Here is a 58,243-nt window from a genome sequence, read left to right on the forward strand (position 1 = left end):
AGCTAAATTATGAGGCAAAATAGATTGTTCATTGCAATTTGCAAATATCATCTAGATCAAGGAAATGATCTGATCTTCAAGGGACTGGAAGTCTGGAACCATACCATTTATCAGAATATAGTATGCTTACCATTACCAATTTCTATCTTCCTGCAATGATATATCTATATATAACTTTAACTAGTTGGGTGCCTGGTTGGAGAGAGCTGGTTCAACACTTTGCCTGTCCTAATATTGTGGACCGGCAAGCACACCAAAGTGATCGAAAGTAATATAGCTAGTGAATAGAAGAGCAGGTGACTAACCTAGCGAAGAAATCTGGGTTGTCAAAATCCACGGTGGAACAACACATGGTAAAATCAGGTTGATGTCTCGTTGGGGACAATGACAATGCCCAGTTACCTCACCCTTCTCCATGTCCACAATGACTAAGTGATTGCCGACGACAAGGTGGACTACATTTCCTTGAAACGGGTGAATAGCGCCAATCTGTGGTGTCCACTTCCCCTGCAAAGGTAGCCACGGGTGTCCTCCATCCCCCCAGAGCCGGCTGAGCGCCACCCTGTGCTCCAGCGTCCAGCCGCTGCCGTCAGCGTCAATCGCGAAGGAGCTGAGCACGAACGGCTCTTCCTCAGACACCTCGACGTACCGCAGCGTTCCCCCGCTGGCCCCCACACGCGGTACGTGAGCGGAATTGGCATCCACAGCGCAGTGCCGCCCTAACCGTCCGGCAGCATGCCTCCCCGGCGGACCGCTTTCTCGAACGCGTCCTCAGGCAGCACGCTGCCGCTCGGCAGCTCCACAAACCAGGGATTCAGACGGTCGCTGAACGGGTCGGCGGAGATGGCGCCCCAGGTCAAGTCCACCCACCACAGCCTGCCGCCCCAGGCCAGCACCTCCTGGCCCTGGGTGGGCGACATCCGCCGCGCGGCTGGGAGCTGGCACGTGGAGCCCTGCACAGTGTGCCACTCCCCTGTTTCCGAGAGAAACCGGAGCATCCTCATGTGTTCCTCGAGCTCCATCCCGGCCACGGCATACCTGTCCGGGGGCCCGCTCCGGCTCCGCCGTCCATCGGCCTGGGTGAGGATGCCCAGGTTGTTCTTGCTCAAGCTCTCCCTCCTCCTTGGGCCTTTGATCTCCAGGAGATTGGGCGATATCTCGCCGGTCAAAGGGTTGAGGACGAGGTACGTCCTGTCGGGGCGGCCGGCGGGCTTGCCGTCGTCCGGCCGCAGCCGGAAGCGGATGTCGTCGCAGCGGAGGAGGAGGAGGCCGTCCTGGCTCGCGGCGCAGGCGTGGAAGCGGGGGAATCGGAGGACGTCGGCTTCGTGGTCGGGGACGGGGAGGTCCTCGGGCACGTGGAGATGGGAGAGCCGCGGAGGTTCGGCGAAGGTCACGGACGGCCCCCGCGTCGGCCCCATGCCCGTCGTCGTCTTCTCGAGCATGTACCACGACCAGCCTTCACCGGGCAAGTCCGTGGCGGCCGTGGAGAGTGGCGGCGGAGGCGGCTGGCGGAGACGCCCTGCAGGAGGCGGCGGAGCAGCATCTCAGCATCTAGGCCTAGGGGAGAGGGTTTTGCTTGCTGCTCTTCGTCTTCAAGGTGAGCTCCGGCCGGTTCACCTGGACTGGGTGCACTCCACGGCGTGCTTTGCTTGTAGAGCTCCAAGGGGGACCCAGACGTCGTCAGTGAGGCTGGTCCAGTGGAGATAGCCGCTAATTTTTTTTAAATAATACGATTTTTTTTAATCATTTCCGAAAATAATACGCGTTCTTCAAAAATCTTAAAAATAATACGGCCTCGGGATGGGCGAGGCCGATTGGGCCCAGTCGGCCTGGCCCAAGCCGAGTAGGCCCAGTCGGCCTCGGCCAGGCCGACTGCAAGCCGCCGGCCTCGCCCGAGGGGCCCCTTCGCGCCAGTCGGCCTGGCCCAGGCCGACTGAAGCCCGGTTGGCTTCGCCCGGGCCGACTGGATTCAGTCGGTTTGGTCCAGCCCGATCGAAGTAATTCCATTTTTTCCTGCGCCGATTCGAAGTAATTCCATTTTTTTCTTCGGATCCTTCCGGTCTTTTGAACTAAAATACTCGACAACATGGATAAAAGTAACACGCCGAATCCGATTGGAATTAATTAGTCTTCGCCGCTAGTTCGTTGCATGAGCAACGCATACACGGCCGAGGCCCATTTTTTGTCTCGAATCCTTGCTGTTTTTTGAACTAAAAGACTTGACAACTTGAATAAAGAGTAACATATATCGATAATTTGCTGGACAATTTCCGTGTCGATTCTTTGCGGTTTGTTTGAACTGAAAGACTTGACATTTGGATAAATTAACATACATCCATAATGTGCTGGTTACGGAACCAAGGCACGACTAAATTAACATACATTGGTAATACCGCAATTGGACATAATTAAAGATAGCAAATACATTAGAAACACAAGCACTACTAAGTTCACTTAGGTCATTTTCCGCTCGTATCGCCACGTTCTTCTGCAGCCTTTGCCACGGCAGCTCTTTCTCTTTGCCTCTCCCTTTCTGCCTCACGAGCATCTTTGCGCCTTCGTTCCTCCTCTTGCATCTCAAGCGCTTTCTCCCTGTTTTTCCTTAGTGCTTCGTCAATCTAACGACGTTGTTCCTCCCTATGCTCTTTCATCTCTCTCTCTTGCTCCTCCTTCTCCTGGGCTGCAGCTTTTTCCGCACGCTCCTCCGCGTGGAAACGCTGCCATGCATTTCGGGACCTTGTTTTGATCTCTTCCACCGTCCAATCCGGCATCTCCGTGTCAATCCAACGATACCACATGCACAGGGGCGGAGGGACTACAAAAAAGCTTACTGTTATAAATTTGCTATGACACAGAAAACATATTTTGAAACACCTAAATGTGCTTACCGGAGACTTGTCGTACGGCGAAACCGGGATAGGTGGTTCATACTCATAGTTCGCGCACATGAAAAACCTCATGCCCAGCTTATCTGAAAAATATGTCACCTCCTTCACCTTGCATAGATTGCCGCACCAACACCTGAGATGTTCCACCCCCCGAGGCAACATCGCATCTTTCATCCTCCTCGGCCTCTCGCCCTGGTCCGAGCAAGGCAAACTCATTTGGGGACACTGGAATATTGAAAAAAACAGTAGTGGGAAGGATGCTTGGATGACTACCGGAGATGAGGTATTTATAGGCTCTCAAACTCATTCTCCCGTCACCGTTTCCCTCCTCCTTTTCCCGCCTGATTTTCCCGCCTCCTTTTCGCGCCACCGTTTCCCGCCTCGTTTTCCCGCCAGCGTTTCCCGCCTCGTTTTTGCGCCACCGTTTCCCGCCTCCTTTTACCGCCACCGTTTCCCGTCTATTTTAAGTTGTCGGTTTTAATTTCAGTCTTTCTATTGCATATGTATTTCAGTCCTGGCGTTATTTATATGCAAATGTAACTTGAATAAGAATGCGAAAATTAGTAACATGTCTCTCTCATACATAGGACCTACATCCAAATATCAGGCACGGCGTCTGGGACGGCGTTCCGAGGGTGCCTATGGCGTGGTCCGGCCATACCTATGAGGTGGCACTACGTTACGCGGAGGAATCACGGACCCATCCTCACGATACTGTGTATCCTCCTGTGTGGGGTTTGGTGGCGGAGTACTGAACATCTAGCTGTGTTGGACAGAATAGTCCTCTCCTTGAGCGTGATCTTGCTCACTACCCCACGAGGGTTCGGACAACGACGACTGATGCCCGTAGGCTCCTGCATGTGGGAAAGTAATTGCGTAGCAGTCACGGTAATGAACACAATAGATAGAAATATACATACCCTGTGGTTGGGTCTGTGGACGAAACTCGAAGTTCATCCTGGGACTCTGCTGGTGCTGCCACGACGAACCTCCAGCCTCAAAAGAGGGCTGATGCTGGTGCCACGCCGAACCTCCAGCCTCGAAAGAGGGCTGCTGCTGGTGCCAATAGTTGAAAGAAGACTGCGGCTGGTGCCACGACGAACCTCCGGCCTGCTCAGAAGGTGGTGGCCTGGGCGTCGACTGCTCTGGTAGACGTGGACGCGGGTGGTGTCGGGGGTGCGGTGCTTCCTGCTGACGTGGCCGTTGCTGGTGCGTGGAGTGACGAGGGGGCCGTACGGACGCCTGGTGGTGAACAACGTCCGAAGTGTGGGTGCACGTGATAGCCGCGTAAACAGAGCGTAGCTTCTCCTCCATTCGTCTAAGCCAGGACCGGTGCGGCTCCCGTGGTAGTAGAAGGGGACCGGTCGAAAGCGAACATCCATACGCAGCGAACTCAGCTTGTAAATCCTGTGTCAACTGAGCCTACAATTGGCACGAAGAGTATTACATATATATGGCAAAGTACGTAACAAACACATGCATAATGTTAAGAGAAGATACTTACCGCGTGCTGTCTAGAGCCTGAAGTATGCTGGCTAGGGTACATATCTTGGAAACTCGGCTCGGCTATCTCTTGGGGGTGAGAGTGCTGAATGATGGTCAATCGGGTAGCTGTCATGTACCTCTGCAAATATCCGTTGAATAGATCGAGATCAAAGACCGCCAATGGCCAAACCCGTGTCGTCGCAGTCTCCCACTCTGTGACGTACGACTGAACCCTCTGCAGCCACTGAGTCTGGGTCCTGGTACTTCCCTTCCTGGTAAATCTGAGATTGCAATAGAAAGTTGAACAATTAAATTATGGACAATTCTGGACGACAATCATAAATTGGAGAACTACACATACCTGTGGACGACCTGTGGAAGTGGATCCTCCGTCGGTGGAGGAACGACCAATTGGCGTGCCCCAAACTGCCTCATGACCCTCTGCTGGGCCATCTCCTCCACGCAGACGTCGAAGATGATCTTTGATTTTGTCATCCATATCATTTCGGATGCGCCTGGACGGGCGTCTGCCTGTGCCTGTCCGCAGTAGCCCGGGGTCAGGGATGTACGGCCTTTCACCAGGGGTTACCTTGTTGAAATTGCCCATTGCACGAAACCCTAGCATTTCACCCGTCCATGTGCTAAGCACATACTCTTTCAGGTAATAGGGAGACACAAATGAGATTGCGTCCATCCCTAGCTGCCCGCAAGCAGCAAGTACATGTGAGCAAGAAAGGTGAAGCAACTTTGGTTTGTTGCAGGTGCACTCACACGTTGGCCACGCTTCATTTCCAATCTTCACCTCCTGTGTCCTCAATTCATTTCCAATGCCGAACTTGTCAGTTGGCAAGCGCACCTCAAACCTGTGTTCTTGATTACCGATGGCGACGACAGTATGAGACCTAGCTTTTTCCATCTTCTCATCCATGTACTTCATAATTTTTTCACAGTACGGTGTATTTGGGTTGTTCATGATATGCATTTCAGCTCTTTGTCGTCTTTCTCTGAAATACTTCACCGTGCCATGGAAAATACCCTCGACGATGGCTGTAAGTGGTAAAGCCCTATTTCCCCTCAGGACAAAGTTATATGTCTCTGCCAGGTTAGTAGTCATGACACCGTACCTAGCGCCATGTGTGTCGTGCAGCAAAGACCACCGCTCCAGAGGCTCGTGCTCTATCCACTGCTGAAAGTTTTTAATCTGCCTCCCAACCCTTCTCCTAGTGACGGGTGGGTCAAACCTTGGCAAGTCACAAAGCCCAACAGGTTCTTCCTCAGATGGTCCTGTTCCAACTGTTGTCTGTGCAGCCACTGCTGCTACATGTGCTGCTACCGCCGCATTTCGTGCCGCTGTCCTCTCCCTAACATGTTTCTTCGTGAACTCATCAAGATAATCACGTATCCTAGTGTACTTCCATTGTTGGTTCTGTTTGCAGAGTTTCTTGAATAGATAAGTGACTTGTTCCTGAACTGCGAGAAGAAGTTGGCCCCCAAATGCCGCATGCACCAACGACTCTGCATGTCCTGCCATGGAGTCTGTTCATCAGGCCTAGGGTTTGTCAGTGTCCTTATCGCACCGAGTATGCCTGCATGTCTGTCATGAAGGATGCACACATTCGGCTTATCATGCACAGCTGCTCTCTTGAGCTGCCTGAAAAACCATAACCAACTTTCAGTGTTCTCACCCTCCATGAAAGCAAATGCGAGCGGAACGATTTGATTGTTGCCGTCTTGACCAATGGCGGTCAAGATCTGCCCCCTGTATTTGCCAGTGAGAAAAGTGCCATCTACGCATAACACCGGTCGACAATGATGGAAAGCTTGGACGCATACACCGAAAGTGAAGAACAGTCGTTGCAGCACCCTCACAATTGGATACTCTGGGTGCAGGAAGTGTTGGATGTCGACATAGGTGCCTGGATTACGGGCTTGCAGTGTATGGAGGAGGCGGACAACAGAGTCGTACGAGTCGAAAAACGAACCAAATCTTTCCTCAAGAGCCCTCTGCTTAGCCCTCCAAGCCTTGCCATACGAAATGTTGTACTTAAACCTTACCCTAACCTTATGCATGATGGCCTTCACTTCCATTGCTTTGCTCTCCACTATCTCCGTGTAAAGCAACCGAGCAAGAAGCGTCGACGAGAGGTTACGATGGTCTTGAGGGATACTGGGAATGACACATGTGTGCAACACCAAGTCACCCACAACCCAATCTGTGTCATACAGGAACATAGCCATGCACTCTCCCAGGACAATCTATTTGTTCGCACTCCATTGTCAGATATTTTTGTGAAGAGACTGTTGTTTTCAAAACCCTTTGCGTGGACATTGCCCAAGCAACTATGGCATCCTGCAGATGTTTCTTGTCATGAAATCTGGCACCTTTCGCAATGTTGTTCTGATGATATTGCCATGCAGAGTCATGCCCATCGTTCACGGTCATAGCTGAAGAGAAGTGCTGATTCCATGATGCAGGAATCGATACCTCCTCTTCGTCCGACTCATGAGACTCATCGTCATAAGAACTACGACCATCTGTATCTTCATCCTCCATCTCGTTCTGCAAGTGACCATCTTCTTCGTCCGCATCTGCCTCACCAGTGTACTCATCCTCTCCTACTGCCCCGGAGCTCTGGCCTGATTCATAACCACCACCTCCAGCATTCGACACAGAGTTTGCATTGGACAAGTCATAACTTGATTCACCCTCGCCTTCAACTGGATTGGTCTCATGAGCGACAACCTGGATTAAGGCGACAGGTGTAGTTCCCCTTTTCTCACAACTTACTAACCAGCGCACCCAGTTTGATGTCCGGTCTATCGGCCTCAAAACCCAGAAAATATTCGAACTTGACTTGGTCCACAATGCTTGCACAAGGACGGTGTATGTTTCAGGATTGACCGCTAAACATCCTGCCAACCATTCCTGCAGCTGACTAAACGTCCATGTTTGAGGGGCCATTAGATCCAACTCCACATATTTAAACTGACTCAGATCAGCTCCGTGCTCGGTTGTTAAGACAGTACCGGAACCATAGTAAAAAACAAATTTCACTACACCGGACATCTCTGATGCCTAAAAAAATGTTTAGATGCGTCAAATACTAAGCAGTACAGCATATAAAAAATATTAAGACCGTCAAATACTAAGCAGTACAGCGTATTAAAAATATTAATACGCGACAAATACTAAACAATACGACATATAAAAAATGTTTAGACGCGTCAAATACTAAGCAGTACGGCATATAAAAAATATTAAGACCGTCAAATACTAAGCAGTACGGCATATTCAAAATATTAATACGCGTCAAATACTAAGCAGTACGGCATATAAAAAATGTTTAGACGCATCAAATACTAAGCACTACGGTCTATAAAAAATGTTTATACGCGTCAAATATTAAGCAGTACGGCATATAAAAAATGTTTAGACGCGTCAAATACTAAGCAGTACGGCATATAAAAAATATTAGGACGCGTCAAATACTAATCAGTACGGCATATTAAAAATATTAATACGCGTCAAATACTAAGCAGTACGGCATCAGAAAAAATCTATTCTATCAAAATATATTACTACCGGCCATAATATTTAGACGTATCAAATACTAAACAGTACGACATTAACAGTTGTCCAAAATAATGAGCACTACCAAACGCTAAAACATACTTCTATATATACATACACACGTATCCTCATAAACATATACATTATAGGATAAATACGTGAGAGATTAGGATTTACCCTTGAAGCGTGTCAACCCCAACCTCGAGCAGCCTCACAGTCACCGGATGAGCACCACCACCACCTCCAAACTCCTCCAAACCACCACCATTGCCCCAACTTAGCAACACGAAATTAGCTCAAAATGTTCAATGAAAAGATTAGATCAAGGTGTCATTGGGTGCTAAATAGCAAGGGGATGCAGCTTTCTGGGTTAAACGGGATCAAAACTCACTCATTTTGGGAAGAATTTGGGGGCATTTTTGAGGAATAAGAAGAGGAGAAGAAGAACAGAAGGTGCAGGCGGCAGGAAGAAGAAGAGGGCTCGGTGGACTGGGCTCGCGCGATGGGAAGTGAGGAAAGGAAAGGAAAAAGAGAAAAAGAAAAAAGAGAAAAGGAGATTCCCTGGCCCAGGTGAGGCCTGTCGGCCACGGCGAGGCCGAGTGGCCAGTCAGCCTGGGCGAAGCCGACTGGGCTCAGTCGGCCTGGGCCAGGACGACTGGCGGGTGGGGGCCCCGCGCGCTCGGCAGCCGGCCTGCAGTCGGCCTGGCCGAGGCCGACTGGGCCTACTCGGCTTGGGCCAGGCCGACTAGGCCCAATCGGCCTCGTCCAGCCCGAGGCCGTATTATTTTTGAGATTTTTGAAAAACACGTATTATTTTTGGATATGATTAAAAAATTCGTATTATTTTAAAAAAATTAACGAGATAGCCCATCAACAAATTTCAATAAAACGAGAGGCGTGGTTGCCTATTGGTAGAGATTCCTTCCGCCTCCCCGCACCCTCCTAGAGATTTTTGAACTTTCAAATTTTATTCCATTCAAATAAAATCAAATGTGGGGAATTCACCGCTAATTGTGTCTTGGAAACTTAATTGGAGGGCGTTTTGGTTTCTCCGGAAGCCATGGCGTGTTTTCCTTGATTAATCTTAAGCAAGAAAAGTGTCTGGCTTGGGCATTTTCGATCCCGGTCGAATTTCACTAGGCTCGAACATGGCCAAAAGGGACGAGGGAGGATACCGTAGCCCCTCTTAAATCTCGACGTTTCCCGGCTCCAATTTAAGACCATCAACAAATGCACCAGATGCCTTTACATACTCCTGAAGACAAAAAGCTGTTACGTGTACATCAAAAAGGATTTGCCTCAAAATGCACAACTTGCATCATTGAAAATGTTTTCCTACAGAAATTGCAGAAGGTACCTAGACATCTTAACAGCACCCAGGTCGCATCATCCTGCAAGCTTGAGCATCCTTGAAGGCCTCCACCCCATTACCTAAGCAAAGAAAGTGTAGGCAAAGTTGCATTTTATGAGGTTCAAGTTCCACTGCCTACAAGCAACATGCAGAAGAATCATTATCCCAATTCTGCACATCGTTCTTAGATTTGCCAACAAGAATTTGTTGCACTCAGGGAACCAATAGAACTAATTGAAATTTAATTAAATGTAAGCAGTAAACACAAGTCATCAATGATAATATAACTTGCGTAAGCATGTAAAAAGAAAAGTTCTCAGCCAAGTCATAATCTGCTACTGGATGCAGACAAAAAATATAGCTCAAACACATAAAAGCTAACAATACAGCGGTACAAAAAAATTTGAAAAGATCAGTGGAGATTCGAAAAGAAAAATTACAGAAGTGGATACTGTGTGCTCATTAACGAGTATCTCGAATAGTAAACACCCTCGTGATTCTTCTATTGGTTCTCCAACAAATCTTAAAAACATTCCAGGTATACACAACCACACTACATCATACCCATTTACAGTTGGACAAATTAATAACCCATTTGCCACTCCAGTTTCCAATCTATGGAGGAGTACGAGTTTCCCTTTGGCTTGGAAGGTCACCACATGAGACATTCAAGTATTCAACATTGAAGCTTCAAAAAAAAAAAAGTATTCAACAGTGACAGGAGGTACCTTAATTCACATGCCTTTGCATGATGAGTGCAAGATAATCTTATCAATTGGATCCACCATTGGACATTACAAGATTGTTGAGAACACAGGTACCGACTAAAGGTAAGCTGTTTACAAACTTTTTTATAACAATATAACATAACAAGGTACAAGAAAGACTCATCTCCAGGTAGTAAAACAAATGATGTGAAAATAAGTGTGCATCAAGGTAACTGACAACAGAAGATCATCCATTTATAAGGATGATACACATAGATATAGACAGGGACGAGAGAACTTTAAATGCGAAATAGACTAATTTATCGCCTTCCATCTTTCAAACGACACACACAATCATCCATTTATAAGGACTGCATATATTATTCCTGACTCGAACCTACCTCTAGATTGTCAGGACTCGCCTAACTACTCACACACATGGAATCTACTTCCTATACTTCCTAATTCCACAGACTATATCTCTAAACTAACCAATTACGAAACTATTCTTCTACTGTTCATCACGGTGCCAACTTCTTCCTGGATGCCTAGCAACCTGGCCACTAGTATTGGCCCCATCCTGCACTAGACATATGTGCTGCTGTGTGGCTACCATCCATAACAATGGGTTGTGTGGCACGAATTGCTCTGACACTGATCCAACTACACCATCGATCAAAGCATGCACTACAACAGATTACATAAATAACAGGGTAACAGCAAGGCGTCAGAGACATTACTATCTGATATGCAACATTAGCAGATCTGCAAAGTGCGCAGAAAACATAGTTACCAAAGAAAATGACATTCCACAAATGAAACAGATAAGAGGTAAGTCCACATTACCATCCTAAAGTTGTATCAAAGTTCATGTTACAACCCTTAACTCCACTTTGGTTCAAAGTAGCCCCTTAAAGTATGAGAACCGTCTGGAATACCCCCCCCCCCCCACCCCCTAAATCAGATTGACCGGTTTTGACCCTGGTTTTCGCTGATGTGGTGCCACATCACCTAATCGACGCCATATATTGCTTCCCATGTGAGCCCAACCCAAAGACCCTACCTGTTTCCCCCTTCTCTCTCGTGACCTCCATTTCTATCTCTCTCTGCATCTATGTGTCACACACAGCCCCGTGCGCCATGCTGTAAGGAGCCACTGTCTCTCCACCACCGGTTGCTTCTCTATACTCTGCCCTGCCAGATTGCAAACCCAGTCCGAGAGCTTGCGTTACAACACAGGAGGGCCCATCGACTCCAGGAAATGAGCAAGAGAGGAAGAGGGGCGATACAGTACCGGGAAACAAGCCGCAGGGGCGGGAAGCAGCACCGTGTGGCAGTTCTTTCCGGAGACGCTAGGTGGTGGGGCCATGAGCTGCTGCATGCTCTCTAGTCGGGAGAGAAAGAGGGGATTGGGATCGGGAACAGAAGGGCCAGGTGTAGAGAGGAGCTGACATGTAAAATAATATGACGTGGACTAGGTGACATGACAAGAGATCAAAGTAAACCAGTGTTAAAACCGGTCAATCTAACTAAGGGGGTATTCCGAAAGGTTTTCATAGTTTAAGGGTGTACAATGAACCGAAGTGGAGTTAAGGGTTGTAATATGAACTTCGATACTCCATCCGTTCCTAAATGTTTGAAGTCCTAGCTTTGTCCTAAGTCAAAGTTTGACCAAATTTATACAAAAATATATCAACATCTAGAATATATCAAGTATACTATGAAAATATATAGCATGCTTGATATAATAAAATTAATTTAGAGTCTTAGATGTTGGTAGATTTTCATATAAACTTGGTCGAAGTTTAAAGTGTTTGACTTAGGACAAAGTTAGGATTTCAAACACTTAGGAACTGAGGGAGTACAAGTTTCGGGGGGTAATGTGGACTTATTGGACCTTCAACTTTTTCTGAGCGGTCAATGTCCATAAACTTCAATAAGCAAGATGCAATAATATACCTCTTTGTAAATGATTGCTGCAACAAGATAGTTTCCCATTCTTGAACTTCTCATGTGCTTTAAATTTTGCAGTAGCAAGCATTGCTTTCTGAAACATTGAGAACAATCAAATCTTCTATATTTAAATAGGAAAAACTCACTACTTGATTTCTCTCAACATGCAAGCATGCCACATCATCACATCATTAATTTGTTCACACCTATTTAGTAAAAACTCATATTTTTTGCGCATGTATGCAAGTTATTTCACATCAAGTTTCTACAATACAATTTCATCATATGTTCTCAATTTTGGATAATCTTTCATTGCTAAACAATTTGACTCAGGTATGTTAACTAAACATTTCCACAACAACGTGCGGGGCATCATCTAGTAATAAAAAGATTCAGCACACATTAAATCCCTTATGCACATGCTCAGTAGGAAGGATTATAGTTTATAACTGGTTTCTCCCGGAATCAAGGCAATAAGTCAACACAATGGTTCCTTTGTACCATTTATGAAATGGTTATTTACATGAGTCCTTAAATTCTTTTCTCTATCCAAATTGGTTCAAAATCAACACTGGGTGGCTAGTTTAGCACTTAGGCTGCCTTTGTTTAGGCTGGAGCTGAACTCAAGCTAGCTGGAGCTGGGCTGGAGCTGAACCTGACTTGCTGTTCGTTTAGCATGACAGAGAAACTGTGGCTGCTCCTGTATGGAAGTGGAATGTCTGCAATACCCCTGTAAGCTGCAATTTTTTATTAAACGCTGAGTTTGATGATGTAAGCGCAAATGAGTTTGATCCATTGTCATAATTAATTGTAGTCCAAAAGTGAACCATACAATGTCATAACAGAGAATACTAATATTAAGTACATTTTTCCATATCCTAATTATTCCCTATCGGCCATCAGTCCATCCGCAATAGCTTCACGAGTGGCATTCATGTTCACATTGCCTTGTCCCTCATGGTTCCACCCATTTGTGACAACCACATGCTCTGGTGGCATGTAGTCCTCATCACGGTCACACTTATCAAAATCCTCATCGAATTTCTCACTCTCTCTAATGAAGTTATGAAGTGCCATGCAAGCGATGATAATCTTGGTTTGCTTCTTTACTGGGTAACTCAGGATATCCAGTAAGATGCGCCACTTTTGCTTCAACACACCAAATGAGCGCTCAATTACATTATGGAGTGAGGAATGAGCAAAGTTGAACAACTCTTGTTTACCACTTGGTGGTCGGCCCATGCGGAACTCAGGTAAATGATATTTTTGTCCTCTGTATGGTGCAAGATAGCCGGTGTCATTGGGATAGCCAGAATCGACAAGATAATATTTGCCTGCACCATGATGTATGTGTTAGTACGAAAATAACGCATACATACAAGAATGGTATATGTCTGATGCATCAAAGTAATTGTACCTGCTGGAGGCTGTGGAAATCTCTTCTTGTACTTGTCAAGTGTGTCTCTGAATATCCTTGTGTCATGTGCAGAACCTGGCCACCCGGCTACTATAGAGGTGAATCGCATGTCGAAGTCACATACTGCCATGACATTCTGAGTGGCATACCCATGGCGACCAACATGGTTAATCATCTCATCAGCTGGCACAACAACTGGTATATGCGTACCATCGATTGCACCAATGCAATTGTTGAAGTGTGGATAAAACCTAGAGTCACGAAGCCTGTCATGCATGGTTCTGAATTTGCGATCGAAGGGCCTTATGATGTCTCCTGCCATTCTATTCAAGCATGCCAACACATGGTTGAACTTCTTGTGGATGGTGTCAGTTGATCTATGAAAGCGATTGTGCACTTGGCTCACAGATTGGGGGCCACCAACAGTCCATAGAAACATTGCAAGAGCCTCTTCAAAACACATAAACTTTGTCCCCTTCAAACCATAATGTTCTGCCAACCTGTCATGCAAAGCATCAAAACAAGGCCTGGTCATCCTATACATTTCATAACAGTCTTTTGTAGAGCCCAAAGTATCATAGGTCCACTGCTGACCGGTGCACCTATGCTCCCTCCTCTTCCTTTTGTTAAGATATTTTCTAGCATGTAGGTAGAAACCAAAAAGAACAGCCACATTCCGGTTGCGTCTCTTTTTCCTTAACTTCCTCTTCTCGGCAGCAACATTAATATCTCCATCACTTGAGTCATTTGAGTCACTCTCATCCTCTGTTGATGAACTCATCTAAAAACAGCAAGTAAAATATGTGAGCAGCATCAACAATACAGCAGCAGCAACAATACAGCAACAGCATTATTTATTTGACAGCAGCAGCAAAAATACAGCAACAACAACAATACAGCACCAGCAACAAAATAGCAGCAGGAACAAAATTTGATAGCAGCAACAAATCTGAAATAAATTGAAGGATACAAATACATTGTTCAGGTCACACACAATAGTACGAAACACTAGCAGCACACACAAGTCTGAACTAAATTGAAGGATACAACACACAAGTGAATGAATTTCTAATGCCTCTTCCTATCCGCGTACTGCCTCTTCAACCACTGGAGCCTCCCCTCACTAGTCTTCATAGCATAGAAGAAACACCTATTTTCAAGTTTACCAAACAACTTTGTTGCAATATAGTACTCATCACTTGTTTCAGGTGCCCCACACTTGACAACTTCCTCCATGATGGCATCAATATCATTTGCAACCAACACATTGCTAGATGCCTCTGATTTCTCCTCACTAATGACATGATCAACAAATCTTTTGAAATCCTTTCCATAAGGATCTTTCTTGGGCCTCTTTGGACTGCAAGGTATGGCACTTGCCCCCCCACGCTTCATTTTTGGCATAGGCAGAGGACTAGGTTGAGGGGTTCCTTCATCATCAGCCTCCAAGTCAACAATACCATCGACGTCTTGGTGTTCTGCAATGTCATCTTCTTCAGCTCCGGGCATCACCGAAGAATTGCCGGTCACACTAGCCTTTTGGAACATTTTCTCTAGCCATTCCAAGTTGTCTGGGGGGCCTTTTCGAAAACGTCTAATATCCTTATGGACCTGCATATACAATTCAGTTTTGTTAGTACATAAAAAACAACATACGATTAAAATGAAAAACTATTTGAAACACACATACCTTAATCAGGTCAGCCCACTGCTCTTCACTAGCTGTTATAGTGTTCTTAACAGGATCTCATCCAAGTCCAGTAGCCTTTGTCATGTAATACACCCATGCTGTCCAGATGCTTTTCAATTCATCCCAATGGTTTTTGAATTGCTTACGGGTATATAGCCTTCCAGTTTGCTTATGGAACTCTTCACTTAAATTTTTATAACCCGTAACGCTCAAAGTCTTGGTAGGCCTATTGCCCTCGTTGGCCTCTTTGCAAGCAATCTCACAAAAAATCCTTGCCGCATTGGTATCCCACACAGCCTTTTGGACTTGCTTATCATCCATTATTTCACTTACGACAGAAACATAAAAATCAGTCATGGGACTATACAACCTACAAGCATGTGTACTGGACATTGATGGATCTTAAAATAAATTCACAAACAACATCTTTTGCAGAGAATAGGCATGTGTATTGGACATGGATGGATCATGAATTTGACACATGGACATAATCAAAGCACCGCAGACAACAACACCATTCATCAGATACAAATAACCCCAGTTCATAGATACAACAATCACAAAATTTATGCAGAGACAGTAAGCAATATGAAGGGGGAAATCAAAGGGAATGGTGCTCACCTTGCAGGTTGCTTGCTGGTTGAAGAAGCAGGAGCATCGGCGCGAGATCTGCTAGTCGAAGGATGAGAAGAGGCTTCGGTCGGCCAAGGAGCAGGAGGAGGGAACGGCGGAGGAGGTAGATCCGGTGGGGGAGGAGCAGGGGCTGGCGGGGGAGGAGCAGGGGCTGGCGGGGGAGGTAGATCCGGTGGGGGAGGAGCAGGGGCCGACAGGGGAGGAGCAGGAGGCGGGCCGCGGGGGCGGAACCGGCAGAGGCGGGCTGGCGGAGGACCATGGGTCGATGGAGCAGGAGGAGGGCCGGCGGGGGAGGAGCAGGAGGCGGGCCGGCGGGGGTGGAAACGACGGAGGCGGGCAGGCGGCGCGAGATTGGTTCGCTCGGGAAGTCGGGAGTTGTGTCGACGGGGTGGGGAGGAGAACGAGAGAAAAAAAACGTTTCGTCTGCGAGTGACAGTTTTGGGTAAATACTGATTAAGTGGTAAGGGCAAAGGGGAGTGGGATTTTATCTCCAGCTCCAGCCGGAACGAGAAGCACCCCAGGAGGTGCTTCTGCTCGGTAGTAAAAAAAAGGCTGGAGCTTGTTGTTTGCAATTAGCTTACTTTTTGTTGTTTGTTTTGGATTGTTGGCTTGTTGGTCTTAGAAGCCATATAAGCACAAGCCTCAGCCTAACCCTTACAATTATCAAAAGAGTTCACAGCACACGATCATCGCCTTGCTAATACACAGGGGGATAACAACAAAACTACTATCACGTTGCAGACAATGTGCCATTAAAAAGTCACGTCAAAATTAACATGGAATTGACAAACTTAAGACCATCCTCAGTGGGGCGACCCATTTTGTCCGTTAGGGCAAAACGGACACCTAAATCCGCTTTTTGGTCCGGACGTGACCCATTTCACTGGCTCCAAGCTAAAAAAAAGTGCAGCAGTACAATTGGCATACAACATTCAAAGTCAATCTAGTCCCTAGCCAGCAATTGTAATTCAATACAGGAAAAAGGCACAGTGAAGTCCATGGGTTTAAACACTTTTCTCAAGTTACAACTTACAACAATGAATTTCAGAAACATTGTATTAGGGAAATCTCCATCACAAAGCTAGCAGCAAACATGCACACTCAAAACGTTTATATAAATGTAATAATGGTGTTCTAAATTATACCTTCTGAGGGCGCATTGATTTTACAAGACTAAATTCCATCAGCACTCCAGTCACGTATACTAGGAATATGAGAAGTGACCGGAAATAGGATCTCCACATCTTTACGCCTACCAGAACATGAACCAATTTCTATAGGAGCACGTCCTAACTGACAACATAACAAGCAGAATTAACATTACTTAGTATTTGAAAACAGAAAACGACAAAGCTGGAGCATGCAACCTATCTAGACAAGCATCGAGCACATAGATATGGTACAAAATTAAATATATTATAAATATTAGCATAGCATTAGCTGTTAAAGAACCAAGTAGTGTCTCTTGTACTGTACGTGATATGAAATTTGTCGTACAGGACAGCAACTGCAACATAAGAACAAATTGTTACTTTAGGAGATCATTAGGTGGTATTGTTAAAGCTATCCTAAGAACTTCCAGGATAAATCATATAAGCAATAAGTCTCATATTTGCAATTTCAGTATCATTTTTCCTCCAAACTGTCAACATATTTGCATGCAACAATCCAGAGTATTTCTTGGTAAGTTAATTGTACAAAAAATTTGTTCGAAGTGAAACTCGAAAGCAAGTTCTTCGTATCTAGTAGACAGCCTATAGCCATCACATGTTTCTCCAACTAATCAAATAGAACCACGTACTGAATTTCAAATGTAGCTTTGTTTTTTCATGTAAGAAACAACACCCAGTGTAAATCACAAAACTACAAATTTTAGGGACGAAAGCACGCATGTAGCAGCAAGGCGCAACAGCTTACACTGTCAAGAACATTAGCATCTGCACCAACCAGGACTAAGCACTTCAGGATGTCAGTAAAGCCACCATTACTGGCAGCAAACATTAAGGGCGTCTCTTTACAATTGCCATCCACATCAGCACCGGCCTAAAATTACAAAACCTGGGTCATATGTTTTCATATGAACACACATATAAGTTGCAATTTGTGACTCTGGTAATCATTGTTAGGAGAATTATAAAAATTCAGTACGGTATCATCCTCTTTGTATATTTTTACAGTAACCTGTAAGTTGACGTATGAAGATGGCATACCTCAAGCAGGAGCTTCACACATTTCAGTGAGCCCACCATAGCAGCAATAACAAGAGCTGTATAACCAGTACCACACTACCACTAGTTATCTTATGCTGTTGAGAAATTAAGAAATTAGTAATCCTTGTTACTACAGCCAGCATACAACTTAAAGGAGGAGAGGGGTAAAGAACTATAAATAGAATATATAGTAGATATAACCATGACAACATGAGCAAAAGCTTTGTCAAAAAGCTGAAATAACAAAAATAGCACACACAAACATGGCAAAAGTAATGAATTAGTTTATCATATTATCTACATAAGATTCCTCAAAAAAAAAATTTATCTACATAAGTTGATCTAATCCTCATCATCTGTCTGGGAAGTCCATGATAACTGCTAAAAATGCATAGGATAGGAAATCCATGACCTCAACAGTCATTGTGCATTAATAGTCAAGCACTAATAAAATTATAGGAACGCTGCAAAGCCAAGATCTACACATGAATGCACTATAGCAATATATAACATTGCTAAGCACGTCCAGTTCTACTTGTCAGGCTACATCATGCAAGGATGGAAGAAACTAGAAGCATAGTGTAAAGTTTATACAGTCATAGTATGCATATGCTAGAAAACAAAGCATGTATTTATACAGTCAGATCTCACGACTCCACGGAACTTGGAGTGAAACAGCAAAAATCAGCGCTCGAAAGGAGACTACAGGTTGATCTGTGGATTAGAGAAAATGGGATTAGTTTGGAGAAAAGATCAACAAAATTGCTCATGTTACCAAGGCAAAATATTGATAACTACGGTTCGAAGCAGGTGGTATAAGACAACATGATTACAGCTTAAAGCTAGAAGGAATAAAAGAAGAAGTGCAATGCGACAAACCAACCAGATGAAAAAACTCAAATATGATAAAGTTAGGATAAATCACAAGCAAGTTCAGAAAAAGAAAAGATGGGAATCACAATTACATCTGCATGGTTGTCCAACAAAATCTTCAAAATATCATCTCACCCATCATGGACAGCAGCATGTAATGCTGTCCCACCAAAACTGAATGCATTGACGCAAGCTCCATTGGAGAGTAAGAGCTCTACGATTTCACGGTTTCCTGGATAAAATATACATGATATACCACGACTTGGCTATAGATTCTTTCTTGTAGCTCCTTGTCTTCACAGTGATTTGTTAGTGTCATCCTATGTAATACTGAAATAATGTCTAAATAATTCGAACTAAAACCACGACAAGAATTTAGGATCAGAGGAGTATATTTTAATACATTATTAGAGAAATAACATCTAAATAATTATAAGATATACTGAAATAGAATCCAATAGTTGTGTGGCATGGGAGTTGATCAAATACACCGAATTTGCAGAAAAGAGCTTCTTCTTTTCTTTACCTTTTGGACTTGGTTATAGAAAAAATAAAAGGCTTGCTAGTTCTTTTTTCTGCATTACACAATGTCTATGGGGGAAAAAAGGAAGAACATTCACATAAGGCCAGCACCTTACTCCCTTTCTTCAGAAATTCAGCGCCTTGCTCAAAAAAGTAAAAGCACCATCATGGCCACGTTCTGAAGGCCGATCGCGAAGGTCAGAGGTGTTTGGCCTGTCAGGGGACACCAAATCAAGCAGAGCTGCTTACTGAGCACGCACAAATGAATTCAGCCGCTTCGTAGGAAACAAACATAGCTACCCACTCAGGTTACAACTTACAACCAAGGTAATCGTGCGTGCCTGTGAGTGAGAGCAGAAAAGGAGAGGGTTTTGGAGGCGTACGGACAACGCACCGCGGCGTCTGTCGAGCCGGAGGTCCTCAACAAGGAGGCGGCAGACGGGGAGAAGCTCGAGCGCGGCGGAGTGGAGCAGACCGATGCCGAACCCGTCCCTGACGGCGCCCAGCCTCTCGGCGAGGCGGCGCCCTTCCAAGCCCCAGCCCACCACGGCACCACCTTCGCCCCCTCTGAAAACAAAATCGCGGATTAGTTAACAGAAGAGTGAAGAAAAGAACCCGCGCGCCGGCGCAGGGTGTAGGGGTTGCAACGTACTCCTGACGTCGAGGAGGTCGCCGTCGTAGGCGGCCTTGAGGAAGCCCTGGTGGAAGGAAGGGTTAGAGGAGGTGAGGGCGGGGTCCCAGGGAGGGAGGCCGTAGTGGCGGTCGAAGGCGGCCGGTGGGTGGAGCGGCGCCATGGCCGCGGCATGGGAGGGTAGGGTTTGGGGTGGGGTTTGCAGGAGGAGGGCGGGAAGCGAATGGAGCAGAGGAGGAAGAAGAAGACAAAGGAAGTCTTTGTTCGTTTTTCGCTGTTTCTCTTCTTCTTGGAATGGAAGCCGAACTTCGTGCGGTCTTTTGTTTGTTTTTCACCCTTTTTTTCTTCTCGGGATGATCATCACGTGCTTCGCCTTTTTTCGTATACTCTTTCCAAAAATAAATGAGATGAATTTATATAAAAATGGATGCAAATCTAAGTTCTTTATTTCCGGACGGACGGTTTGTCTTTTTTTATTTGGACCGTGCACACACTGCTTTATGTTTGTTCACAGGGCGGCAAGCATATCAAAATCTTTAGCTTGTGTCACAAATTGTAAATTTTCATATCTAAAAAACTAAGCGATAAAATTTTATAGCAGTATCACGGCGTGTATATTGTTTTTTTTTACAAGACTACCTAAAAACTTACCTACTGAAGAACGCCGTGTATATTTCTGCAATCGACGGTCGGAATAAAACTTCGGAAGAGGCCCCGCTAAGAGATGATTGAGGGAGTATCTCGCGAGAATGGATGAGCAAAAAATGAATTCAATCAGATGTTAGGCAAATTATACTACATTTGGTTTATTTGTAATTTATTTGCCTTTGATTAAGATACACACTATGCCCGTTTCAAAACTAAATGGGTTCGGTCACTTAAAATGATCTTTCATTCCTCAATGAACAAGCGCAATCTTCCCAATTCCTTGTTGGAATGATCTTTCACTTAGAGCAGCCTATGGCCATCATATTTACTGTTGGAATTGAAATGTGCAGGGAGGCCATGAAGGCCTTGAAGATACCTTGAATCTGTGCAGGATAAGCTTACCTGGATAACATCAGCAAGTAGATATGATAAGCTTGTAGGTACTTGATTTGCACTTCTCACTGAAGAAACGGGAGATGCCCCGTTTTGCTATCTTGCAGGGCGTGACTGAAGACTTTCAAAGAGACAAGTGGATTATGTTAATTGCTAGGTGTCCTTTTCTAATCATCGTTAGCCGGTTCTTGAGAAGCTTTGTAGTCCCTCGCCTCAGTGCGTGCTCGAGACCATTTTGCGACTTTGATTTCGAGAGCAAATGCCGTTTCGTATGTACATATTTTTTATGGTTCTGTTCCTGCAGAAACGTTTCTACACCATAATTTTGAAAACAATCCTACATTAATGTTGGAAATTCATCCTAAAGTTTTGGAACAGCCTTAAAAAATCAAAGGATTTTCTGGATTTTTGGAAAAACAATGTAAGGTTGTCCTAAAATATGAAAGTCTGTTTAGGTAATAAATAAATTAAAGATTGTTCCAAACTTTTAAAAGTCTAGAGAAACGGAAGCTTTCTGCATTTTATTGAAAGGTCAAAAAGAAAAGTCCCAAATTTGAAATTCTTTAAAATAAAAAAATGAAAGTTTGTCCTCATTTTTTAAAATTAGTTTGAAAAATGAAAGTTACTTCAGAAAAGTATAAAGTTTCGCCATGAATTTTAACATTTAAAAAAAATGTTTTCCCTGAATTTTAAAAGTTAGATGAGTTTTCACACAGGTACATGGGTTCATTCACACGAGATGCTTGGACCAGGCAGACATCGCTTTCACATGGTTTCATTCACACGAGATGCTTAGACTAGGCGGTGTTTTTTTTTTGAGCGAATTGGACCAGGCAGAGGTTCGTTTCAGACCAAAAGTAAATGGTGCTTTCAATCAAAACATTGTTGCAATAGAAATACAAAAGGAAAGAAATAAGCTTGGTCCGAATTGTCGGAGGGGTCACTTGCCAACTAGTTGTGAGCATCACCAAATTCAGCTCAACTTTGACTAGAAAAAAAGAAAGAAATAAGATTGGTTTTAATCAACTAGACGGTCATCTGCCAACTAGTTGTGCGCACCGTTGACTTCATCCCAAAATCGTCTCAAAAAAGGAAAGGAAGAAGTATGGTCGGAATCAACCACAGCGTCATCCACCAACTAGTTGTGCTCACCGCTGCATCCACTCACCACTGACAATAGAAAAGACTAAAATGCCCTCCAACTGAATCTCCAAGACACACACTCTTGGGCCTACACGGTCTAGTCAAGCTAGTCGAGATTTCCCCTCTTTTCACTCCACTCAACCCACAAGGCCAACCCTAGCTCTGATGATCCGCCGCCGCGGCTCATTCCCCCCTCCGGCGGCCCTACAGCACCCACTGGACGACGAGAGATCCTTGTCCGCCTCCCACCACAGCCGCCCTCCCTCCCGCTCGCTTCCGCCGTATGCAAGCGTTGGTGCCGCATAGTCCGTGATGCTCGCTTCGTCCACCTCTTCCGCGACCATCACCGGAAAATTCCACTTCTTGGCTTCTTTATGAAGCAACAAGGTAAGCCTTGTGTCTTCTCTTCCACGCTGGATCCACCTGACTGCATCCCTGCTGCCCGTTTCTGCCCGCCGAAGAGTCTCGCCTGCTTGGGCTGGGTTTTTCGAGGCTGCCTGCAACGGGCTTGCTTTTTTCCTCAATTGGGTGCAACGTGAGGTCTTCTTGTGGGACCCCATTAGTGACCAGCAGCGCCGCATTTCTTTCCCACTTCCACTAAGGTTCACCGATGGTGCACCAAAGATTGTGATGAATGCTGCGGTGGTGTGCGCTGAGCCCATTCAAATTGGTGGTGGTGTGCAATGACCCACACCACGGCAATGCATATGATTTCCTCTTTGAATCGAGATCTAGTACATGGGGAAATATGATAAATGTGGAGTCTACATTAATCGATCCAACGATCGATCCCACTAGCCCGAGCATCTTGATTGGGAACATGCTTTGCTGGTTGCTTTGTGAAGGTGATATCCTTCAATTCGATTTGGAAAAAGAAAGTCTTTCTTTGATTGCGAAGCCAATTGAAGCATGTTTTATGGACCCTTTAAGCTTTCATCACTTCCAAATCATGCGGACAGAGCATAGTGGCATCATTCTAGTAATTCTTTTAGGACCGAATATTCAAATCTGGGAGTGGAAGCCAGAAGCGAAGATGTCATGGGTGATGGAGAAAACAATTCAACTAGCCGACCTCTTTAAACCGAAATTGTTCATAGAGAATGGAACAATGTGGAGGCGGGGGTACGACGAGGAATTAAATTTTATTTTCCTGACTACAAACATGGGCGATTTCATGGTTCAACTGGACAGAATGCAGCTCAAAAGAATGTCTGAAATAGATCAAGAGAAGAGCTGGACCTGTTATACCTATGAAAATTTCTACACAACAGGTATTCCCCACTCTACAATGCATAATCGAATTATTTGGACTTGTTATACCTATGCAAAATTCTAGCTGTGTTTTTTTCACGAGGCTAATAGTTGGCCAAAAGATATTGAAGAATAAATTGTGCATTTTTTTCTTGGTCGGGTTGGTTATCTTTTACGTATTATTTATGTTACTGCATTAAAGGTAGAACAAAAAATAACCTTTAGCAAGTACTGCCTAGTCGATGCAATGTGCATCGTGTTATGCCTGCTCATTTGTCATTTCATAGGAAATGTTATTAGCATATTGAACATTTTCTTTTTTCTTGTAGGCAGGGGGATTGGTGGTGGAGATGGTGAAGATGATATGTCTAATGATGCATTAGATGACTATGCTAGTTGAACAGGTGATAAATTCATCTTTTGCTTTGTTTACCTTGTTTTTTCTTGTTGCATCTTATCTGTAAATATGTGCTAAATTGATTTTGCATGTTCATGTCCTTTATTTAGTTATTTGGATCAGTATTTTCTTCATTGGTTGGCCAAGCTGCCCAGAATTTTTGTCATGTGTTAGAAAATTTTGATCGAATCAACAATAGAACGTTTATTCTCTGTTGATGTACTCCCTTCTCTATTGGAACTCTGAAAACATCACTAAAACCACATTTTAAATCCAAAGAACAATATACCTAATCTAATAGGTAAACATAAAATTTTAAATCATCCAATGTCTTGCCCAACCAATCAATTTGAAATGGTGTATACTTGAACAGTTCGTTGTAATAGTCTGCATTTCATTTCAGCAAAGCTGTTGTTTCCTTTGCCGACCATGGTCATTTTGAAGCTCAAATGTTCCATGTACAAAACTACAGAGTGTGTTTCTTGCCTACATTAGCGGTGCATGAATGATTCTGCTTTTGCATTTGAACAAAATTTCCGATGTTTTTTGCCTCATGCCTAATTAGAGAATCAGGCACACAATTTAGCTGTGGAAGATACAATTGCTATCAGCAATTTAAAAATAAAGCACAATAGGAAATCGACTCGCCAATTTGCTACTGAATCTTTACAATCCATTCACGGCATCACCGGTAGAAAGCTAACTTTATCACCCAAATTTCTTGCAAATTGTGCAACTCATACTAAATGTGTATTCGCCTTTTCCATATGTATACGGTAGCAAACATAAAACACTTCACTCTAGCAGCTCTTATGTATTTTGCTTTATTAGATTAACATGCATCCTATAATGGAACAGGGTATAATTTAGAATATCGACTAGTGTTTTATATCCACCTTGCTTTAAGTTTTAGTACTGTCCATCTGTAACATTGTTTTAGCGAATAGATCTTGGTCAAGATCATGCTTTGGATGGTTCCAAATTCCAACTACTTATATCAACACAGCATGATGCTCAGTACATGTATGTGTGTATGCGAAATTTGAATTATAACTGAACACAGATTATCTACAATCTGGTACAAGTCACCTAGTGCAATTACTACAGTACAGCTAACCAGTTTTCTCAGTTTGCTACAACTCACCTTCCCCATGACTCTTGCTCCTTTCATGCATTTTGATAGGTCTTATGCTGCAATTGTGATGAATGTTATAGCACGGCATATCTCATTTGTCTTTCTTATATGGTTAGTTCCTAGAAATGGCCATTTTAATTTAACTGGAAATAGTTCCACTTTCCGTCAAAAAAGAAAAGAAAGAACAAATAATAAAGAAATAGTTCACTGTGCGAGAGCTGCTTTCTTGCTGTACAAACTAACCCAAAGTTGATAACTTATGATGCTCTACATTATTAGCAGTGAAAATTGTGTTTGACTGGTGAGTTCCTTTTGCTTCGCAGGTAGTGCTGCTTTCCGGGTAGCAAGATAATTTTATCTGCATGATATCTTTGTGATCTGATCACCGGCTAGGGATTGTGGCGTTCATGACAACGAACGGCCTTCACAACGGCTCCATTTTTGTTTGGTGATAATGCGATTCGGAGTGTGTGACGCTTCTTGGTTGCTGTAGAATGCCAATAAACATATGCTTAATTAGTGTCAGTTGTGAGAAAATGATCGTATGAACTTTAATGTCATGCTGTTGACGCATCGACTGTACTAGTTTTCCTGGATGGTATCGACCTGTTGTTTGAATTCCTAGCATGATGCTTTATCTGGACGTAGTGATCTTAATACCGTAGACAAGTGAAAAGTCCAATTTACATGATGTATGCTGCGCACGTCATTGTTTGGTGGGCACTTGACAGCTGCTAGATTTCCAGTTATATATGTATTTCCTTCTTTTTTTGTTTTTTCAATTCAAAATTTTCCGAATTGAAGTTGAAATTTTCACGTGGACTGGGTGCACTCACGGTGTGCTTTGCTTGTAGAGCTTCGAGGGGACCCAGACGTCAGTGATGCTGGTCCACTGGAGATAGCCCATGAACAAATTTCAATAAAGGAAGAGGCGTGGTTGACTATTGGCTGTAGTTCAGACCTACGTCAGCAGTTTCACGTGTGTTCCAGGAGCTGTAGAGATTCCTTCCTGCTTCCACCTCCCCGCACGGCCGCACCCTCCCCTGGAGATTTTTGAACTTTCAAATTCTACCGTTCAAATAAAATCAAATGTGGGGAATTCACCGCTAAAGAAAAGAAAGAAGTAGTCAAGCTGGAAATGCAGGCAGGGAGCTTGTGCATTGGAAACTTAATGGAGGGCGATTTTGGTTTCTCCGGAAGCCATGGCGCGTTTTCCTTGATTAATCTTAAGCAAGAAAAGTGTCTGGCTGGGCATTTTCGATCCCGGGTCGAATTTCACTAGGCTCGAACATGGCCAAAAGGGACGAGAGAGAGGGTACCGTAGCCCCTCTTAAATCTCGACGTTTCCCGGCTCCAATTTAAGACCGTCAAGAAATGCACCAAATGCCTTTTACATACTCCTGAAGACAAAAACTTGTTACGTGTACATCAAAAAGGATTTGCCTCAAAATGCACAACTTGCACATTGAAAATGTTTTCCTACAGAACTTGCAGAAGGGACCTAGACATCTTAACAGCACCCAGGTCGCATCATCCTGCAAGCTTGAGCATCCTTCAAGGCCTCCACCCCATTACCGAAGCGAAGAAAGTGTAGGCTACTATTCGCGAGCAAAGTTGCATTACGAGGGTCAAGTTCCACTGCCTACAAGCAACATGCACAAGAATCATGATCACAATTCTGCACATCGTTCTTAGATTTGCCAACAAGAATTTGTTGCACTCAGGGAACCAATAGAACTAATAGAACTGATAGAACTAATTGAAATTTGGGAGGAGTCAGGGGAGGAGATGGTTCATTTTTTTTTGAATCAACTAAAATAGGGTTTTTGCTAGAAAACATGAAGTATAAATAGTTACCTCAGAGCCCATGGGTTCATCTATCATTTGCTCATATCTATGATCAAAAGTATTCTGCAGCATATCAGTAAAAGTCTAGAAGCAGGTTGTGTAATGTCAACAGCTTCAATTGTGGTGGGATCTTGCACAGCAGCATGACAAATCTGTTTTTATGCAACAAAAAGAATAAGGGATTTTGCAACAACTAAAATAGTGTTTTGCTAGAAAACAAGAAGTATAAAAAATTACCCTAGAGCCTATGGGTTCATGTATCACTTGCTCAGATCTATGATCAAAAGGATTCTTCAGCATATCAGTAAAAGACCCACAACCAGGTTGTGTAATGTCAACAGCTTCACTTGTGGTTGGATCTTGCACAGCATCATGACAAATCTGTTTTTTTTCTCAAGAGAAAGAATAAGTTATTTTGCATACATTATTTTTTTATATCCTGCTTGTAACACAAAAAAAAAATTTGGTCAAGCAGCTGACGGGTTGTTTTTGTATATGTTTGTTCTTATTCTCCAGGGGGGTTGTTACACCTGTGTTGGCATGTACAGATCAACGAATTCTCCCCCACCAAACGACATGGGTATTGTTGTTCCAAGCGCAATGGGGGCACCCAAATTCTCTGAACTTGTTGGAGTCCTATGGCCATCCTGAAACACATTGAATAAGGAAGTGCAAAAATTCTATAAAAACACAACATCAGTCATGCAGGTGACAAGTCGACAACAAATTCAGGCAAGTTTATTTTGGCACGTTCTTTTTCAATTTTTTATGAGCTTTTTTTTTATCATACCTGATTCCATGCCTGATTAAAATTAGAGAACATAGTTGGACCCAACAAGTAATCACCGTAGGAATCCATGATACCTGCATGTTTATACAGTAGTACAAACATGATCAGAAAAACGATCTTGTTTTTGCAATTTTTTCGTACACTGATATACTCTTTTTTTTTGTTTTACATGTATGCTATCTATGTCAATTCGAGAGCCGTGGCAGCGCACAGGCTCTTTGCTAGTCTATACCTATCTAAAAAATACGGATCGTTCCCTTCACCGTCGTCTGTCAAACTTCCCATAAAATTTGTGGGCCCCCAGTATTCTATGTATATTAGGGCTATTAAGCTGGCTGGCCCGTTAACTGCACCGAATTTATCTATATCTATATCTATATATACAATGTAAAAAATACGGACCGTTCCACCTTTTTTTTCTTTCTTTTTTTCGTCAAGCCCCCGAGACCCACCTCGTCCGCCTGCACGCAAACCACTCCTGCATCCGCTCCAGACCGCCGAGCTCCCCGCTCCTGGCGCAGCCCAATAGGAGACCCTTCCTAAAACCACTTCTTCATCCGCTCCAGACGGCCGAGCTCCCCGCTCCTGGCGCAGCCCAATAGGAGACACTTCCTAATCCAACATAAATACTCCCCCTGACGCAGCGAAGAAAATCAAATTAAAAGCCCAAAGGTATCTCTTCACACCTCCAACGGTTCGACCTTGCTCTGCTGCTTTGGTGATGCTCGTTATCTATAGGTGTAGCGGCAGATTGATCATGTGATGCAGCATATGATCCAGCATGCGGTGCCTCCTTCCATCCGAGGGTCGGCGGCGCTGGCCTGCAGGTTACATCTTGTCAGACACCGTTACCGCTACGAAAACACGCGCTAAGGCGGTTCAGCCATGATTATGGGGGGTGATTGAGGAGGGGGAAAGGAAGGGAAGGGCCGTGGGATACGGTTCAGAGCACCTGGACGAGTCGTGGGCCGAGGAGGCGTCGTCGAGGGCGGAGATTGCGGTGGCCAGCGCGCGTGTGTGTTGATTTTGGTGCGAGGAGGAAGACGGGCACAAGCGCTCGTGCGGGCATCGGCTGGGCGGGTGTTCTCGGGGAAGCTGGACCAAGAGGTAGAACAGGTGTGGGCCAAGAAGAAGAAAAAGGAGAAGGCACAAAATTGGCTTGCGGGCTATGGCAGCGCACGGGCATTCTGCTAGTGATAATAATAATTGTCTAATCAGTAAGCAGTGTGATCTGGAGATTTTGTTGCATTAAAGCCGAAGAAGTCAGGGAGAAAGATTAAGGATTAGCTCTTTTAAGATGTTTGGGACGCACCATAGAGTAATATAAGGTTGTACCCCCTCTGTCCCAAAATTAGTGACATGGATTTGTATAAGAATTTCAAGCGCAAAATAAAATGATTGTGTACTGCATGCATGTGTTTCTTTGTCGTGTGCTACGACAACACAGAGTAAATTTTACAAAACCACACCATTTGGAGCTAGATTTTCGTTCGGGCACAATCCTAAAGGTTTGTAACAAAAAACCACAACTTCAGTGCTAATTACTTTCAGAAAACCCAAATCTGCTAGATTAGAGAATTTGACAGCAAAACCAACAGATCGGGCCCACATGTAAGGTCTAAAGTTTTTTCACTGAACCCCTCAGCTTCTTCTTTTTTTTCCCTGGACCCCTTATCTTCTTCTTTTTTTCACCAACAAGCTTAACCACACAAGTCTCTTCCGTGGCCAATGAGGATGGGGGCGGAGGCGGTCTCCTCGCAGCGGACGCGCGGCCCGACCCGCGCCGACAGAGCAACGGGAGAACGGCGTGCAGCCCAATCCGCGACTACGGAGGAGGGGGCGACCGGCTCGCGGCCTGATCCGTGTCGACGGAGCAAGGGAGGAGGGAGCGCTTGGCAGGCACACCGGCGGTGAAAGGGCATTTCTCCTCCTTAAGTGTTTTGGTGTTAATGACAGCGTGACACGTGGACTAATCGTGTGGTAAGTATAGGAGTATGCCAATGTATATATCAAGCGCTCGACTTTGCCTAGGCTATAGATCGACTAGACTACGAAAGTGCACGATGGGGCCTAGGCTATAGATCGACTAGACTACGAAAGTGCACGATGGGGCGCCGTCCAACTTGGGGAAAAAATGACACGGAGTATAATTTTTTGCAACTTTTGGATGGTAAATATAGGAGTATGACAAAAAGAAAATCTTGAGTATTCGCTCTACATATAAATCATAAATTGTACTCGGGTTCTATTTTTGGCTTGACAATTTGTGACCTAGGACAGAGACAATTGAAAAATACTGGCAATTAAGAATTAGCAAAAAAAATAATTAGACAATGAAGGCAATGCGACGGATGAGGATACAAAAACAAGATATACTCCCTCCGTCCCATATTAAGTTACTCAAATTTGCCCAAATATGGATGTATCTATGTCTAAAAAGCATCTAGATACATGTAATAAAAAATCATTTAATATGAGATAGAAGGAGTATAATTTAGAATGTAGAATAAGTATCAAATTGTGTTGCTCCAAGCTTGGACTTTGGAGAGCTCAATCAAGGAGCAAAGCACGGCAAGAAGGTCCTTGAGATTTGAGAACAGAGGGGCAACACTGGACCAGATGGTCCAAGCCATCTGGTCCATGGCAAGCCTTCAAGACTTTCTTGAGATTGCCACGGGCTTTCAGAAAATGATAAAGCACGCCTTCTTGCCCCATGGCAAGCCATGCTGCTCGGCCAACGCCAGCATGGACTCCACCGTGTCCGTCCTGACGTGGTTGCACAGCTTCTTCTTGCATACCAACTTGAGCCTCCGGAGGCTCCACGAGCAAGTACTGAGCCATCACCATGGCATCGTCGCCCTCGGTCATCTTCGGCAGCCAGTCGGTGTAGATGAAGTGGAGCATGGCCTTGAAGACCGTCGCCATCTTGATTATTGCAGATATATTGTAGTGCGATGACGATTAACCAAACAAAAAGGCCAGAAAGCAAGCAATCTATTTCTATCATTACGGAGCGTGCATGCACCCCCATCGAACCCTTGGCATGTGCCCGTTCGATAACGATTAATTCTACCATAAGTTGCATGCAAAAATTAATTTAGCTTCTGCAAGGACCACTGTCTGGTGGAAGAAAAAACCCCACTCTGTTAATATAACATTCTTGCAACTTTGAGTCTTTTCTCTAGAAAAATTGCCCGTGTTCGAAAGATTGAACCATCAACCACCTGACCCATATAGGATGGCATAAGACTCCCTCGCCGCCATGACGAAAAGTACCGAGTAGTATTCAGGGTACTTACTAATCGGGATGCACTGATCACACGAGCAGTCAGCCACCGAGGAGACGAACGGATGCATAGCTTGGGAAACGGAACCGCCGGTGGTTAATTACTGCTGATGAGACGAAGAGAAATGCTGGATGCCAGACGCCCCCAATTCGATGGCTCCTCTAGTGTCCACCTCCGTCACGGTCTCATGGCCCACCGGCCAGACCAAGGTTTTTCAGTTTCTTCGCTTCTTGTTTTATCTAGCAATGAATAGTGTTCGTTCAAAGCTTGTGTTCAATTAGTTGAAACGTGACTTTCAATTTTAAAAATGTCCAAATCCTTTTTTCTTTCCAAACGATCCCAGCTCAACAGCAACATAGTTTTTAAACCCACAAGTCACAACCTGCATCACCCAGAATCCTTCCATCATGGCGATATCATCGGAGCTCAACACAGCTTCATTTTTGTTGCCCGCCATCTTCATCCTTCTGACCAACAGCTTGCTCCTCCTTCATTTTTGTTGTCCTACTTCCTTCATTTTTGTTGCCCTCCTTCGATCCGGTGCTTCATACCTCGAGAATAAACGTTGTGTAGCCCCAGAGCTTCGTGCTGTACTGCTGTAGTGTTGCCGCGCACGCCCTTAGGCCTTAGTGTCCCTTCTCCCTTCTACAATCTCTGAGTGCAAACCTGCCTAGTGTGTCATGAAAGAGCAAGCTGAGCTGAACAGATCAGTTCAGCTGGGGATCCGGATCTAATCAATTTCCCTCAAAGCAAGCCCTGTGTTTCTAATCTTCCAGGTGGCCCACCATAAAGCAGCCAGACCTGTAATCTGAATGTTACAACTAACTTGAATATGACAACTAATGAACTAATCCATCTAAAGTACTGCGAAAAACACACAGGTCTAGTTTGTGCCCCAATTACTGTACTTACAGTTTCCCATACACACTTGGCTGCAGAGCACTGGAAAAATGTCCAAATTAAATCTGGATTCCAAATTTTTCAAAGTTCATGGCAGATTTGTTGCAACTGTGTCATGAATTTTGGAAGTCCATCCAACTTTTTTGTAAGTTCATCGATTTTTGTTGAAAGATACACCTAATTTGTGAAAGTTATTCTAAATCTCTGAAAGTATCCTACTTCCTCTGATCCATATTAATTGTCTCAAATTTGTCCAAATATGGATTTATCTATGCCTAAAAAGTGTCTCGATACATGTAATATTCGACAACTAATATGGATTGGAGGGAGTAACTAAAATAACTGGTACTGTCAGTATTTGAAACCAGTTCCACGGATCGTTAAAAAGGGCATGAGGGCATCGCCAGCCATGAATGAGGATGAGAAGAGGGACGAGGCTTCGAGAAATTGACCACGTCATGCCGGATGAACCACGTCCTTTGCTAGGAACATAAAAGGAAAGTTACTCATCACATGTTTGATGTTTCCATTTGGTGATCGCCGGAAAAGACATGCAAGTAGGGGCCCCCCATGCAAGTACTCGATCATCATATCTTCAGAAAAAGAGGAAACTGAATGATTAGGCCAGAAATGACAGGCAAGTACTCCCAAAGCCCACCTCAGCCCAGTCTGTCGTCCCTGGCCCAGGCCATCAGGCCCAACACGCAGACGCAGTGAGAGAGAGAGAGAGAGAGAGAGAGAGAGGCTCCAGGATCCCCCCTGGCCCCTGCGTTCTTCGTGTCTCGAGAGGCCGCCGCCGCCGGCCACCGCAGTCCGCCGCCGCCACTCTTACAGCCTCCAGGACCCCCCCACCCCGTCCTCCCATTGCCAAGCCTAGCCAGACGCGTCCGGCGGCTCCCTCAGGCCCCGCCCGCGGCTCTAGGTCGCCGCCCGCCTGGCCCTGGGCTCGCCGTCCTGCGGTCCTGCCTCCCTGCCCCGGTGCTCCCCCGACTCGGCGACTCCAACTTCCAATACCCAATCTGCTTCGCTCAATCGGTAATGCCCACTGTTCTCCCACTTTGCTTGCTCCTCTGCGGCTCTGCCCACTCTTCTCTCCCCGAAATCTCTGTTCTTTAGTTTAGAGCTGCTTCTAGTTGATTAGTGTACAAATCAAATTAATACGTGATGAGTTGAGTACAAATCCAATGAATATGTGATGAGTTGATAATTCCCTTCAATAATCTGCTGGTCCAATTTAATTTGTAAAAATCAAATAAATATGTGATGAATTGAATATCTTGAAGATTTAGCCATGGGAGGCTCGGATCAATCACCCCTTTGATTCGGTATATTTGTCTTCTGCTATGTATTACCTTAGTAATTGAACGACTGAATATTGTATCCAAATTATTAGCAATTATTTTGGATTATTTTTGGCCCAAACTACTTTGGCCCGGGCGGTGAGCATTTCCTGTTCAGTTGCCTTGTGGAGCATGACCTATTCCTATGCCAGGAGAGGAAGTGAGTGAGGGGTCTATTAGTCGCTCAAGCCGTAACATGACTTCCCGTGAGTCGACGTCGATAATTCTCAACGCTCTTTGTCAGGTCGGTCCATAATATACTTCCCCGGACTCGACCCTAGGGGCTTCCCGAGCTAGTCTTGGAGCTCCTTAGACCCTCCCCCCGAGTTTATTCAGATGATGATGAATAACTTTCCTAGGTGGTATTGCTAGCCTTATATGGTCCATGACAAATGAACATGGATGCCCATTAGCGAGAGGATATGATGGGAAGAAATTTCCGATTTTTTATTAGTCCTATACAACAAAAACATATGGATTTTAGAGTAAGGTCTAGAGTTATATAGTCCAGAGCAAAGCCAAGTTCTACGCAATGTTTTTGGGGGGCAGGAACCTGCCCCATTTTTCATTTAATAGACAGAAAAACATCCTGGGCATATACATAACCATCATGCTCAGTGACACAAGAGACACGTGACACGTCGGCTGAACTCGACCCGGCCCGTTAGCCCGGGCTGTAAGGAATACTGTCAAATTCGCTAAACACGTCATTTCGGGCTTGTTGTTACATTGTGACTGAAAATGTGTGGTTTTCCGAGCAAATTAGCAAAAGTGGTTCCTGCATGAGAAGGCTGTCCCAATATGTGTAGTTTTGTGAAATTTACTCTTTATTGATTGATTAGGGTGGACCATAAATAGCCTTACAAACTTGGAGCCCAAGCCAGACTCTTACAGAACTGTAATCAGACTCCTAAAGACTCCTAAAGACTCCTAAACAGATTTGGAAACAGTAGGGAAAACCTTCTTCGGGACGAAACCTTTCTATCTCCAAATCTAGACTCACAATTACTTAAAATAACTAATTGGATTTGGACCCTGGGTCCTTGTCCGACCTGGGAGGCAGAGAAAAGAACGTACTCACATCTGAATACAAACACATAAAGCAAGTTCACACGCAGGCAGAATAAATAATAATAAAGCAGATGTGAATGGACGAATCAATCCTGCTGAACTGATGGACCACCTTGCAAGCTTCAAATCAAGGAACCGCAGCTGCACTTGCCATCTTGGCCTCAATACCAGAATATTCCATTATGATCAATGAAGTTTGGATGTGCTTCCATGGCCTGTTTCACCTGATCTGGTATCCTGAGATCATCATTGAACACCATTTTGTTCAACTTGGGAAGGTTGTTCATTCCCGAGAGAGACTCTATGTCGTCGACGAGCCAGACGATCTTTTCAAGCTTAGGAGCTTCTCCAGGTTCGAAGTTGATGTCGGTGATGCCGCCCCCCTCAACAAGAAGATACTTGAGATTTTTGAACCCACTGGTCTGGATTATAAGCTTGCTCTTGGTGTGTAATTTAACGTTCCGGAGCCTGAGGCCACGTAGGTTGGGCGAATTTGCGAGGGACTCCATATCATTCTTGTCCAAGAAGGTGTTATGAAGAGTTACCTTGGCAAGTTTGCAGCAGCCTCTAGCAAAGAACAGGAGAAGGCTCCCATATATTGTGACTCCACTGATGGTCAGGCTTTCAAGAAACCTGGGTCTGTTCTTGCAATGTTCACTTATAGCATCAGCGTCAGGAGCAATAGCAACCGCCTTGCTGGCAGGCAGAGACTTGATCTCAATTGACAGAGACACAAGGCACTCATTCAGATCGTTAATCCCTTGGAGTAAGTTCTCAAGTTGAGCTTTCTGATCATAAATGATCACACCGAGCACCCTCAGTTGACATAGCTGGCCAATCTCTTTCAGCTCGAAAACATGATGTTTCGATACCTGTACATGGGACAGCATTTCTAGGTCCCTCATTTTCCAGACCTTGTGAGGCATCTCGACAGTGGAAAGGATGCTAGCATCACCACCACCAGCCAGCAGACGCTTCAACTTCAATAGCATGAGCTGTTTTGTGGTGGAGGCATTCATATGAGTCCGCCGGATGTCCAACACCTCCAGCTGCTGCAGCCTGTTGATGTCCTTAGGCAGCTGAGTGACGTTTGTGTTCCGTAAACTCAGATACTTGAGCAGTATTAATGAGGTGCACACGTTCCTAAGCCAGCGTTGGTCGTCTCTCATGGATGCACAGCCTTCCAGATCCAGGGCCTTGACGAGCTTTAATTGAGATGATGAATTGGATGGTTGCTTCAAGAAGTTGACAATTCTGTCCGATGGACGGAGCCGGATGTTGCTGAGAATGGAGAAGTGGCGAGCCAAGTGCCGAGACAGGCGTGTGTCCAGAATGTGTTCTTTCTTGGCAATCTTGGTGATGAAGCTGTACACCTGTTGATGCAACGTAATGCTCTTAACCTTCCCTCCAGCATCGAAGTCACTAGGAGAGACAAGACATAAGTCTGCAAGTACATCAAAACAACGCTCGGCTTGGCTTACTGAACTTGGCCAGTCTTGTCCAGTTATCAGTCCTTCCGCAACCCACCGACCTACTAACCTTGTCCGGTTTATCTTCTCGTTTTCATGGAAGATGGCTAGATACAGCAAGCAGGTCTTGTAATCCCTAGGCAAGTCGTTGTAGGAGAACTTGATCATCTTGTAGCCATTAGTTTCCATGGATCCTCCGAACACGAGGCTGTTGCTCAGCTTGTCGAGTTCTTCTCTGCGCCTCATTGGATTGGCAAACAGAGTATGGATGAACATCTTTGTGCAGAACACATCCAGCCTGCACTTCTCCAAGATCTCATGAAAGATTTTGGCACTGTACTTGTCGTCATCATTCACACGCCGATTTGTAAGTTGCAGCGCTGTATCGTGGTAGTGTTCAATTGAAGAGTACACGATAGGCTCCGTCCCATAGCAAAACTCGTTGGCACTTTGCATGTATTTGGTGGTAACTACCACTGCCATTGAAGTGCAGCCCAAATCTTGCAAGGCCTTTGTGGTCTCTTCCCATTTGTACCCATAGGCATTTTTTAGAGTGATCAGTGTCCTTGTACCCTGCAGATGCTTTCTAACCCTCCCTGCGGTTTCTTGAATCAACAGATGCTCTTTCATCCTCTTCAGCACTTGTTCAATCCTCTCCCTGCAGTACTCCTCATCTTCGCCTGGCGAGAGGGGCGATTCTTTGTCTGACTTATCTTGCTGAAGAAGTGACGTCATTGGCAGCAACTCCGGTTGGATCTGCACTTGAATCTTCAGCGTGATGTCTCTAATATTCTTGACGATATGATCCTCGCCCGGTTTATCCGTGGCTGCCTTCGCAGGTGCGGTGGCCTGCTTGGGAAGCAGCTCTTGCAGGATGGCTACAAATTCGGGAGGATGCTCCTGGACACCAATCGTGCAGGCATCCTTTTCATCTGCTGATTCCACATATTTCTTCATCTTCTCCGCTGTGTCTTCAAGGATCGTGTTTTCCTGGGTTTGATCCTCGCTTGCAAGAACGGCGGCATCCTGGAGCAGCACCTGCAAGATGCCGTGCAGTACCCCTATGGGTTCAGCACGGTAACCTTTATTACCGGCTTTCTCCATGTGCTCTTCAATCTTCTCCTTGATCTTCAAAATCTTCTCGTCAATTTCTTTCTCGATCATGCTGATCGAGACGTCGACTTCTTCCGATTTGCCATCCTCCAGAGCCTTCAGCATGTCCACAAGATAATCCTTGGGTTCTTTCAGGCAAAACTGGTCCTCTAAAGAGAAGTGGTAGTCGAACTTTTTCATAACTTTCTCATGACACAATGCTTCATTTATAAGATCGATCCCATCCTCTTCATCCGGTGCTGCAATGGCAATGGCTTGGAACTGACCATCCTCGTGTTGGTGTTCGAGCCAGTTCATTAGCTTTTCGGTGCACTTCAAAAGAAGGCGAGGTTCCGAGAATGCTAGCTCCCTTCGTGGATCATCGTTGGTCGCCCGGTAATAGTCTTCTTCCAAGTCATGCTCTCCTTCAGCTACAACTCCAGCCGCAGCTTGAAACGACGCCTCCGTCGGCGACATCAGCAGCTTGTCGGAGTCCGCTGCCTTCGCCGGGACCTCGACGCCGTACCTGAGCCGCCGCTCGCCAACATCGCGTGCCCGGGCTTTGAGGTCGCGCAGCTGGTTCGCTGCGAGGTGCTGGGCCAGCGTCTTCTTCACAAACCAAGGCACCCACCAGACGTAACCCAGCAGGACACCTCTGGCGCGGTAGACCGCCGGATCACCACGCCGCAGGTAGATGTCGATGCTGTTGCTGCAGTCGTGGGCGAGGTCGCGGACCTGCTTCATCCACGTGTTCACCTGCTCGTCGTGTCCCCCGCTGCGGGGAGTCTTCCTGGCGAGGTGTGTGAGGAAACTGTTCATGCTCTCCATCTCCTCCTTGATGAACTGCACATCGCCACCCACGCCTCTCAGCAGCTGAGCCTCATCGCGGATGACGCCCAACAGTGAGCGGACCGCGCCCCCAGCAAGCTCAGCCATCGAGAGCAGCTGCTGGCACGTAGTCCGTTCGCCTAGCTAGGCTGGTTTAACTAGTTTAGCATCCTAGCCATGCATGCATGGAGGATTGCAGCGAGCTAGGGTGTGGATGATATGTGGGTGTGGATGCAGTGGACGATGCCCAATCATATCAGTATGCGTTGCGGTGAGTAGCTTGGGCCCATAGGATCGATGCACAATCAGTATGCATTATTCTTTTATCATAAAAAAAAAGAACAACATTAGTTGACTCAGTTAAGACCTGCCATGTATGTGAAAACCAACTTTTGGTCGGCTGATGGGGCAATTTAAACGTTATGAATAGTTGGAGATTTTGTTTTCGGTATTGAAGTCCAGGGGAGTAATTTAAATTCTGGTTAGTTTAACTGCAGGGGCAGATCCAGAGTATAGTGCATGGGGTCCAGGCAGCTAGTCAATTTTCATGTTTATACTAAACAATGCAGTATTTCACCTTTAAATGGCCCCAATTTTTCCTGAAATTATCTACCTTTGGTTTCATTTTCTTAAGAGTGCCCCCAGTTATCTTCTGCCCTTGGTCCGCCCCTGAGTTTAAGGTTGTAGACTTATCTCCTATAAAAATATCTTGAAGTACGTGCATGTTGGAGTATCTTTGTATGGAGTGTTTATTTCTCGGTCGACTTAGAAATAGTTATTTCAAAACAACAGAAAATACGAACAGCATTAGTTGGCTTGGTCAAAACATGCCATGTATGTGAAAACCAACCTTTGGTCGGCTGAGGGGGTAATTTAAACGTTATGAATAGTTGGAGATTCAGTTTTAACTGATATTGGAGTTCAGGGGAGTAATTTAAACTCTATGGCTAGTTTAGTGTTGTAATACAGACTTATCTCCTATAAAAATGTCTTGAAGTTCATGCAAGCACAAAGGATGAGAAAATCTAAATTGGATTTAAATCTTGAGAATTCTTAGTCGACAGTCATTAGTCACAACCATCCAATTTAGATTTTCTCATATGTTCTACTTGCATGATTCTTGCACAAACCTTAGTGATTAGATGAGATGGTTGTTAGCATTGACTTAGAAATTGTTGTTTCTCGGCCGTCTTGAAATAGCGAAACCGATCTTTGTAATAGCAAAACCGAAATCACCGCACATGTCACCCTTACAAGAGAATAAGACGTGCAGTTCGAGAGGTTATAGAAAAGCAATGCAACTGCAGCATAGAATTATCAAGACCTCTCCACCTTTGGTAATTTTGCTAACTATCCACAGGTTGAAGAAGATACCCAACCTAGGGCTCCTACATCTACTTCTGTATGTCCTTATGTATTATTGTTTCAAGAGCATCAAAGCAGTCATATAGGTTCTCCCTAGCATGGTCTGATCGTCATTGTCAATATCTCTAATACGTAACATGATATCTTACGATATTTCCATCCTACTAGAACATTTTGATACTAAGATGATACGTACCACAAATGGTCCTAAATTTCGGAGTGAATTCCATTTTTTATCCTCGGCTTTCACTTTTGTGACAAAACATACCCCATTTAGGTAAACTTGTGATGCTAATTACTTCATCTTGTGTTTTTTCCATTTTTCGGGAATTATGTAAGGTTGGAGACACTCGTCGGGCCTAGTTGGCATACCATGTGGAATGCAGTTTCTCCCTGGATGTGTTCGACATGGAATCCGGTTCGCCTGCGGGACCAGCGCACGTGGGCACCACGTCGGCTTGGTGGGACAAGATCGCATTCCACCATGGCGGCGAGCTCCTTGCTGCCGGGCAAGAATTCCTCCACATCATCGTCGTCGTGTTGGTTGGCATGCCAACTAGGCCTGTGTTGGTTGGCATGCCAACTAGGCCTGTCGAGTGGCTCCAACATGTCATAATTGGCGAGAAATGAGAAAAAGCACAATATAAGGTAATTAGTGCCACAAGTTTTCTTAAATTGATAGATTTGTAGAAATTCTGTTAAGTGAGATAGATTTTCTTAGAAAAGAAAGTAAAAGGTAAAATGGAATTCACTCTCAATTTCGATACTATTTCAACAGAAGAAAACCGTTACAACATGGTGTTCAGATACTGATAACCTTGGTCTCTTGGCAGCCGCGGTACAGCACATTCATACACGGGAGCGAGGGACTAGCGTGCGCGCATGTTACGTACGGTATGCTAGTTGGAAGAGTAAGGAATCTTTGTTCTTAATCAATGTCTTTCATAGTTAAGCAGAGTCGATCACATGGAAGTTTTGCAAGTATGCAAGAGCGGTTAAGTCATCATTTCCTAGTTAAAAATGTGATTGCGACTCTAGTGGAATCCGAACAACAACTAGCATAGGCTCTCGTAGTATTTAGATCTCGATTCATCCAAGCAGAGTCACATGGAAGTTTTGGGAAGTATGCAAGAGCTAGCGGTTAATTAAGTCATCATTTCCTAATTATAGATGTGATTGCGACTCTAGTGGAATCCCAACATCAACTAGCTAAGCTCCAGTAGTCAGACCTCGATTCATCCAAGCAGAGTCACATGGAAGTTTTGGAAGTATGCAAGATCGGTTAATTAAGTCACCATTTCCCAATTAAAGATGTCATTGCGACTCTAGTGGAATCCCAACAACAACTAGCTAGGCTCTAGTAGTCAGATCTCGATCCATCCATTGCGATGTACGATAGCTAAGCATGCATCGCATTCAAAACACTTCTTGCAGTGATCCCGATCCATTTGATTGTTTGAGTTATTTTATGAGACTTGAAAGTCGTCGTCGTCCACACAAGGTTGCGATGATCCATTTGATTGGCTGCAGGCAGGCGTACTTACCATACGTTGAGTTTTTTTGTTTTTTTTTTTTTTTTTGAAATGGGTTGAGTTATTTTATGAGGAGCTGAAAGTCGCCGTCGAGGTCGATGATGTGCACTTACGTAGGTACGTACGTACATACATACAGCTCATCATCGATAATGTCGAATGCAGCTAGCAGTCGGCCCAGTCATTTTACTTTTATGCTAAAGAAAATTACGAGCTACTCTCTTCGTTCCTAACTAAACTAGCTGGGTAATGCGCGGCTATACTCAATGTACGGAGTAGTTTCTTACAGTGTGTTTCTTCTAATGATTCTAACCCATGACGATGAATTGAAATAATTTAGCCTATACCTGTGGACATGATGGCCTTTCACGCCTCTTGTTTTAATAATCAGAATTTCTTTTGTGTGTATGTTTGATTCATCGCTGCCCAAGCGATCAAGTGCTTATCATTGGATCAACCTCGTGCTTGCACCATGGTGGCCATGTACGACGGGGACAGATTATTATAGTTGTCGTTTTGCGAAAATGAGGGATCATATGACATGGTTTTAGTTGAGATTAACAATTTAATTAATTCGTCAATGTTTCACCGAAGTAGTATTTTGAATATCTCTCTCTTAAACTTCCTATTGAGTCATCTTACTAGCTAAGGAGGTAATCACGGTGTGTATACTTCTATCTAAATATATTGTTTATTTTCCTTATTTTTTCTACCTTTAAATTTGAGCCTTTATAAACCAGAAGCACAATCATCGATGTTGGAAATTATTTAGCCTGTGTGAACAACACGGTGGTTTATTGGTTGACTTTTTCCATCTTTAAACCTAAGGTGTTATAATGTAGACCCACAACAATTGATCGTGGAGTTATTTAGCCAATTTGGAAGAACATTATGGCTTACACTTTTTATTTTTTCTATCTTCAAATTTAAGTCAGAGCCAACCCGCAATAATACGCTAGAAATTAAGAGCCTCAGAAACAATTGATGATATCTTGAATCTAATACGGTCATCTTTAGCCGGTGGAGTTCTGCTAAAACAGACAACTAATGAATCACTACCGGAAAAATGATATTTGCCAAAAGCATTCCTTCAGGCTCTCAACAAAGCCGGCTTTGCTAAAGGCAAAAAAAGAGTCGCAGACAAAGAAAAGGCCTTCAGCAATGAAGGTGGCTACGTGGATTTGCCGACAGGGCCAGCCCCATGAACGGAGCAAACTTTGTCGAAGGCCAGGCCTTCAGTAAAGGTTTGTTTCCACTATTTTAGCCTTCTTCCCCATTTTTCACTTTGTTCAAACTACGATGTAAACCACCAGTTTTTCGTTGAACTTTTTACCTGTGTTTCATTAGGTATTAATGATGAGTAATTTGAATTAAATTCACCACTTTTATGTAAAAAATAATTATTTATCATTTTGTGAAACCGTTTAATAGGAATAAAAATGAAATACTACTTGAACGTTCTCCAAAATTAATAATTATTGGCGTGGTGTCATTTTACGGGTGTATAAGATTGGGATAAAAATAGTCCATACACAAAATAAAATGGCACATGCTTCACAAATTGCAAAGTCTTCGTAGAAGCTCCCAAACGTCAAATTTTGTAATAATTTGTTCACTTTTTGAGTTGAGACTTTTTACTATGGTTCCAGTTAGCATTAATGATGAGTAATGTGAATTAAAATCACCACCTTTTATGTGAAAACAATTAATTATATTTTTTCTAGAGCCGTTTAATTAGAAAAAAAATGAAATGATACTAAAACTTCGTAAAAAATTAACAATTTTTGTCATGTGCCATTATGGCATCGATCTCCAGATCACATGAGGAGACACACAGGAAACGGAACCGTCGGTGGTTAATTACAACAGAGGAGGCTTAGAGAAATGGTGGAACGCCACTCGGCCGGTTCGGTGGCTCCTCCGTTTCTTTGCATGCTTCCCGCTACTATCCACCTCGGCCCACCGGTCAAAACTTGGTTTTCAGTTTCTTTAATTTTTATTTGCTACCAAGAGATTTTTTGTTGAAAGCTTGTGTTCAATTAGTTGAAATTTGGTTCTCAATTTTAAACTGTCCTAAATTGGATTCCATTTTTTTCAAAGTTCATTGCAGATTTGTTGTAAGCCTGCCATGGATTTTGGAAGTGATCCATCCAACATTTCTGTAAGTTACTCCATTTTTGTTGAAAGATAACCCTAATTTGTCAGAGTTGTTTTAATTTTCTGAAAGTGTGACTAAACTAACTGCTACTTTCAGTACTTGAAACCAGTTCCAAGAATTGTTAGAAGGGGCATCGCCAGCCATGAATGATGATGAGAAGAAGGGCGAGGCTTTCAGAAATTAACCACGTCCTTAGTTAGAAAATAGAGAGGAAGGTTATTCGTCACAACGGTAATTCCATTGGTGATCATCATATCTTCAGAAAAAGGAAACTGCCACTTCAGAAAAAGAAAGGAAACGCGAACTGAATGATTAGGCCAGAAATGAATGGCAAGTAGCCAAGTACTCCCAAAGCCCACCTCAGCTGGGATCCACCTCAGCCCAGGCCATCAGGCCCAATACGCAGGCACAGAGGGAGGAAGAGACCGGTCGAACGGGACTCCCGACTACTGCTTGCTGTGTGCGTGTGGGACCCGAGAGGCCGCCGCCGCCGCAGTCCGCCGCCGCCGCCGCCGCTCATATAGCCTCCAGGATCCCCCCGTACTCCCTCGCATCGCCTAGTCAGATGCGGCCGGCGGCTTCCCCCGTCCCCGCCCGCGGCGCTAGGTCGCCGCCAGCTTGGCCCTGAGCTCGCCGTCCTGCAGTCCTGCCTCCCTGCCCTGCCCCGGTGCTCCCCCGACTCGGCGACTCCCACTTCCAGTACTCAATCGGCTTCGCCCCAATCGGTAATGCGCACTTTCCTCCCACTTTGCTTGCTCATCTGCGGCTCTGCCCACTGCTCTCTCCCCCCAAAATCTCTGTTCTTTAGTTCAGGACTACGGAGTACTTGATGACTGTACAAATCAAAGTATTGTGTGATGAGTCGAGTACAAATCAAATGAATATGTGATGAATCGATATTCCCCTTCGAGAATTTGTTGTTCCGGTTTAATTTTGCACAAATCAAGTGAATATGTGATGAGTCGAACGTCTTGAAGATTTAATCACGGGGGCCTCGGATCAATCAACCCTTTGATTTGGTATGTTGTCTTTTGCTATCTACAGTATTACATCAATAGTTGAACCATTTAATATTGCGTCCAAATAATTAGCAATTATCTTGGAATTATTTGGCCCCGGGTGTGAGCATTTCCTGGCTCTGCTGTTGGGTTCAGTCGCCTTGTGGAGTGTGGCCTACTCCTATGTCAGGAGAGGGAGTGAGCGAGGGGTTGATCAGTCGTTCGAGCCGGATGATGATGAAATAACTTACCCCATTTTTCGTTTAATGGACATAAAAACATCTTGTGCATATACATAACCATGGTGCTCAGTGACACAAGAGACTGAGACACACACAGCTTAAATTTACATTTAGACACACACAGCACCTATCGGTACATTTAGACACCTGTCAGGTGCTTGGGGAATTGAGGGATTAGAGGTGGATCCCTGGAAGTAGGGGTGCTCTACGGGAGGATTAGGCTTGTAACCTCGTCTCCTTGTGGCAGGGATTGGGGGCGCACAAGGCGCAGGGGTAGCTAGGTTTTGGGTTTTGATTGCTTCCTTTATTGATTGACTAGGGTGGACTATAAATAGCCCTTACAAACTTGGAGCCCAAGCTGGGCTCTTACAGAACTGTAATCAAACTCCTAAAGACTCCTAATCAGATTTGGAAACAGTAGGGAAAACCTTCTTCGGGACGAAACCTTTCTATCTCCAAATCCAGACTCACAATTACTTAAAATAACTAATTGGATTTGGACCCTGGGTCCTTGTCCGACCTGGGAGGCCTGCGCCTATAGGTGGCTGCAGAGAAACAAATGTACTCACATTTGAATACAGACACATATAGGAGCGTAATCAAGTTCACACACAAGCAGAATAAACAATAATAAAGCAGATGTGAAGGGACGAATCAATTCTGCTGAACTGATGGACCACCTTGCAAGCTTCAAATCAAGGAACCGCAGATGCACTTGCCCGCTTGGCCTCAATACCACCATATTCCATTATGATCAATGAAGTTTGGATGTGCTTCTATGGCCTGTTTCACCTGTTCTGGTAGCCTGAGACCATCATTGAACACCATTTTGTTCAACTTGGGAAGGTTGTTGATTCCGGAGAGAGACTCTATGTTGTCCATGAGCCAGACGATCTTTTCAAGCTTAGGAGCTTCTCCAGGTTCGAAGTCGATGTCAGTGATGCCACCACCCTCAACAAGAAGATACTTGAGATTTTGGAATCCTCTGGTCTGGATTATAAGTTTGCCCTCGGTGTGTAATTTAACATGCCGGAGCCTGAGGCCGCGAAGATTGGGCAAATCTGTGAGGGATTCCATATCATCCTGGTCCAGCAAGGTGTTATGAAGAGTTACCTTGGCAAGTTTCCGGCAGCCTCTAGCAAAGAATGGGAGAAGACGCCCATATATTGTGACTCCACTGATGCTCAGGCTTTCAAGAAGCTTGGGTGTGTTCTTACAATGTGCACTGATAGGATCAGTGTCAGGAGGAGTAGCAACCGCCTCGCTGGCAGGCAGAGACTTGATCTCGATTGACAGAGACACAAGGCACTCATTCAGGTCGCTGATCCCTTGGAGTAGGTTGTCGAGTTGAGCTTTCCAGTCATAAATGATCACACCAAACACCCTCAGTTGCCATAGCTGGCCAATTTCTCTCAGCTCGCTAGCATGATGTTTCGATGCCTGTACATGGGACAGCACTTCCAGGTCTGACATTTTCCTGACCTTGTGGGGCATCATGACCGTGGAAAGTTTGCTAGCATCACTACTACCAGTGTCATCGGAACATGCACTTTGACCAGCCAGTAGACGCTTCAGCTTCAGTAGCATGAGCTGTTTTATGGCGGAGGCATTCATAGGAGTCCGCCGGATGTCCAACACCTCCAGCTGCTGCAGCCTGTTGATCTCCTTAGGCAGCTGAGTGACATCTGTGTTCCGTAGGCTCAGATACTTGAGCAGTATTAACAAGGTGCACACGTTCCTAAGCCAGCGTTGGTTATCTCTCAGGGATACACAACCTTCCAAATCCAGGACCTTGACTAGCTTTAATTGAGATGATGCATTGGATGGTTGCTTCAAGAAGTCGACGATGCTGTCCGAGGGACGGAGTCGGATGTTGCTGAGAATGGAGAAGTGGCGAGCCAGGTGCCGAGACAGCCGTGTGTCCAGAATGTGTTCTTTCCTGGCCATCTTGGTGATGAAGCTGTACACCAGTGGGTGCAACGTAATGCTCTTCACCTTCCCTCCAGCATCGACGTCACCAGGACAGACAAGCCATAAGTCGGCCAGTACATCAAAACAATGCTCCGCATGGCTTACTGAACTGGGCCAGTCTTGTCTAGTTATCAGTCCTTCCGCAACCCACCGACCTATTAACCTTGTCCGGTTTATCTTCTCATCTTTGTGGAAGATTGCTAGATACAGCAAGCATGTCTTGTAATCCCTAGGCAAGTCGTTGTAGGAGAACTTGATCATCTTGTACCCATTAGTTTCCACAGATCCTCCGAACATGAGGCTGTTGCTCAACTTGTCGAGCTCTTCTCTGCGCCTCATTGGATTGGCAAACAGAGCATGGATGAACATCTTTATGCAGAACACATCCCGCCCGCACTTCTCCAAGATCTCATGAAAGATTGTGGCGCTGTACCTGTCGTCGTCATTTACCCGCCGATTTGTAAGTTGGAGTGCTGTATCATGGTAGTATTCAATAGAAGAGTACACGATAGGCTCCGTTCCATGGCAAAACTCGTTGGCACTTTGCATGTATTTTGTGGTAACTACCACTGCCATTGAAGTGCAACCCAAATCTTGCAAGGCCTTTGCGGTCTCATCCCATTTATAGCCATAGGCATTTTTGAGAACGACCAGTGTCCTTGTACCCTGCAGATGCTTTCTAACCCTCCCTGCGGTTTCTTGAATCAACAGGTGCTCTTTGATCCTCTTTAGGACTTGTTCAATCCTCTCCCGGCAGTACTCCTCTTCGTCGCCCGGCGAGAGGGGCGATTCTTCTGCTGAATTATCTTGCTGACGAAGTGACGTCAATGGCAGCAGGTCTGGCTGGATCTGCACTTGAATCTTCAGTGTAATGTCTTTAATATTCTTCACGATCAGATCCTCTCCCGGTTTATTTGTGGCTGCCTTTGCCGGTGTGGTGGCCTGCTTGGGAAGCAGGTCCTGGAGGATGGCTATGAATTCGGGATGATGCTCCCCAGCGCCAGTCCTGCAGGAACCGTTTTCACATGCTGGTTCCAGATACTTCTTCGTATTCTCCGCTGTTTCTTCAAGGATTTTCTTTTCCTGGGTTTGATCCTTGCCCACAAGGAGGGTGGCATCCTGGTCCTGGAGCAGCTCCCTCAAGACGCCCTGCAGTAGTCCTAAGGGTTCAACCCGGTAACCTTCATTACCTGCTTTCTCCAGGTGCTCTTCTATCTTCTCCTCAATCTTCCAAATCTTCTCGTCGATTTCTTCCTCCATCTTGCTAATCTCATCAGGGATTTCTTCGTCGTCAAATTCCTCCGCCGATTCGTCAGACTCCGGAGACAGTAGCTTATTCAGAATGTCGCCAAGAAAATCCCATGCTTCTTTCGGGCAAAACTGGTCCCGTAAAACGAAGATGTAGTCGAACTTTTCCGTAACGGAATCATGAGTCAATGCTTCATCGGTAATATCTTTTCCATCCTCTTTATCCGGTGCAGCAACAGCAATAGCTTGGAACTGACCATCCTCGTGTTGGTGTTCGAGCCAGTGCATTAGCTTTTCAGTGCACTTTTCAAGAAGGCGAGGCTCGGAGAAGGCTAGCTCCCTTCGTGGATCATCGTTTGTCGCCCGGTAGTAGTCTTCTTCCAAGTCATGTTCTCCTTCAGCTACAACTCCTGCAGAAGCAGCATGAAACAACGCCTCCGTCGGCGACATGTGCAGCTTGTCGGAGTCCGCCGTCTTTGCCGGGACCTCGACGCCGTAGCGGAGCCGCCGCTCACCAACATCACGTGCCCGGGCTTTGAGGTCGCGCAGCTGGGTGGCTGCAAGGTGCTGGGCCAGCGTCTTCTTCACGAACCAAGGCACCCACCACACATAACCCAGCAGGATCCCTCTGGCGCGGTAAACCGCCGGATCACGGCGCCGCAGGTAGATGTCAATGCTGTTGCTGCAGTCATGAGCGAGGTCGCGGACCTGCTTCATCCACGTGCTCACCTGCTCGTCGTGCTCCCCGCTGCGGGGAGTCTTCCTGGCGAGGTGCATCAGGAAGCTGTTCATGCTCTCCATCTCCTCCTTGATGAACTGCACATCACCACCCACGCCGCCCAGCAGCTGAGCCTCGTCACGGATGACACTCAACAGTGAGCGGACCGCTCCCCCGGCGAGCTCAGCCATCGAGCGCAGCTGCTGGTATGTACTCCGTACGCCTAGGCTGGTTTCATTAGTTTAGCATGCTAGCTAATTATTGTGCCAACAAGAGGCCAAGGAGGATTGTAACAAGGTGTGGAAGATGCCCACTCATATCAGTATGAATTGCGTTGAGTAGCTGGGCCCATAGGAGCCCAAGTATGCATTATTCTTTCCTAACCCGCGAGACCACGCTTGCTACTAGTCTTTTTTTACTAGGTTTTTCTGTGATTTTGTCCGTCCAAAAACAAAAAAGAAAAACTGCAGCAGGAACCGGTGCAAAAACATACTAATAGGAATCGCCCAATTGGAACTAGCACAGAAACTACCTAAATTAGAGAGTTCTAGGTAAATGTATCCATTAACATTCCGCTTTTTAATTTAAAGGAGCAATGCTCCCACTAATCCCTCTAAACTGTCTTGAAGTATCTTTGTAATAGTAACATGTATGAGGACCTAATTGTAGAACTGTGGTAATAAAGATGTGTGCTCTCCTAGTCTCCTTGCTGAGGCACAATAATGAGGGAATCAAATCTTTTGAGATGTCATATGAGAAATTTTCTATACAAGAAACCTGTATGTTTTTCTTTTAGTTTGGATTGTGGTAGTTATCCTAACCTCCAGGCTATGTAAACGTTTCAGGTCTCATATCAGAGGTGTTTCCATTGCTTCCTTGGAGTATTGACCGATTTACTTGTGCGCATCGGCTGGCTTCCTGGTGACTGGATAGCTTGGATTCATAATATTAACAATTTGGGGTGGAAGAGCATTTTATCTTCCCCAAATTTCTCTTTGGTGTCAGAGCCTCCTCAAACCCTGTATGTATCACCTTGAACCAGTACCGGATTCACCGCAATCGTGGAGGTCGTACAGGCTCTAGGGGCAAATGCTGCCATGATGAAGGTGAAATCCTCACATGTCACCCTTACAAGAGAATAAGCTGTGCGGCTGGAGAGGTAACAGAAAGCAATTCAACTGCGACAGGCCTGGAGATCATCTCCGTGAGGCGGCCCGTGGTCGAGACCTCGGAGATCGTAGAAATCTGAAGACCTCTTCACCACCTTTGGTAACTCTTAACCAGTGTTGGAGGATTAAGGAATCTTCGTTCTTAATCAATCTCTTTCACAGCTAAGCAGGGTCGCGTGGAAGTTTTGGAAGTATGCAAGAGTGGTTAAGTCACCATTCCCTGATTAAAGATGTGAGTGCAACTCTAGTGGAATTTCAACAACAACTAGCTAGGCTCTAGCAGTCGGATCTCGATCCATCCATTATACTATAGCATTACATGGATCCCATTCAAAACTGTTTGAGTTTCAGTCTCGAACTAATGTAATTGTCCATTTTCAACCTCGAACGCCATATCTGTAGTTCTGCACTGAATTGCAGTCTCGAACACATATAATTATCTACTTTCAGAACTCTAAAGCTTTTTCAACTGCAGTCTCAGAACTACTGTAACTGTCCATTTCCAACCTTGAATTCTTAAGTTTTTTTAAATGCAATCGAAACTATTGAAATAGTCCACTTCTCATCTCTCGCATTGTTTCACACGAGTGGTTTTCAGTGACGTGGATAGAGATACGATCTAAAACAAAATATACTGTCTGGATTCAAATCTTCCACAAAAATATTAAAATGAGAAAAAAATGGTTGAGACGAATAAAATACACACGCATGTACCTAAACAAGCTCTTGCTTGCAGTGATCAATAACTTGTCATCAGCAACCATCCATTTGATTGGTCGAGTTATTTTAGGACGAGGTGAAAGTCGTCGTCCTCCATACTTGCGACTTGCGGTAATCCATTTGATTGGTTGCGGACACACGTACGATAGGTTGAGTTATTTTATGACGAGCTGAAAGTCGTCGTCAATGTCTTTGCACACCTTTTTCTTTGCCATGGATAGGTACGTATCTCTGCCTACAAACAACTCGTCATTGATTACACCATACCGTGGAATGAATGCCCGTGCGTTGCTACGGATTTGCAAACTCACGTACAGGTCATATATGTTGCTTTCACACATTTTTTGTCTTATATGAAAGCAGATCTGTAATTCCAGAGGAATCATTACCGCAATGCATAGAAGAGGAGGTCATAAACACCTATACCGTAAAATCGATTTTCGACGGAATCAAAAAGACCTCACAGTACGCTTTCTTTCTTTTTTTTACTCCAAATTCCAACTTTCCAAGCGAAGGAAGCTTGGTGAAAGATAGACTGGGATTTTACAGCAAGAAGAAAGCAGTCATAGTACGCGGCAGCGAGAAAAGCCTGATTCCTACATCTGCGGGCCAGGGCCAGACCAAGATTTTTATTTAAAAAACAATTAATATTGCACTATGGCTTTTAAGGGTAAAACTTTACTATCTGATCGACGGGCAATAGCAATCATTGAAGCGGGGTAGAATGCGTAAAATGCAATACGTTCCCCACGAGAGGCGAGGTGCAGACTCGTTCGATGAGGCTTCTCCGCCAATCTATTCATGGCGCTCAATGCAGTTGATACCTTTCCAGAACGGAACCGAATAGAAATTGTTAACTCTGCATTTGTGTTATATAGAATTACGGTCCACATCTTCACTTGCACGCGCACGGGCTATCCTCGTGGTTTTTTCCCGGTGGCAACGCCTGTAATTTCGATGAAAATACCTGCGGACGTCCACCCTCGCCACCGTTTGTAATTTAATAGATACTAATAGATATATATATGTATATATATGTGCCACCACCTCCGTTTTTAAATACTTCTTCCGATACAAATTAATTGTCGCATTCAGGAAACATACATGCGAATCTAGACAAAACTATGCCAATTAATTTGGATGAGAGAGAGTATAAAAAGTGTTAGCTTTTGCTTTAGTCGAACTTCTTCATTCTTGAAAAAGTTTATAGAAAAGTCAACCAACATCTAGAACTCCAAATTAGTTTTATTAAATCAGTCGTTAAATGCCTTTCAAAAAATAAGTCATCATTACATGTATATTTATATTATACTCTTTTCGTACCGTAGATTTTAATAGATTTTTCTCTAAAGTTGAAGAAATTTGATAAAATAAGAACTTATATTTGGATGAAGTATTGTTTACTTGATTAATTGATAAGGTCGAACGCAACTAATAGGCCGGCCAGTCATTTTACTTATGTACTCAAGACCATAATACCATAACAACATGCTACGTTTTTCGTTTCTAAGTAGAGCAAATTACAAAAACCACCACACTAGAGGCTAGGGTTTCACATAAGTACCAGTTTATGTTTTAGTTGCTAAAAACCACCGGATTTATATAAACCCTCGCTCGCTAGCGTCTAAGCCCATTTCTACCAGAACGGGTCTGATGAGGACATCCCATCTCAAGATACAACCGCTGCACCTCCTACTCCACAAATCCAAGGACCAATTACTCGAGCGCGTGCACGTCAATTAAATTATCAGGTACTTTCGTTTCTATGAACTATTCCTAATATACATGAAAATATGATGCTGCCTAAGTCCGATATATTTCTTACACTTAAGAATGATGGACCTAGTATGGACGAGAGGGACAAGTACTGGAGCATGATCGTGCATGGAGATGGCAGCCAACGTGTGAGGATTGGAGATGAGGCTGCGTCACCTTAATAAATTGTTTTAGTCACTCACGCTGCGTCCGAAGTCCAAATCAAGCAAACAAGTACTTGTTTGAAAGGTAATTCCAAGACCTTTCCAACGGATCTGGCCCCATCAGGATATTCGACGTGTGCTTACCTTGAAGGACAAAACAAGCTGACATATTTTATTTTCTGTTTCCAAAAGAGTTGTAGTTTTGTTAGGAAAGTTGGATATTGAGTTGGATTTCGGCCCCTTGTCAAGATTGACAAAAAATCCATCTCTCTCCTTTTTTATATACTCCATGTGTTCCCCTATGGAGGCTTGGATTTTGCTTAGTTAAAAAGTTTGCCAATAGCTGCAACTTTCATGTACCTGATTTGTGTCCAACGACCAGATCAAGAACCGCTTGTGGAATCCCACCTTTTCAATAAAGCTTTCATCCTTACTCGCAATATCTAGATTGCAACTTTAGTTCTTGCTTGTTCTTGATTTCAGGCAGGGATTAAGACCCTCGTGGTCAGGCTGATCGTGCACTTGCAAGATCGGTAACCTCCAGGAGATTGGCCTAGCGATTGCATTGGCGCAACGGTTGCTGCACGTTGTAGTCGGATCGCCAAGTTCGATTTCCACCAAATCAAATTATCTCATCTCATCGAAATATCGGGTCCCTTTGCCCTATCAAGTGGTATCAGATTTCAGGTTGCTCGGTGAGATTTTCGGTTCTACTAGGATAGTTTGCATCGCTTTTCTCTTTTTGAGTCTGCTTTGTTGACGTTATGTCTGCATCGACGGGTCGAGTGCTGGTCTTAGGTTTACTTCTTTTAGAGTTTCGAGTTCTGTTCACGTTCATCACGCCGCTGCTGCCACACCATATTGTTTTCGCAACTCACCACCTTCCCACCATACATACTTCCGTCACCACCGCATCATCATCGTGCCTCGGCACACCTCGATCTCGTAGTTTTTATCTTTCTTTCTTGTTCTCTAAGTTTTACCCCCTCTATCTTCGTGCTATAATCTAGGCTGTAATTGTTGTCCACAAGGAAAGTCCCCGCAAGGAAAGAACAAAAATTCCGGGCTCTAATTGTTGCCCGCAAGGAAAGTTTCGTCCGCAAAAAAAAAAAAAAGAAAAGAGAAAAAAGGAGAAAAAAAAGAAAAAAGAAAAAAATAAAAAAAAATCGTGGTTATACTTTTTTTTACACCTCGGGGTTCAGTTTGAGACACTCATCTCCATAGTGAGTTTTGGCACGTCCGTTCACGACTCCTAGCATCACTCTTTCACTGTTTATTGCTTTTAGTGCCGCGCCATGACATTGGTGTTTTAGGCTCGGGTCTCTAGTATAGTCTAGCTTAGGACCAGCACGGTACCGTCGTTGAGCGTTCCTTCAACTTTGCATTCTTGAATTGAGTTTTGCTAATCCTTGCTACCATATTTTTGGCCTTCCTATAGCTCCACAGATTTCTACACCGTGTCGTGTGACGTTCCTAGGCAATCGCTTTGTCCAATCCTCAGAGTGACTGATCTTTGTAAGTCGCCGCTCACGCCCTCCTGTTTGGTAAGAACTTGTAAGAGCTTTGTATTTTGCTTGACAGATTGCGCGATTGTGCCCACACATCCCAGTAGTCGTAGGCATATTCTTATCTCTGCCAAGTACTAACCATGACAGGAACAACAACGGCCACGGAGAACGCCAACCCAGACACGATGACTACCTCAGCACTTCATGCTCACTTTACAAAATTAGTTGTTGATCATGCGCAGGATGTCGACACACGCTTCATCAACACCATGGAGAGGATAGATGGCCTCGAGGCAGCCTTACAAACTAAAATTGATGTCAAATTTCAGGAGATCTTTGACCGGCTTCCAGCACCAACCCCTCCACCTCCTTGGGAAGCATATGTGGGCAGGGCACGACGTGTGCCGCTCACACAAGGCCAACATTTGGGTGTTACTGCTGCTGCAAACACGGACACCATCGATGCCTGCGAGGACTATGAAGGGGAGGACGAGCATGAGGATGAGAACGTCGACGATGGGGAAATTCAGCAACAGCGACCCGGCCGCCCGCGTGCCTACAACCGCAACGCGCGACCACCACCAAATCACTCGGTATATGATGACTCTCATGTAGCTAAGCTCAAATTAAATATTCCACCATTTGAGGGTCGCTATAATCCTGATGTGTATCTTTCGTGGGAATTGGAGGTAGAACAACGTTTTGCATGCTTAAATTACCCTGAAGAAAGGCGTGTTACTGCTGCTACTTGTGAGTTCACCGGCTTCGCCTCCACTTGGTGGTTTGAGCATTGTAGGTTATATCATGCGAATATTCCCCCTACTTGGACTGCGTTGAAAGCTGCTATGCGTACGCATTTTGTTCCTCCCTATTATCAACGAGATTTGCTCCAGAAATTATCTCGTTTAGAACAAGGTAAAAATTTGGTAGAGGAATATTACCAGGAATTGCAAACGGGGATGATTCGTTGTGGCGTTGTAGAAGATAATGAAACCTTACTTGCACGGTTCTTTGGGGGTGTAAACAAAGAAATTCAAACCATCTTAGACTATAAGGAGTACACTACCATTACTCGTTTGTTTCATCTTGCTTGTAAAGCAGAACGTGAAGTGCAGGATCGTCAACCATGGAGAAGATCTAATTTTTCTGCAGGTCGCACATCCTCTTGGTCGTCACGCCAACAACCGCCATCCACTCATGCTGCTGCCCTGACACCATCCATAACTCGAGGTGTGGCTGCAGGCCGCACATCACCTCCTACTGCTCCTCCATCCGTCGCTGGCCCCGCTCGGAGTTCCGCATCTTCCATGGCATCCACAGGGAAAACAAGGGACATTCAGTGCCGTCGCTGCTTTGGGTATGGACACATCGAGCGGAACTGCACCAACCAGCGTGTGATGATTGTCCGTGCAGATGGCGAATATGACTCCGCAAGTGACTATGATGATGAGACACTCGCCCTTATTGCTGCACGTGATGACGATCATCCTACATCCGACCCCGACATGGACGTTATGGCTGCGGAATCCGCTGATCAATACAGGAGCTTAGTTGCACAGCGTGTCTTGAGTGTGCAATCGAGTCCGCATGAGCATCACCAGTGCAACAATCTTTTTCACACACGCAGTGTCGTTAAAGAGCGTGCTATACGGATAATAATTGATGGTGGGAGTTGTAACAATTTGGCTAGTATGGATATGGTGGAGAAGCTAGCACTACCTACACGACAACATCCACACCCCTATCATATTCAATGGTTTGACAACACAGGTAGACTCAAGGTAACACAAATTACACGTGTACATTTTTCCATTGGTTCTTATTCTGATTTTGTCGACTGTGATGTTGTCCCCATGCAAGCTTGTTATCTATTACTTGGTAGACCTTGGCAATATGATAGAGAATCTATTCATCATGGTAGAACGAATCATTATTCTCTCGTGTATAATGGCAAGAAAATTGGCCTTAAACCTATGACTCCTGAACAAATCTTAAAAGATGATATCGCTAGAGCTAGTAGAGCTAAGAATAATAAGGAGAAACCTAAGAGTGAAAATCAGATTCCTGCTATCGAACTTATGCCTCCACAACATCTTACACAATCTGATTCTAAGCGTCCTAATGAAATTAGATTGAAGAACCCTTATTTGCTTGCTACTAAATCTGATATTTCTGAACTGCATGCAACTAATTCTTCGTGTTATGCACTTGTTTGCAAAGAGGTTTTGTTCTCCTTTGAGGATGTTCCTCCTTCTTTGCCTCCCGCGGTTGCTAACATTTTTCAGGAGTACGAGGACGTTTTTCCACAAGATGTACCACCAGGATTGCCACCTATTCGCGTGATCGAACATCAAATTGATTTAATCCCTGGTGCCTCGTTGCCAAACCGTGTGCCTTACCGTACCAATCCAGAGGAGAGTAATGAAATTCAATGACAAATTCAGGAGCTGCTCGACAAAGGTTACATTCGTGAATCCCTAAGTCCATGTGTTGTTCCTATTATTTTGGTACCAAAGAAGGATGGTTCTTCGCGCATGTGTACTTATTGTCGAGCTATCAACAATATTGCAATTCGTTATCGTCATCCAATCCCACGTTTAGATGATATGCTTGATGAGTTAAGTGGGTCTACTATTTTCTCTAAAGTCGATTTGCGTAGCGGTTATCACCAGATTCGTATGAAATTAGGAGATGAATGGAAAACAGCGTTTAAACTATGTTCAGGTTATATGAGTGGTTAGTGATGCCTTTTGGTTTAACTAATGCTCCTAGTACCTTCATGCGATTAATGAATGAAGTTTTAGGTGCTTTCATTGGACGTTTTGTGGTTGTTTATTTTGACGACATCCTCATACATAGCAAATCTTTAGCGGATCATTTGACTCATGTACGTGCTGTTTTCAACGCCTTACGCGACGCTCGTTTGTTTGGTAACCTTGGGAAGTGCACCTTTTGCACCGATCGTGTTGCTTTTCTTGGCTATGTTGTTACCGCACAGGGTATTGAAGTTGACCCAGCCAAGATTGATGCTATCTCCAGCTGGCCGGCGCACAACACGGTCACACAAGTGCGCAGCTTTCTTGGCCTCGCTGGTTTCTATAGGCGTTTCGTCAAAGATTTTGGATCCATTGCAGCGCCCTTGAATGAGCTCCAAAAAAGGACGTTCCCTTTGTGTGGAGCAATGCACACCACGATGCCTTCATGTTGTTGAAAGATAAGCTAACTCATGCCCCTTTACTTCAACTTTCTGATTTACTAGAACTTTTGAGCTTGAATGCGATGCTAGTGGCATTGGGTTGGGTGGTGTGTTACTCCAAGAGGGTAAACCTGTTGCTTATTTTAGTGAAAAATTAAATGGGCCTAGTCTGAACTATTCTACTTATGATAAAGAATTGTATGTGCTTGTTCGGACATTAGAAACTTGGCAACATTATTTATGACCCAAAGAATTTGTTATCCATTCGATCATGAATCGTTGAAACATATTCGTAGTCAAGCTAAGCTGAATCGTCGACATGCCAAGTGGGTCGAATTTATTGAGTCTTTTTCTTATGTCATTAAACACAAAAAAGGTAAAGACAATGTTATTGCTGATGCTTTATCACGCCAGTATACTATGTTATCTCAGCTTGATTTCAAATTTTTTGGTTTGGAAACAATAAAGGAACAATATGTGCTTGATGCTACCTTTAAAGATATATTGCAGAATTGTAAGGAGGGGCGAACTTGGAACAAATTCGTTCTCAATGATGGCTTTGTGTTTCGGGCTAACAAGTTATCCATTCCAGATAGTTCCGTTCGTCTTTTATTGTTACAGGAGGCGCATGGAGGTGGTTTGATGGGCCACTTTGGTGAGACAGAAGATGTCCTTGCTGCCCACTTCTTTTGGCCACGCATGTGTCGAGATGTTGAACGATTACTGCTCGCTGCACTATTTGTCAAAAAGCTAAGTCACGCCTTAACCCACATGGTTTATATATGCTCCTTCCTGTTTCTAGCGTACCGTGGGAGGATATATCTATGGATTTCGTTTTGCGATTACCTCGCACACAGAAGGGGAGGAATAGTATTTTTGTTGTGGTGGACCGATTTTCTAAAATGGCACATTTTATTCCTTGTCACAAGAGTGATGATGCTGCGCACGTTGCTGATTTATTCTTTCGTGAAATCATTCGTTTACATGGTGTGCCAAATACAATTGTTTCCGATCGTGATACTAAATTTTTGAGCCACTTTTGGGGATGTTTATGGGCTAAGTTAGGGACTAAATTGTTGTTTAGTACTACATGTCACCCCCAAACCGATGGACAAACTGAAGTAGTCAATAGAACGTTGTCTACTATGCTGCGGGCTGTTCTAAAGAAGAACTTAAAAATATGGGAAGAATGTTTACCTCGTATCGAATTTGCTTATAATCACTCACTACATTCTACTACTAAAATGTGCCCTTTTGAGATTGTGTATGGTTTTGTCCCACGTGCACCTATTGATTTGCTGCCTTTACCGTCTTCCGTGCAAACTAATTTTGATGCTACACAACGTGCTGAATTTATATTAAAGTTGCATGCCTTAACTAAAGACAACATCGCACGCATGAATGCTAAATATAAAATTGCCGGAGATAAAGGACGCACACAGATTGTGTTTGATGTTGGAGATCTCGTGTGGTTGCATTTGCGCAAAGATCGTTTTCCTGATTTGCGCAAGTCTAAACTTATGCCATGAGCTGCTGGACCTTTCAAGGTGTTAGCAAAAATAAATGATAATGCATATAAACTTGAGCTTCCTGCAGATTTTAGTAGGATTAGTCCCACATTTAACATTGCAGATTTGAAGCCCTATTTTGGCAAGGATGATGACATGGTGTCGAGGACGACTCCAATTCAAGAAGGGGAGGATGATGAGGCCATCCCATCTCATGATACAACTGCCGCACCTCCTACTCCACAAATCCAAGAACCAATTACTCGAGGGCGTGCACGTCAATTAAATTAACAGGTACTTTCGTTTCTAGGAACTATTCCTAATATACATGAGAATATGATGCTACCTAAGTCCGATATATTTCTTACACTTAGGAATGATGGACCTAGCATGGACAAGAGGGACAAGTATTGGAGCATGATCGTACATGGAGATGGAAGCCAACATGTGAGGATTGGAGATGAGGCT

At 44.5% G+C, this 58,243-nt stretch overlaps 3 protein-coding genes and 2 long non-coding RNA genes across 10 annotated transcripts; 2 read left to right on the plus strand and 3 right to left on the minus strand.

Annotated features, from left to right (window-relative positions):
* Positions 1–16,694: 16,694 nt before the first annotated feature.
* Positions 16,695–20,204, minus strand: LOC104584481. 4 transcript variants are annotated; one of them, XR_732192.3, is made up of 6 exons: positions 19,953–20,204; positions 19,695–19,867; positions 19,412–19,513; positions 17,906–18,000; positions 17,613–17,738; positions 16,695–16,988 (listed from the first exon to the last, which is right to left on the minus strand). XR_732192.3 is itself a non-coding variant. In XM_014902753.2 (4 exons), the coding sequence occupies exons 1-3, from the start codon at positions 20,092–20,094 to the stop codon at positions 19,426–19,428; spliced, it is 477 nt and encodes a 158-aa protein (XP_014758239.1). In that variant the 5' UTR covers positions 20,095–20,204; the 3' UTR covers positions 17,372–17,738; positions 17,906–19,425. The 4 variants fall into 4 exon arrangements, 1 of the variants encoding a protein (XP_014758239.1); XR_001407755.2 differs by having other exon boundaries at positions 17,906–19,513; XR_002966072.1 differs by having other exon boundaries at positions 17,906–19,513; positions 19,684–19,867.
* A 2,000-nt stretch (positions 20,205–22,204) lies between these two features.
* On the plus strand, positions 22,205–25,651 carry LOC100831989. 2 transcript variants are annotated; one of them, XR_002960455.1, is made up of 4 exons: positions 22,205–22,502; positions 23,108–23,386; positions 23,696–23,770; positions 25,222–25,651. It is a non-coding gene; the product is annotated as an uncharacterized LOC100831989 (long non-coding RNA). The 2 variants fall into 2 exon arrangements; XR_002960454.1 differs by having other exon boundaries at positions 22,208–23,386.
* Positions 25,652–32,451: 6,800 nt separating this feature from the next.
* LOC104584484 lies at positions 32,452–49,398 on the plus strand. Of its 2 annotated transcripts, XR_001407759.2 has the most exons (7): positions 32,453–32,758; positions 39,228–39,536; positions 39,722–39,799; positions 41,515–41,664; positions 42,237–42,581; positions 42,675–43,303; positions 48,601–49,398. It is a non-coding gene; the product is annotated as an uncharacterized LOC104584484 (long non-coding RNA). The 2 variants fall into 2 exon arrangements; XR_001407756.2 differs by having other exon boundaries at positions 32,452–32,758; positions 39,722–41,664.
* LOC100845112 lies at positions 33,864–37,793 on the minus strand. Its single transcript, XM_010239244.3, has one exon. The coding sequence runs from the start codon at positions 37,629–37,631 to the stop codon at positions 34,296–34,298; it is 3,336 nt and encodes a 1,111-aa protein (XP_010237546.1). The 5' UTR covers positions 37,632–37,793; the 3' UTR covers positions 33,864–34,295.
* Positions 44,101–47,961, minus strand: LOC100845420 (disease resistance protein RPM1). The gene has a single exon (XM_003575799.4). It carries the CDS (start codon positions 47,944–47,946, stop codon positions 44,548–44,550), a length of 3,399 nt encoding a protein of 1,132 aa, XP_003575847.1. The 5' UTR covers positions 47,947–47,961; the 3' UTR covers positions 44,101–44,547.
* Positions 49,399–58,243: the final 8,845 nt, after the last annotated feature.

Source organism: Brachypodium distachyon, chromosome 4 (genome assembly GCF_000005505.3).
Source record: "Brachypodium distachyon strain Bd21 chromosome 4, Brachypodium_distachyon_v3.0, whole genome shotgun sequence".
Lineage (NCBI taxonomy): Eukaryota > Viridiplantae > Streptophyta > Magnoliopsida > Poales > Poaceae > Brachypodium > Brachypodium distachyon.

Coding starts and splice junctions, on each gene's coding strand:
- LOC104584481 (XM_014902753.2), bottom strand. CDS start 20,094: ATGGCGCCGCTCCACCCACCGGCCGCCTTCGACCGCCACTACGGCCTC. Junction 19,868..19,952: donor CGACCTCCTCGACGTCAGGA/GTACGTTGCAAC, acceptor TTTTGTTTTCAG/AGGGGGCGAAGGTGGTGCCG. Junction 19,514..19,620: donor CACGCACGATTACCTTGGTT/GTAAGTTGTAAC, acceptor GTCCCCTGACAG/GCCAAACACCTCTGACCTTC.
- LOC100845112 (XM_010239244.3), bottom strand. CDS start 37,631: ATGGCTGAGCTTGCTGGGGGCGCGGTCCGCTCACTGTTGGGCGTCATC.
- LOC100845420 (XM_003575799.4), bottom strand. CDS start 47,946: ATGGCTGAGCTCGCCGGGGGAGCGGTCCGCTCACTGTTGAGTGTCATC.